Source organism: Lycium barbarum, chromosome 8 (genome assembly GCF_019175385.1).
Source record: "Lycium barbarum isolate Lr01 chromosome 8, ASM1917538v2, whole genome shotgun sequence".
Lineage (NCBI taxonomy): Eukaryota > Viridiplantae > Streptophyta > Magnoliopsida > Solanales > Solanaceae > Lycium > Lycium barbarum.
The window spans coordinates 18,708,983-18,781,071 of NC_083344.1; the positions used below are offsets into that span (position 1 = coordinate 18,708,983).

The 72,089-nt window shown below is 37.7% G+C and overlaps 1 protein-coding gene and 3 long non-coding RNA genes across 4 annotated transcripts; 1 reads left to right on the forward strand and 3 right to left on the reverse strand.

The window, feature by feature from the left end:
* The first annotated feature begins 12,874 nt into the window (after positions 1–12,874).
* Positions 12,875–18,594, forward strand: LOC132605021 (uncharacterized). Its single transcript, XM_060318342.1, has 4 exons — positions 12,875–13,103; positions 15,425–15,555; positions 15,882–17,666; positions 18,013–18,594. The coding sequence occupies exons 3-4, from the start codon at positions 15,892–15,894 to the stop codon at positions 18,029–18,031; spliced, it is 1,794 nt and encodes a 597-aa protein (XP_060174325.1). The 5' UTR covers positions 12,875–13,103; positions 15,425–15,555; positions 15,882–15,891; the 3' UTR covers positions 18,032–18,594.
* A 3,305-nt stretch (positions 18,595–21,899) lies between these two features.
* Positions 21,900–28,393, reverse strand: LOC132606010 (uncharacterized). Its single transcript, XR_009569571.1, has 3 exons — positions 27,996–28,393; positions 27,486–27,536; positions 21,900–25,733 (listed from the first exon to the last, which is right to left on the reverse strand). It is a non-coding gene; the product is annotated as an uncharacterized LOC132606010 (long non-coding RNA).
* A 13,639-nt stretch (positions 28,394–42,032) lies between these two features.
* LOC132605022 (uncharacterized) lies at positions 42,033–44,420 on the reverse strand. Its single transcript, XR_009568973.1, has 3 exons — positions 44,040–44,420; positions 43,043–43,093; positions 42,033–42,249 (listed from the first exon to the last, which is right to left on the reverse strand). It is a non-coding gene; the product is annotated as an uncharacterized LOC132605022 (long non-coding RNA).
* Positions 44,421–46,610: 2,190 nt separating this feature from the next.
* LOC132605023 (uncharacterized) lies at positions 46,611–49,228 on the reverse strand. The gene is made up of 3 exons (XR_009568974.1): positions 48,846–49,228; positions 47,849–47,899; positions 46,611–47,074 (listed from the first exon to the last, which is right to left on the reverse strand). It is a non-coding gene; the product is annotated as an uncharacterized LOC132605023 (long non-coding RNA).
* Positions 49,229–72,089: the final 22,861 nt, after the last annotated feature.

Below are 72,089 nucleotides of genomic sequence, written 5' to 3' on the forward strand. Positions count from 1 at the left end.
GATGAGGTGTTGAGGACATTGAAGATTGTCCATGCCTTCGAAACTGAATCCGTGGAGTTGGCATCTTATAGACTCCGGGATGTGGCTGTTTTATGGTATAACAACTAGGTAAAGTCACGAGGAGAGAATGTGCCCCTCCAGTTTGGCAAGAATTCGTGGATGCATTTATTCGTCACTATTTGCCACCCGAGGTCCGCCGAGCTAGGGCGGACAGGTTTCTAAATCTGAGGCAAGAAAATATGAGTGCCCGGGAGTATAGCATGCAATTTAATTCTTTGGCTAGCTATGCTTCGGCTATCGTGGCCGACATGGGAGATCGGGTACATAGATTTGTGAGTGGCCTAGGGCCACATTTATTCAGAGATTGCTTGACGGCGTCCTTGCAAGACGGGATAGATATTTCTCGAATACAGACCCATGCTCAGAATTTGGAGGGGCGACAACAACAACAAAGAGGCAACCGTGATGTCGATAGAAGGCAAGACAAGACGGCCAGATCTATGGGAGCCGGCAGTGATTATAGAGGGGGATCAAGGCAAACACATTCTGGGTACTCAGGCCAGTCGGTGACTAGTGCACCTCCCCGATCTACAGGTAGGAGATTTGATCGCTCTTTCCGTTCAAGACAGGGCTAGAGTTCGAGGGCCTCAAATTTCCAGTTCAGGGAAGACTGTAGTCAGAGGAGACCTCCAGTACCGCGATGCAGCCAGTGCGGTAGATTGCATTCCGGACAGTGTCGCCAGGGTTCGGACGCTTGCTATACTTGCGGCCAAGTTAGGCACATGATGAGAGATTGCCCGTCAACGAGTGGTAGAGTTGGAGTTCAGCCTACAAGTTCAGCAGCCGGCTCTTCCTCAGCGCGCCCGGTAGGGTAGGCTCCCCAGATGTCAGCAGGCCGAGGTTGAGGCAGAGGGGCAGCATCTACTTCGGGTGCCACTCAGCCCCGTGTATATGCTTTAGCGGGACGACAGGACCTTGAGTCCTCCCCGGACGTTGTTACAGGTACATTGTCTATATTCTCCCGTGATGTATATGCACTGATAGATCCGGGTTCTACTCTTTCCTATATTACTCCGTATGTTGCTGGTTGTATTGGGGTGAAACCTGAGCCGATCAGACCTTTTGAGGTGTCTACTTCGATTGGTGATCCCGTGATAGCAAGGCAAGTGTATAAAAATTATGTAGTTGTGATATGTGATCGCCAAACAAAAGATGATTTGATTGAGCTAGAAATGGTAGACTTCGATTTAATTATGGGTATGGATTGGTTGGCATCATGCTATGCTAATGTCGATTGCCGAATGAAAGTAGTTCGATTCCAATTTTTGGGAGAGCCCGTGCTTGAATGGAAGGGTAATGCAGCATCACCGAAAGGTAGGTTTATTTCCTACCTTAAGGCAAGGAAGATGATAGCCAAGGGCTATATTTATCACTTAGTTCGGGTTCATGACACCGAAGCAAAGCCACCAACTTTTCAATCAGTTCCGATAGTGAATGAATTCCCAGATGTGTTTCCAGACGAACTTCTAGGAATTCCTCCAGAAAGGGAGATTGACTTCGCCATTGATGTGTTGCCGGACACCAAGCCTATTTCTATTCCTCCTTATCGAATGGCCCCGGAAGAATTAAAAGAGTTAAAGGCGCAGCTAAAATATTTGCTCGAAAAGGGATTTATTAGACCCAGCTCATCACCGTGGGGAGCTCCAGTTTTGTTTGTAAGAAAGAAAGACGGATCTCTACGGATGTGCATCTATTACAGGCAATTGAACAAAGTGACGATAAAGAACAAATATCCTCTTCCAAGGATTGACAACTTATTCGACCAATTGCAATGTGCCAAGTGGTTTTCTAAAATATACTTGAGGTCGGGTTATCATCAACTGAGGGTTAGAGAAGCGGATATTCCCAAAACAGCCTTCAGAACGAGATATGGCCACTATGAATTTCGGTGATGTCATTCGGGTTGACTAATGCTCCGGCCGTATTTATGAATTTGATGAACAATGTATTCAGGCCTCTCTTGGATCTATTTGTGATAGTATTTATCGATGATATTCTGGTGTATTCTCGCACAGAATCAGAACATGCAGACCATCTGAGAATTGTTCTTGGCATTCTTCGAGCCCGAGAATTGTATGCAAAATTTTCAAAATGCGAGTTTTGGCTAAATTCGGTAATATTTCTGGGACATGTTATTTCAGATGATGGCATTCGAGTCGACACTCAGAAGATTGAGGCTGTGAAGACTTGGCCAAGGCCTACGACACCCACAGTAGTTCGTAGTTTTCTGGGTTTGGCAGGTTATTATAGAAGATTAGTGGAGGGTTTCTCATCTATTTCAGCCCCATTGACTAAGCTAACCCAGAATTCAGCCAAATTTCAATGGAATGACGCTTGTGAACGCAGCTTCCAAGAGTTGAAGGACAGATTGACCTCAGCTCCAGTTTTAACACTTCCAGAGGGGTCAGATGGTTATGTTGTGTATTGTGACGCTTTCGGTGTCGGATTGGGATGTGTATTGATGCAGCATGGTAAGGTTTTTGCATATGCTTCGAGGAAATTGCGAAAACATGAGAAGAATTATCCAACTCATGATCTCGAATTGGCTGCAGTCATTCATGCCTTAAAGATGTAGAGACATTATTTGTACGGTGTGCACGTTGATATCTATACAGATCACAAAAGTCTTCAGTACATTTTCAAATAGAAAGAGTTGAATTTATGGCAGAGGCGGTGGTTAGAATTATTGAAGGATTATGATGTGAACATTTTGTACCACCCCGGGAAAGCAAATGTAGTAGCCGATGTGCTTAGCCGACGATCGATGGGTAGTTTATGTGAAATCCCTCCAGAAAGGAAAGAGATGGTTCAAGAACTTCATCGATTGGATAATATTGGAGTGCGTGTAATTGATTCGAGAGATGCCGGGATTAGTATAAATGATTCCACAATTTCGTCCTTGGATATGGAAGTGAAAGAACGGCAGTGCGAAGATCCACAGTTATGTCGTTATTGAGACACATCTCATGGGAAAGAAAAGTCTCTGTTTGAAGTTTTCATGGATGGAATTCTTAGGTACCGAGGCAGGTTATGTGTGCCGAATGTGGCGGAAATGCGCCGACGAATTCTAGAAGAAGCGCATTGTTCCCGGTATTCTATTCACCCAGGTGCGACCAAAATGTATCATGATCTCAAGATGATGTACTGGTGGAATGGCATGAAAAGAGACGTAGCAGAATTTGTAGCACAATGTCCAAATTTCCAACAAGTAAAAGTTGAACATCAGAAGCCACGAGGCTTATTGCAAGCAATAGAAATCCCCGCTTAGAAATGGGAAGTGATCAACATGGATTTCATCGTGGGATTACCTCGTTCCCATGGCAAGTATGATTCTATATGGGTGATCGTGGATAGACTGACCAAAGTAGCCCATTTTCTTCCAGTTAGGACCACGTACTCAGCGGAAGACTATGCGAGGTTGTATCTCAAGGAAATTGTGTGACTCTATGGAATTCCATTGTCTATTATCACCGATAGAGGAGCACAGTTTACAGCTAAGTTCTGGAAATCTTTTCAAAAAGGTTTGGGCATGCAAGTGAAGTTTAGCACGACATTTCATCCGCAAACTGATGGGCAGGCCGAGCGTACCATACAAACCTTAGAAGATATGCTACGGGCGTGTGTGTTGGATTTCGGTGGTAGCTGGGATGATCATTTACCCCTTATTGAGTTCGCATAGAACAATAGCTACCATTCTAGTATACAAATGGCTCCATATGAAGCTTTATACGGAAGGAAATGTAGATCTCCAATTGGATGGTTCGAAATAGGAGAAGCACAATTAGTGGGCCCTGAATTGGTCCAACAAGCAATAGAAAAAGTCAAGGTGATCCAAGATCGGTTGTTGACAGCTCAAAGTCGCCAAAAGTCCTATGCGGACAACCGCCGACGAGACTTGGAATTTCAAATTAATGATTAGGTATTTTTGAAAGTGTCACCAATGAAAGGGGTGATGAGATTTGGTAAGAAAGGGAAGCTAAGCCCCAGATACATTGGACCCTACAAAATCATCCACAAGGTGGGTCAGGTAGCCTATGAATTGGATCTACCTTCGGAGCTTGAATCAGTCCATCCAGTTTTCCACGTTTCGATGCTCCGTAAGTGTATTGGAGATCCCACAAATATTGTCCCAATAAACGATGTGCAAATAACGGAAAAGCTAACCTATGAAGAAGTGCCTATTGCTATCCTCGACAGGCAAGCGCAAAAACTCCGAAACAAAGAGGTGGTTTCAGTTAAAGTCTTGTGGCGAAACAATAACCGGGAAGAAATGATGTGGGAAGCGGAAGAGAGTATGAATTCGAAGTATCCGCATTTATTTCGACCCCCAGGAGAGATTCAAGATGAAACGCCAACGATATGAAGTACGTATGCTTATTCTCATGTTTTTGGTCGCGTGTGGCCATAGATATGTCGATGTTGTGATGTAGCCCTGTGAGGCGATGATATTATGGGATTTTGTGACAGGTTGGTAGTGCCAAATTACAGGGGAAACTCTGGCGAAATTTTTCTAGAATCCCCGATGACTTAACATTCGAAGATGAATGTTCCATAAAGGGGGGAAGAGTGTTACACCTCGAAAATTTCCCCGTGAACGTACAGTGAAAAGTTGCAGGTTTGTACTTTGGCCCAGTTGGTCGTAAAGTGGAATACGACCCGTAAAGTAGTTTACGGACCGTAAACTGCTATCGTCCTCCAACCTTCCAAGATTTCAACTTTCTGCCAAATGTCTAAATGGTTAAATACGGCCCAGAATACGGACCGTAAATTGAAATACGGCCCATAAACTGTGACCGTAAACTACCATAACTCTAGCAAACCTTTCTGGTTCTGTTATGCTTAAATACAGTCGCGAAGGACGGACCGTAAACCAGAATACGGCCCGTAAAGTGGGTTTACGACCAATGTGCATCCTGACTACTGTTCATAAAAAAATCAGATTTTGTGATTAATATAAGGGACCCTTTTATTCATTTTCATTTCATTTCTCATCTACACCACTCAAGAACTCTCTAGAAAATTCTCCAAACACTTCAACCATGAGAATAACAAGGAAATCAATGATCAACAACATTAAATCCATGAAACAACGTGTGTGAAACTCAACTGAAGTTCATCCAAACCAAGAAGTTCCAAGAAAGGTGAAGTAGGGTTTTGGTGCAAAAGGAAGGTTTCCACTATAGGCTTGTTCCACCATCATCTAAGGTAAGTTTCATGACTTCATCATGTTGTTTAAGGTATTGGAAAGCTAAGATGCTTGAATGGTAGGAAAACATAGAAGATGGGTCTTAAAATGGATGAATAGTGTCACAATTGAATGGTAGTTGAATGGAATCATAAATGTTGATGTGCTATGATTATGAATAAGTTGAAAAGGATTCTTAGACCATGAAATAAGTATTATATAAGAGGAAACACGATAATGAGTTATAAGTATAAATGTAGAAAAATTAGAGAAAAATGGTGGATTGTGGTTAGTGCATGTAAATGATGATTGTTGATTTCAATATTGTGAACGTTGTTGTGAGCGTTTGGAAGTTAATATAGAATATGGGAAAAGTAGTATAAACAAAGGAAGTGCCGCCCAATTTTCCTAGAAATAGTAGCACGTTTTTATAGTCGATGAACTAACGTTAATGTGAATTCTCTCTTGAAGGTAGAAACGTGACATTGAATGAGAACAAGCGAACGATAGCTTAGTTAAACATAAAAGGTATGTGAGGCTAGTCCCTTCTTTCTAATGGCATGAATCCTATAGTGTAACTACTTTCTTATCCACGAGCCTATGTCTATAATTAGCTACACAAGGTAATGAGTTAAAGTACCAAAAGTCTGATGAAGTTATTCATCGCTTACACTCACCTTATACGCTAATTCCTTCAAGGTGAGGCAGAATGTCCATGATTGTTCCATAATGCAATCGGGGGATCACGACCTTACGTCTCCCCGATAGAGTATAGTTGATATTGAGCCCTATGCATGTACTATGATAAGATAAGAATACCATGATGAGCACATTATGATGATGATGATATAACACCGCGCCTAGTTGGCCAGGCAGTCACCGCTAAGGCGGGCAGCTATATGTATACACCATGGCCAGATGGCATGGGCAGACACCACTAGTGGGCGGCATGAGATGATACCCCGGACGCGGGATGCCTGGACGCAGGCTAATGTTATTGATTATCACACCGATCCGATATGGACGGGCAGCTTATACATTTTACATATATGATAAGATGATGAGTATGAGTAAGATAGCATGCATGACTTATTTTCTTTATACTTGACAGTCAGATTCAGATGTTCCATATTGATATCATTCCCATTAGCATTGTCTTATTTCATTGTTTATGCCTCTCATACTCAGTACAATGTTCGTACTGACGTCCGTTTTCTTTGGACGCTGTGTTCATGCCCACAGGTAGACATGGAGGAGAGCTCGATCCAGATCCGTAGTAGCTGTCAGCTGAGTGGAAGCCCTCCATTGTCCCGGAGGTGCTTATGATTATTCTTTTGTGTATATAGTCATGTATATGTATTTTGGGCATGAGGGTTCTTGTCCCGTCCTTGCGTTCAGTACTCAAGTAGAGGCTCGTAGATGCGCAGTATGGGTTAGATGGTCTCACGAGATGCTTTCATGTACATGTATATATTATTTTGATGGCCGAGAGGCTTATGCATATAAAAGTATTTTTGTGTTCTCAAAATGAAAAGATGATTTTCTTATGTCCTAAATATAAATCGATAAAAGAGCATTAAATGAGTAAGATGAGTAGCAGAACGAGTGGTGCTCGGTGGCTAGCCCCTGGTACCCGTCACGGCCCCTAGATGGGTCGTGACAGGATACTTCAGAGAATTTATGAGCATATCGAGGTTATACTATGAGAGGTTCGATGGTTATATAATTACTATATGAGGCTTCAGGTTTCGCATCAAAAAGTTCGGGGTTGTATCAGATTTGCGTATCGGGTAAAGGTTGAAAAACATAAAATTTGAAATTGTAAGGTATAGCTTTTTGGTACTAGGTTGATAACTTGGATAGGACTCAACTTGTGGAGTCAAAAATGATAGACAGGATTTGTTATGCGTGCTATGACGGTGATTGGGTTTGAAATTTAGAGTTAGTTCTAATGACTGTTGGTGATGTTTGAGAGTTGTGCATTCGTTCAGGGTCAGCATTGTTCGAGTTAAGCTGAAAAGTCTATGATTACATTTCCAAAAAGATATCTAAGGACTCGAAGCGTTTCAGCTCAGATTTGAAGTATGAAAGATTTACCGAGCTTGTCAAGGTTTTCTAGTGGATTTGATGATACTTTCCGAGAACAGTTATTTGGGACGGAACGAGGGTATATAATGAGCCTAGTACAGATTTGAGGAGGAACTGTTGTGCGAGAGGCTTATATAGTGATCAGTTGTTTGCTTGTCGAGACATTTAGTGGTATGGTTCATGTATTGTGATTTCAAGGTTTAAGAAGATTTGGAACTGGCCAAATTGGCTGTCGGTAAGATCAATTTTGATGGAATTGCGTAGAGATCACAGATGAATCAGGTATTCTTTCTAGTGAGAATAAGTCTTGGTTTCAGAATTTTAGTATGTGTGTTCAAATGTTTCTAAGAAATCATGGTGCGAGTAACGGCTTTAGAAGATGTGGGAGAAGGAGTTAGCGGAATCAGGGTCTTTTATCGGTTCAGAATAGGCCATGGTTCGTGACCATGTTTCAGAGGATTGCGTTGGTTTGGGAAATTGTTTGCGGGGCCTATTGATCGCGTTCAGAGTTGCGATTTTATCCAATCAGAGAATTCGAGTAAAAGCAATTCGTTTATTGGAGGATCGGTTGTGAGGGAAATTTGAATACAGAGTTATGAGAATTGGAGCTTGAGCTAAGTTAGAGGGTTGTGACTAGTAGAGTGAACGATCAGGTTTGAAGGTTACACCCCTGCAAGGGTGTCATGCGATTTAGAAAGGAGGGAAAGTGAGCCCGAGGTGTATTAGCCATTTGAGACTACCCGTTGTTGGACCCTTTGTTCTATGAGTTAGTTTTTCACCAGGCCGGTCAGGCATTCATTCGGTCTTCCATGCTTCTATGTTGGAGAAGTGCCTTTCTGATGGTTCCTATGTCATCCGTTGGGATTCAGTTTTGTTCAAAGAGAATCTTTCCTACTAGGAGAAGCCCGATATGCGTAGCTGATACCCTCAGTTGTTTGCCGATTCAGGTACTTCCCTGCTCTTTTTCCTTCTTCGCTTGAGGACGAGCGATGGTTTAATTGGCATCTGATGTAACGACCCGCTTTGTCATTATAGTTTTTCCGACACTTTTGATCTTTTCCCGAGCTTGTTTAGCTCACATTTGACCTGAGGGGAACGTTGACATGCTTCCCGAGGTGTTTAGATTTGATTTGGGTGACTTTTTGTGAAATTTAGGCTTAAAGCGAAAAAGAGTTGACTCAAAGTTGACTTTTGGGTAAACGAACCTTTTTCGAAAATCCATCGATTCCGAGAGGTCCGGATGGTCTTTTAGAACTTGTGTGTATATCTAGTTCGGTTCCCAATACACTCAGATGCATTTTGGACTTGGGTTGGGAAGTTGGAATTGAGGTATAGGGGGTTGAATCGGTCAACGAGACCTCCGTTGGGAATTCTGAGGCCATGAGTGCGTTCATAGAGTGTTTTTATGTGTGTCTGTGTATGTGGTTTGTGAGCAGATAGCCTTGGGTATTAGTCGAGATTTCGGATTGAGATTGGGATTATTTTTGGGAAAATCTGTGCTGGTGTCCGCCCTGGCGGTACCATTACTGCCAGAGCAGTGGTACTGGCCTCTGTGTTGGCCCAGTGCTTTGTAGCCTGGCCGTCCCGGTGGTCTGAGAGGCCATCGGGGCAGTATCATCGCAGCGGTCCCGATGCCGCCGTATCGGTATCGGATCTGTTATATTCATTAATTGTGTATTAAAAGCCCTTAGTCTCTCATTTATTACTATTCCGAAAATTGATCTATTGAGAGCCATTCTAGAGGATTCTTGGAGAAGATTCTTGGTGGTAAGTCCTTCTAATCTCCTTGCTATTCCATTACCCCCAATCATCATAGAATCCCTTTCATCTTGTTTAAGTGATGAATATTAAAAGTGGGTTTAATGAATATTCTATATAGGTTTCTAAATCATGATTTGTTAGTTGTGTTAGCTTCATTAAGCATTGAATTGATGATTAGAATCATTTATTTCATAACTTCTTCCTAATTAGAGGCTAATTTGTGGATTTAGAAGTTAGGGTTTATACCCAAATTTGGGGGTTTTGACTAGAATCCGAATTAGAGTGAATTGTTGATTATTCTAGCTTGCTAATGATGGGAATTGATCATCTAGAGGTTTAATTTCATGTTGGGACCTTTAGATCCCTAATTTCACTCATCTAGTTCATAAACCATATTCCATAGGTTGGGGATTTGGGTCTTGATAGTAGTAGGGTTAGTTTTGATGTTCTTCTTGATTCTAATTCCATTATTCGAATATGCTTAGACTTTCTTGATCTTAAGGCTCAACGGAAAGGAAATGCTAAGGAGTGATTGTTGGTGTTGTTGTTGTTCAGCCTTCCAGGTAGGTTACGATTTACCCTATGGTGAGACTTCGTTTAGCGAAGCATATATTTAGATGATATTTTTCGAGAAAGCATGTAAACCTTCGGGTATGAAGTTGGATTGGATATTGTTATAGGTTGGGCCCTGTTGTGTGATTGAGGCTAGCCACCTCGTTGTGTTATGACTTGATTTGTGCTATTATTGTTAGCTTGATGCGACATGGTGATAGTAGATATTGGAGACTATTGATATACCTCTTCAAGTATCTTACTTGTTGACTTTCGATACAAGGATAGTGTTCTATATGGCTTGTGTAGCCTTTTCATGATATTGTTGGCATACCCATGCTTGGTACTTATGATATTGATCTGACTGCTGATGATGAGATCATGCTTACTGTTGAGTTGATTTATATAAGTCTTGATAGGTCTTATAGTGTTGTGACCTCCATAGCATATTCGTTGGCATTTATGCATTCATACATTCATACATGATGGAAATGGTTTGGAACTAATTAATGAAAGACTTATGGTATCTATAAGAGAAAATGTTTTAAATACCCGATGGGAAATGGTTCCGGGTGATGTGATATTACATGATATGATTTGATAAAGATCCTCCGTGGGCAAAGATCTGGAGACTCATTACTGTTGGGCAAAGATTCGAAACGAATGGTACATGGACTTCGTGGGTCCCCCATGGGTTGTGCTACCGAGATGTCGACACTTCCGTCTGGAGTACATGTGTACACAGCATTGCATTGTATTTGCATTCATACATTATTGCATTGCATTATGGCTTATATTGTGATGATCTGATGATTTTCTTGTGGTCTTTGGATTCAGATTGGATATATTGAGACTTGACACACTTGGGTTTAGATGCTAGAACCTAGGTGATGACGTGGACTTAGTTCTAGCTTGTGTTTAACTTATACTTGTTGATTTATCTGCTTATCTTAATTTATTGTCTGGATTATGTTAGCTAAACTTAGTCGGCCTATGATACCTACTAGTACTGTGGTTTTGTACTGACCTGCACTTGTTGCATTCTTTTATGAATGCAGAATTTCAGGTTGGATCTACCTCCGTTTCTCGTGGCTGATATTCGCTTCGAGAGTTGCTTAGAGTCTACAGGGTGAGCACGAGACGTCTGTCGCCTTGAAGACTCTTCCTTATTTATGTTTTATTTTCTGTTCCGAGACATATTCAGACGTGATGTAATATTGATATTCCAGACTTATGGATTCTAGTTATACATTCTTACATGGATTAGACCAAACTCTGGGGGTGTATTTTCCTTACTTCCGCATATTTTCTATAATATCATCGTCAAATTTACGTGATTTTATCTCTTCCGCTCATTTAATTATTTGTCTATGCTTTTACTATTGTTGGGTTGAGGGTTCGCCTACCGAGGTGAAAAAGGTAAGTGCCCACGCGACTTAGATAAATTGGGTCGAGACAGAGATTCAAGGGTCTGTTCAAATAATCTGTGAACCTTTTACATAGTCCCTTAATAAATTTTACACAGTTCCTGAGTAAATTCAGCCCATCTAATAGTTCTTCCCATACTTACATGATAAGTGAAGCATCAGGTGCACTGTTATTTCCATCTTGTTCAGGTGCACTGCCATTTCCATCTTGTCATGTTGATCCTCAACATGATGATACTCAACATGATGATACTTGAAGTATCTATCACATTTCTCAACCAGGATTGTGGATATCCATCCTAAAAATATGGAAATTCAATCTTATGAATACGACTGTTCGTTTGGTTTTTTCCTATAGGTGCCCTACCCTAGGCCGGCTACCTGAACCACTCGACTGCACATTCACCCTTGGTGGACTACCAAGTATACCATCTAGCATGGGAAGAAGCCTCTCCATCGACATCAATAGCTTCATATTTCTTACTTGTTTCTACCATGTGGCTTTGCGATTGTGCTTCAATTTGCTTTACATTTTCCTCCATTGACTTAGATCTGGTTTTTGTAACTGTCATTATCGATTTTTTCTAGTTTAGGGCTAGGATGGTCTAATACCAATTGTAATATACTAGAACTGTAAAATAGTAATTGCACGAAAATTGGGAATTTTATTAGTATTGGAACTCAATACATGAATTACATGGGATGGTTAACATGAAAAGAGACAATAGAATGCTAAAACTCCATTGCTGAGCTTGAGCTGCAGCGATGATTCTTCAAAAAGATAGAAGAAAGAAATGAGAAGAGATCGAGAGAGAATTTGAGTAGAGAGAAGATTTTTAGGAAGATATCAATTTTACAAGAATTTGCATAACCTCCAATCACTAATCTGATGTGTATATAGTGTGTTGAAGTTGTCAAGAATAAGCTAATCTTGTCTCTTGATCTCAACTCGTTCTGGGCCGTCAGATCAGGATCCGCATCACAACTCATTAATTTGTTGGCTTCATCCTGAGCCTCCATGTGTACTCTCAACTGACCTCTTAACTCATACGCCGACAACCCCAAATCAATTTCCCCAAATTCCCAATTCAACTACGACATTACAGTTTGACTTGGATTTTTCTTTCTTACCTTAGATGCACGTCGGCTTCCTTGTTCTACTTCAATGCTAATTTCCATATTGATCAACTTATGGTAATTGTGAGAATATTATCATAACTTGAAATCCAACTCTTCATCAAACAGGAATCAGTCAATGTTTTATCTCCTCTAAGTCCAGTCTCCAGTTGCATAGTAAGGATCAGTTCCTTTGAGCAGTTACTTTCTTGATATGACTGCTTCCCTGAATCCTTTGGAGATTCGCTTGGATGTCTGGTTCTTCAATTGAATCCTTTCTTATATCTCCCTTGCTTTTCAATGGGTACATTATTTGTCAAATCATCAAAACTTCAATGTAAGCTCATGATCATTGAGCCAACAGATACTTAACAATATGTGTGATTAAAAATCATTTCATTAAGGGTACGGTAAAAGACGAATTTCAAAATTAAGTTATTTCTAATTAAGAAAATGTGACATTCTTTTTGAGATAGATTAAAAAGAAAGTTTTTCACGTAAATTGAGACCGAGAAAGTACTTATATTCATTCTCTACTAATCCTTTTTGAAAAAAGGAAAAGAAACAAGGGGTGGGAGATCGTATACAGACATGAGACACCCAAGGCGTGAATAACGTTAATTCAATCCTTACGTCCAATTCGCGGTTCATACTTTTCTTCCGATATTTTGGCCATAATAAAAGATAAGAATTTGGATAATCCATTCACTAATGTATTTTCTTCTTCCCTCTAACTTCCAAAATCAAGCTTTCATTATACGTGCATGGCTGCAAATACCTCTATGGTGCAGCTTAAGATCCAGCCTTTTGAATCAAATATCGTTTTTCTCAATGATCAGGCGATCGATTTTCATTCTTGAAATCGCTAATACCTGCCAATTGCAACATCTTCGCCATAATTTTATCAAGAAATGGTACGTGCAGTCTAACTTCTTTCTTTCAAGAAAATCATTTGTCAATATAATAATTTAATTAGCTTTTTGCAATTGGGATTATCATGGTATAAGAGGATCTGTCTTTGAAAATGACTTACTTTTAGAAACATATATCACTAGCAAGGCAAGGGGAGCAACTTGTATGATCTTGTGATGCACTTCCGTTATGACAACAAATGACGCTTCCAATTACTTGACTCCAGATCAAGACTTCTTATTATTCACATTCGTCTTAGTGCGTTGCATGGGTGAAACTTCCAATGTTAGAATTAAATATTGAGGGGAAGATTGCGATTGATGCGTTAAAAGAAAGTGAGAGAACTTAAATGACCTTTTTGGAAATATTCGTCCATTCATTTTTACTTGTCACGTTTCGTTTCTCGAGAGTCAATTTGTCTAATTTTTGAATATTTTCAAATTAAAATTTAGATGTTCAAAAACTATTCGAAAAATATTATAAGTTGCAATTCTTCTCATATTAATATGATGAAAAAGTACATTTTAAAATGTCGGTCAAAATCCATATAATTTGATTCTAGATAAGCGAAACGTGACAAGTAAAAGTGAATGGAGGGAGTAATTATTTTTGAAAGAAAAGGCTTTGGTCTAGATTATGTTGGAAATATTTGCAGATTAATCAAATGGACAGAACCAACGGAACCTTTTTGGATGTTGTCCTCATGTATGTCTTCCAATATATGTGTCTTTCTTTTGTTGACTAACATTTCGTATCACATGTCTTACGTTATAGTAACTATTGGACACTCATGCTATATGTCAATAGCTCGGTTACGATTTTCTAGGTTTAATCCATATAAACAGTGGTTCTGGACCAACTTATTCGTGCCTTGATTATTTCACGGAGTACTTGGTATCTCCTATAAATAGAGGTCATTGTCCACTAAAATTTAGGCATATGAGAAGACATTACAATTTACATTAATTGATTTTGTTGTATGCTTGGTTAGGATTAATCCCATACTTTTTTGTTGCTTCTAGGAGTGCTTTTTATTATATGTAGTTCATCATATACGTTATGTCCATACGCATTCACCTTTTCCCAAGCATGTGGAAAATGAGTAGAAACGAAAATTCTTTTTGTACGGCTAGTTCTACAAGATGTATGCGATCTTAGCAACAACATGATGATGTATTTTCCTTGATGATACCATGGGTTACTGGTATTTTGTTGCAAGGTTCAAATAGTAATGAAAAGATAAAGCATTAATGTATTTCAGTACTTGAAACTCCGTGGCCTTTTTTTATGCTTACTAAGAGCACTCGTTACTATAATACCATAGTATTGGGAATCAATATGGATATGTTGCAAAAGTGGGGTGGACATAATCGATATAAAACGTTTTTGTGCAACTGTTACGATAAGCAGTACTAGGAGCTTGGGTATATATATCTCGAGGAATTTTGAATTAAACTAGTCCTTTGTATTGCAGAGCAAAAAATTAAAACGGAGAGGCGGAGAGCTGAGATTGTGTGGGAATTTGAAGATTCTGTTCTGCCAGAAGGCTTTGTGATTAGTTAAGAGTACATAGTTAAATGTCCAACCAATCAAGCTAAGGGTGCGTAGTTAAATGTACAATCGACCTGACCTTGTATATTGAAGAATTACCAAATCACAAGTTATATCAGGGTATTATAGTGCCTCTATCATTGTGAGAGTGGTGGTCAATATACAGTTTTGTTTTGATGTTATCTTTTGCCAAGACCCAATTTTAAGCGGCGGAGTCAGAATTTTTATTAAGTGAATTCAAAATATAAAGAAGTAAACATATAAAGGAGTGAAGGAACATGCATAAAAAAAAAATTAACCTTGTATATAAAGTGTGATTTTTTTATGAAGGGGATACGAATGAACCCTCTTGTGGTATCCTAGCTTCGCCCATGTCCAGTAAAGGATCTAAAATAATTGTTCTTTAGAACGAATGGTAGATTTTAGTCAGGGGAAGTTTTAATTTATTTGCATAGATTAGAACATACAACTCCTTTCTTGTAGTGTATCCAAAAGAGAATTAGTTTTTGGCTCCTCAGGCAACCAAATTTGGATGATTAGACTAGTCAATTTTTGTTGCTTAATCCATTCTCCACTAATATTAAAGACAATATCAGCCCTAGATTATCAATTTATGGATTTTGACCATAATCAGCTGTAGGATTATGATGGTTTATTATCCCGACTGAAAAGGCGGTGTCGTTAAAAATCCATTGTTTATCTAAAGAATGACTTTTTGTTATTGTACTCAATATATCTTTAAGTTGCACCTACTGAAATTTTATGTTTCCAGGAATAGAGAAGGTGAAGAATAAGATTTTTAATCCAGTACATCAACTATCCAGTAAGAAAGGAGCCGTAAAGTCCAATTAATCCAGGAAGCTCATGCCAAGCATACCATAGAACCATCAAGTTGAAAATTTGGTGAGTGATTTTTATAAATCATATTTGCATTAGTGAATTGGTTTACATATAGTAACTACGATATGAACCATTTTATCCAGGGAAGAATTCTTTTCCTACTGGTTCAAATAACTATTTTAGTGTTTATGCTGTATTTTAGATAGTTCTTAATCAGCTTCTCCATGACCTTTCTAGTCTCTACTACACAGAGTTAGTAACATGAGCTAAATATATATATATATATATATATATATATATATATATGTATTCCATAATCAACCAAGTCATGGCAGGTGTATTTATCCATATAGATTGTCACTCTTTGTTTCTGTTTGTTCAACTTTCAGACAAGTAGATATGGCTGAGGTGAAAGCGGGTAGTGGCACCACCATGGGAGGTGGAGGCCTCCAATTTGTGTTACACGTGGTTCGAGGTCGATGGTTCTCACTTTTCGCCTCTTTCCTCATCATGTCCGGAGCGGGGGCTACATACCTTTTCGGTACATACTCCCAAGAAATAAAACTCTCTCTAGGATATGATCAGACCACACTTGTTCTCTTAGGTTTCTTCAAGGATTTTGGAGCTAACGTCGGAGTTCTCTCTGGCCTAATAGCCGAGGTAAGCCCAACATGGTTCGTGCTCCTAGTTGGTGCAGCTATGAACTTCACAGGTTACTTTATGATATGGCTTTCGGTTATTGGCAAGATTTCCAAGCCAAAAGTTTGGCAAATGTGTATATACATATGCATTGGAGCAAATTCTCAGAATTTTGCAAATACAGGAGCCCTTGTTACCTCTGTGAGGAACTTCCCCGAGAGTAGAGGTAACATGATAGGTCTTTTGAAAGGATTTACAGGTCTAAGTGGAGCTATAATGACACAATTATATTTGGCTGTTTATGGAAATGATGCTCAATCACTTATCCTCCTTATTGCCTGGCTGCCAGCTGCGTTATCGGTAGTTTTTGTCTATACTATTCGAGAAATGAAAGTCGTTAGGCAACCAAATCAGCAAACTGTTTTCTACTATTGCTTGTTAATATCGATCGTTCTAGCATTGTTTCTTATGGTTATGACACTGATCGAGAAAGCAATACCATTTTCTCATGCTGCCTATGTTGTAACCGCCACTGTCTCCTGTGCTTTACTTTTCTCCCCTCTTTTAGTTTTCATTAGAGAGGAGCTGGCTATCTGGCGTCAAATGAAACAACCGTCAGTTAGTGGATCTGCAAACACAATCACCGAAAATCATCCACCAGTAATGGTGGAGAAGGAGAAGGACATGAACCAAATCCCACAGCTTCCAAAAGAAATCAACAACTCTAAGACAACCTCTTGTTTTTCAAACATCTTCCTTGAAAAACCAGCAAGAGGAGAAGATTATACCATCTTACAAGCACTCCTAAGTACTGATATGTTGATTCTGTTCCTTGCTACATTATGTGGACTCGGATCAAGTCTAACCGCAGTTGATAACATGGGTCAGATAGGTGGATCTTTAGGATATCCGGAGACTACCGTTAAATCTTTTGTGTCGCTTCTCAGCATATGGAATTTTTTCGGGAGAATTTTCTCGGGATTTGTGTCTGAAAGCTTGCTAGTGAGGTACAAATTTCCTAGAACCCTTATGATGACATTAGTCCTTTTGGTCTCATGCATCGGCCTCCTTATGATCGCCTTCCCTTTCCCCGGTTCAGTGTACGTGGCATCTATAATCATCGGCTTCTCATTTGGTGCTCAATTGCCATTACTTTTCACAATCATTTCTGAGCTCTTTGGATTGAAGTACTATTCGACATTGTTCAATTGTGGGCAATTGGCTAGTCCTCTTGGCTCATACATCTTGAATGTGAAATTTACTGGACCACTTTATGATAGGGAGGCATTGAGGGATCTCCAGAAAAAAGGTTTGACTAGAGCATCTGTTAAGGAACTGACTTGTATGGGTAACCAATGTTATCGGCTCGCGTTCATTATCCTGGCCAGTGTTACATTTTTTGGAGCTATGGCCTCTTTGGTTTTGGTTGCGAGAACTCGACAGTTTTACAAAGGAGATATATACAAGAAGTTCAGAGAGCTATCAGAGGCACCTGATACAGAATTGGCTTCTTCAAACAGTATTAATAAGACACGGTGAGACGTCAAGGAAATTAGGGAAATTCCCCTCATTCTTAAGACACCCCTAATGAGGGGAATAATGTGGCCTATTTTGAAATTTTATTATTACTCTTTTTGTATATTATCATTGGATCAAGACGGGCCTAAATTGAGTGATATAGACAGTGAGGATTCATAAATATAGCCAACATCAACTTTCTAGGGATTTAAGCGTAGTAGTGATAGTGTAGCAGTTGTTTTTACTCTTTTATGTTTATATATATATATATATATATATAGTGCTACAATAATTGCCTTATATGTCATTCACATTGAAAGAAAAATAGGGTTGCTGACTTATCTGTTTGCTTGTTTCTTGTAGCAAACAGGCCAAAAAATGATGAAGGAAGTAGGGACTAGGGACTCAAAGCCTGCAAATTACTAGGTCATTTCCGTGGCATGTTCGAGCCTATTTCTATTTTAGTTTTATTTTGTGTTTTTGTCGGCCTTTAAGGATCAAGAGACTCCTCTTTAAATAAAAATTTCTAAGAAAAAACAAAAACAAATAACCTTCTTACGCCTCCCCTTTTTTTTTTAAATGAATTAGAATTAAAGAGCAGAGTCTTACTTTTTGGGGGGATGAAAGACAAGAAAAGGGAACAGAGTGCTTTATGATAATAGAAAGAGAAGGGACATGATTGTGCTAGGGTTTGTCCTTAATTTCTACCTTATTTGAATTTTATAATTGTGTTTTACTTCAAAAGATTTTCTTTTTTTTAAAAGGATTCTAGTATATCTTTTTCTTCGAGGAGTTTTGGACTTCTATAAATAGGAGATCCTTTATTCTCATAAACAACACAATAACATCCATAATGTAGTCGTTTAGAGAGTTCTGTTTAGGGGGAGATTTTCTCTCAATAGTTTTATGTTCTCTTTTATATATAGGTCAATTGACCAAATAATATCAAAGTATTATGCGTCTTAGTATATTTTTCATTGTAATCTGATTTATCATCGTTCATGATTTGCAACTATTAGCTTCTCGCATGACGCCCTAATTATTTCGATTCTAACAGATTGATGTGTCACTAGGTAAGCAAAGAACCGTAGGAAGGGGGGACGACCCGCCGAAAATAATACAAGTTAAACACAAACCTAATGTACAATCGGATAAACATTAAACTATCAAACAGCTGAAAATTTGGAAGTTTTTGGTCCATACTCCAACTATGACTTCATAGATGAGGCTATGATTCTTCTTATCCATGAAATTAGCAAACCAAAAGCATGTATCATCAAGGGGAAAAAAGACAGTATATCATCCACGTACATTATGTTATTTTGGATTAGAATATTAGTTTATTTCGGGTATAAATCATTCATGCAATACTCCCTCGACCACAATTTAATTAATGAATTTTACTTTGGGAAAGAAGATAATCCAATTCGTATGAATTGAAGATTATTGCGGCATTTAAGTAAGTATCTTGAATTGAATCACAAGAAATAAAGATACATGGTGTTGTGGTTGTGGCTCTCCTCCCCCAATTTCCTCTCCTTGACCAAGTACTGGTTGTTGGGGTTTAATCAATTCTTGAATATTCTATCAAGATAAACAAAACTTATCTTTCTATAAAATAAAAAATTATATTGAGACTTGTATCGCGTAGTTAGAATTCCAATAGGAAAATGGGAGAGTTTATATTTCCAGGTGATGCAATCGAACTCTCTCTCTCTCTTCTTGAGTAACAACATCACCATTTACATTCAGTTGAGTGTGGTGTTCCTCCTCTACATCATGGTTCTCCTGAATTAATTATTCTAAGACTTATTCATAGATTCAGTTGAATCTGCTGTTCCTCCTCTTCATCATGGTTTTCTTGAAGTTGATGTGCTGCCTGTTGTGAAAAATTTGAAAGCAGATTAATTGTCACTAGTTTAGGAGATTGTTGCGGCTATTGGCACTGGCACTTGTGGTTGTGGTGGTACTAGCATTGGCACTGGAACGGGAACCTGCTGAGAGATACAAAGAGTCGTAAATACATCATCAATACTTAATTGAAAAGAATCTCAAAAGGGACTAGCAATCTCTTAAAGAAGAAATAAAGATAATGTTCTTGTGGTTGTGTTCTTCTCCCCCAGTTTCATTTTCTTGACCAAGTACTGTTGTTGGTGCTGAACCTGAGTAAACCTATAACAATTTAACTCATTTACTAAACAACCAGAGCAAAAACAAACATCTTTTTATTTTTTCCCCTAAACACCTGTTAATTAACAAAAAGTTATAACTAAGTCTTATTCAGACCTACTTAATTAACAAAAAAGCTTACTATTCAAGAATGATTTAATCAAAAAATATTTGTTCTATAAAACACCTACTTAATTAGCAAAAAGAAGTATTCCATAATTGATTAAACTCTATCAAAATAAACAGGACTTATCTTTTGATAAAATAAAAAGTTATTTTGGAACTTGTATCTTTGAAACACTAAAAAGCTGATATGCACTTATCTTTAAACAAGTTTTTGGCACGTGCGTTGCACGTGTACTCCAAGTTATTATGTATAATATTTTGTATTAAAATATGTTTTCGAGTAACAAACTACATATTTAAAAAGTCAAACTTTCATGAATATGATAAAATTTAGCGACTTGATAATTGAACTCAATTAGCCACAAAATTTGACAAAAAAAAAAAATTCAATGCTAAGGCTTGGGACACTATTGTCGCTATTGCAGCATCCATGATCATCTACTACATAAAAGGAAAAAAACAACAAAAATGAACTGATGAAGTGGAATAAAATCATGTAACCTGAAACCAATAAACTCGAGCTACACAATTAAGATAAGTGAAACTACCAGCAATCATGAGGAAGCTGGTTGAGTCACCACTGTCGTTCTTTTTAAAACTCTCCGGCCGGTTTAATACTAGTGATCCACTTGAAAGAATGTCACGACCCAAGCTACCGATCGTGCGGGCACCTACCTTAGTATTGCTAGTAGACGAACCCTTACCCGTTAACCCATTATTCACTAGCCAATTTTAAATTCTTTAATCATTTATACTTAAACAACCAATGATCATGTGAATGAATAAATAAATAAAACAATTCATAATTAATTATATAAGTGCGGAAGTCTTAACTATTACACCCTTAATTAAGATCTGAAAGCCATCGTACAAGGACTCTAACCAACAACGTCTAAAGAATGAAATATATCTCAAATTTAATAACAAATAATGTCTGGAATGAAAGTAGACATTTGGAAAGAGAGATTTTCAGGTGGCATGGCATGGATAGAAGCTCACACTCGGATCCGATCAAGCTAACTAGCTTCAAGCTAGAGATGTAGTCTGGATGAAATCTCTGAAACACAATCTGCACTCAAAAAGGGTGCAGCAAGGTAGTATCAGTACAAACACTATGTACCGGTAAGCATCATAGGCCGACTAAGATTAGTTCACATATATAAGCATAAAATCAACAAGATAAACATATAGACACTTAATACTCAAATCCAAGTCACAGAATATCACATAACAGAGTCACAGCCTAAGATGAAGCTTCTAAACCACAAGTCTGTCAAGTTTTAATAATCTCACCTGATAATCACAAGTCCAAGTTCCGTCCCTAGGTAGAATCACTAATCCACAATTTAACTCAATCAATGGTCATATTTATATCCCAAAAGCCATTCAACCAACCATAGCAAAATCAGAACTAAACGAGCATATAATAATGCAGAATAAAATGTAATGATGTGCAATGCAAAATATGATGAAGTGCATGCTGTCATACCCCATTTAAACGGATCAAATCGGAGTACAACATTTTGGTGATTCCTGTTATTTTATTTTTTAAGGAGTCGTCACCTAATTGTTTAATGGTGAATTAGAGCACTTAATTATTAACTAAGGTAAACCTAAACTAAGCCTCTGCTAATGATCTGCTTAATTAGTGTGATTCTAGATAAGAGTCCTAGACATCCTAATGGGAAGGTCTCAGGCATCCATTAAGATCCGTTAAAACACGGTTACCGTCCAAACTTAGATTAATTAATTAAAGTAAAAAACAATACAAATATAGCATTTTAAATATTTAAGAAAATAGCTTGTAAGTGTTGCTAAGGTTATAAATGGAAATATAATAATGCTATTTAAAATAAGACTTGCTGAAAGATAATAATTTTGCATAAAAGATTTTGGTTATAAGTAAATTAAAGAAAGTGCAGGATCGTGTAACGTTTTAACAACTCAATAGCTTAGGTATTAATTGATTTTAACAGCTAAAAACAAATATATTGAATGACCAGATAGGGTAGATAAATGGCTTGTGCAAATTTGAAAAATAGCTTTATAAATGAACCTTTCTTGATTAATTTAAGTACTTGGCAAGAATGAAGACTTCGAAACATTGAAAACTTATTTTTCCTTCAAAAGATGCTTAAAATACTGCCATTATTATAAAATAACGCCCCAATTAACCCTCACTAGATTAATTATTCTAAAGTAGCTAAATAATCATCTACGAACATAATTAAATTAAACAAATATAAGATATGCTAAAAGAAAGCAGCAGCCTTTCTCGTTCATTTTTAGCCGAATTCGGCGGATTAGGAACACGGAATGGAGTGATGAAATCGTTTGATCTCGCGGTGTAATCGAGTCTCATTCGAGACTCCTCGCAATCCCGGATGTCATGCAAAAAAAAAAGGAAAAGAAAAGAAAGTTAGAGCAGTGAAATATAATTTCATAATAAGTGGAAAAGAAAAGTAATACAGTAAAAGAATCACACGGCCATAACATGAAGAACCAAACTTAAACAAGTAATTTGCACCTCAAGCATACTAGAAACATACGATTAAACCCATATTCTGCATAACAGAATCTCAAACAAAGTACTTCTGTTTTCAGAAGATAAGCTCTTCTTCGTTCATTCCTCTTTAAATCCTGGACAGAAAAATATACTCATGGGCCGAATGGAAACAGAACACGAAAATGAAAGGGGAAATTATTTGTTCTTCAAAGTAAATCCAAAACACAACTATTTAATATCTGCACTTGAATATCCTAGTTTCCCAAAAAACAGGGAAGTAAGGGAGAGCTTGAACTATTAAACCAAGAAGGTTATCCATGAACATCCACAAATGAACAATACCATAACACATTTTACATCCTTAACGAATTCGTAAAGCGATGAACAAATAATTTCATACTTCATACATCACTACAGGATTCAACTAGACTCAACATAAAAAATTAAACTAAACTAATCACATAACTGAAAATACACGGAATGAAAAGATAAAACTAAGACGAGGATGGGAAACAACATTGTGAACACACAACAAAACTCTAGACTGAATCGAACAGAGAGGAAAGGAATGAATAACACTAACCTTTTCCAGGTGCAGTGAACTAGAGCTTTTAGGTCCCGGATCCACACTCAAAACACGACGAAACCGAATCCGCTTAAATTAACCAAAGCTTCAAACCGAAAAGTGAAAATAGAGTAATATGTTGGCTGTTCTTTGCTTTTTTTTAGAGTGAGGCTATGGCTGTTAACCCTCCCAAATGAATGCTATAAGCTCCTATTTATAGCTGCGGACTAGGGTTTTCGGATTTCAAATAACTTTTTTTTTTTGGCTCCAAAACGAAAATCAAGAGTCGTTTTAAGTCAACAATCAATCTCTGCAAATCGATTTTCTCTCAGAAACTTGAATTCTATTTTGTTTTTTTGTGTTGACTCTATTAAAGAGGAGAGATGAGGGGACTGGCATCTTACTCCAAAATGGAAAAACCATGCTCTACCATTGTTGATAGAGGTGGAAGCGTTAGTTGAAAATGGGCGGGAAGACCACGAAGTCGCTGCCACAGAGAAAAAGAGGGAGAAAAGGTTCTGAATTTGGCAGAAAAAGCAAAAACTTACCCGAATTGAGAAGGGAAAATCTGAATTCGGTTGGCGGAAGGGTGCAGATCGACCAAAATAGGCAAAGAGACAACATATCTCCTGCCCTAGAGAAGAATGAGACAAGAGGCATCTAGGAGCAGATTTAGGGTTTCAGATTGGGGGGGGGGGGGTTGTCATTTTAGTCATTTAGGATGGTTATGTTGGGACAGAATGGTATTTTCCCAATTAACTAGCCAATAAAGAGGAGACACGTGGCAGGGACGTGTGGGGGGGTGTGGGGGACGTGTGCTGGTAGTGTGGGAGGTGTATGCTTGTAGTGTGTTATTGACCATGCGTGGAATTCACGTGGAAAAGTTGTATGGAATGAGTTGTGTGGATTGGGCTCTCCTTTGGGTTATTATTAACCAAATTAGGATCAAATTTTTATATGAATTTGGGCTAGTATGAAGTCTTCTTGGACTGAAAATACCTCCTCTTATATTTCTTTGGGCTTCTAAATTTAAATGAAAGACACTCTTTAGGTAATTATATATTAATGCGTGCTAAAATATTAATTAGTATAAAAATATATTTATTAGTACTCAAATAAAATGATATCGTAATAGTTGCGCGATAATATTTATAAGTTTAAAAGTAAGTAATAAGATAAATGCGATGCGTTTTTGCGTAAGATGGTAAATGGAAATGTTAAAAGTGATTATGCCGATTATATAATAATAATGACTATAATAATAGTAATAATAATAATAATAATAATAATAATAATAATAATAATAATAATAATAATAATAATAATAGGCCACAACTATAATTGGATAATAAACGGCGGTATTAATAGAAAAATTAAAATTGCGGTAAAGTATAAATGACTATTCTTAAGCTGTTAAAATATTAGAAACGTCAATAAATATTTTTTGAAAGGAAGGCGGGACAAAATTGGGTATCAACACATGCAATGCGCTGGCCAAATACACACATGCTAACTGATGTCATTGCTCAGTAGTCATGACCTGCAGGGGACCCATGGTGTCCATGTACCACTCGTTCCGGATACTCATCGGACCCGAGCCATAAATCCTCCGCTCTGGAAAGAACCTCGGACGCGGATCCACATCATGTACCACTAGCTCCGGAACTGACCTCGGACCATGAGCCTATAATCTAGGTCACATCCTCATCCCCGGTCAAATGTGCATGTTCATATATATATATATATATATATATACTACTCGTTTCCGGAACGAACCTCGGACCATGAGCTCACAACTAGCATTAAATAGTATCACAAGTTCAACAAGAAGATTATATTAACTTTTTCACTAATTTCACATCACCATGTATGTCTCAACGTATTCCAGTTCACTAGTATGTATGGACTATGAACAAGTAGCAATATCAATGTCAAACACAAGGCATCATGGCACAAGTCTCCCAAACCATTTCCATCATGTATGAGTGTATGAATGCATAAATGAGTGTAAGCGTGGTAAATCAATGCAAACCAATAAAGCAACCGTGAAGGTACAAGTCACAAAGCCACAAGTCATAGCAAGACTTGGATCAACTCATCCATGAAATGAATCATACAAACCGTCTCAACCAACATAATAGTCTATGTCCCTCTTTACTTCCACATGTAGCAAGTACGCCTCACAACTAAGTCTTGTATCACCAAGAAGCTCCACTTTGCTATATATTATCATCAACAATAAATCATACATCAAGTTTTCATCTACGTACTGGCATAAGTTTATATCACAATTCAAGCCTAAACTCATTATCCTTCCTTTCTCCAATAACATATGCCACAATAAGAGAGAACTCAGTACAACACGATAATTTAGGCAATAAGTCTAATCACAATAACAAGGCAACAAGCCACTATCAACAACAATCAACCTAATAGAAAACCATCCTGAATCGCCACAGTATGAATACAACTACACCTCATATTTCAGTACATAAAGTAATGGCGACGAGCTCACAAAATCAGAAGTCATACCGAACTAGCTAATATCCAACCAAAACACCATGTCCGAAGACCTAATCATGCTTTCTCCTGTCAATTCTACACAATACATATGTTTCGCTAATCAAAGTCTAACTAAGGTAAGCCGTAACCTACCTGAAATGCCGAGCAACAGTCTCGAATCGCCAAGCCTTAGCCTTGCCTTCCTCTTTAGAGAACCTTGAAACAATTAACGACCCCTCATTAAGATGAGAACAACATCGAGAAAATCACCTCAAACGGAGATCAAAAAAAAAAAAAAAACAAGTCCGTAGCTCAAAGTGTCAAAAATGGCGTTGCAAAACTTGCTTTGTCGTTGCTTATTGAATAACACAGTTGCCTAACTTTCACATATCCCAACACTCTTTCTTTATTGTTGATCCAATATAGCCATCAATTGCTAAAGATCCCCTTTTTAATGTTACAACAAGTAGTAAACAAGCCACTACTTCGTTGCTTTTGTTTTTATTCACAAGACAAGGAAATTAAATTTGCCCACTACCTTTAACGTTGTATCTCTATTAACCAAGGATGACTTTTTATGGTCATTATTATCATCACCCAATCCCCTTCACAAAGCTTCTACAGAAGCTAAAAATTGCTTTCTTAAAATAGTAGCTCCCGGCCGAAGCTAGAAGCATATTTCAATTTTTCTAAATCTTGTACTTTTGTTCTTTGGGCTACGACCCATTAGATTTGTTCCATCTTTTCTGATTGCTTGGAAAAATAGCCCCTTAATACTTTGGGGCATTAAATTCCTTCTCACTTAAACATCACGGACCTAGAGTGTCACGACCCAAACCGAAGGGCCGCGACCGAGACTCGATGCCCTGCCTGACCGAGCGTAACCATGTTATTCATTCCTTTTCTATTATCCTTACGTGAGCCCATAAACCATTCATTTCATGCTTGCTATCAATTTATTGTAAACTTAGTAAAACTCTTCATGAAGAATACACATGAATGTGCAGATTTTCTTGACTGCTATAGACACTGTCGACATCTCGACACACCATACCCAAAACACTATCTGCAAAGTCTCTAATATGGACCAAAATACCATAACATAAGTCGGGACAGGGCCCCGACCTACCCATAATGCATATAACACATATATTTAAACACACGTATTCCGACTCGGCGATACTCCGAATAGAAATGGAGTTCACTAATCTAGCTGATATCCCGGGGACATCCTACAGTAAGAATCCACTACTCATCTGTGTACATCTGTGTGACATGAAACACAGCGCCCCTAGGCAAAGGAACGTCAGTACGAATAATGTACCGAGTATGTAAGGCAGAGATGAAACAACATATCAAGACTCAAGGGATAAGAAGAATGTAGGAGTCAACTTGTACCTGTGACTGTCGCTAAGGATCATGAATATGCATAATGTACTTTTGAAAACTTATATATATATATATATATATATATATATATATATATATATATATATATATATATATATGCACCGTTACCCATTCGCTCATTCAAGCTTCGCCCCGTCGGGCATCATAATCATCATATACCAGCTGATCAGGTGAGTTGCTTTTATAACGCCATAGCCCTTTCCCCTTCCCCATAAAATCATGATACATAAGTATATAAATATGTATATATGTATAATGCATGACAAAGCTTATAAAACTCGAAACTCCCTTCGGAGTAACTCTCTAGTCATCATACTCATATGCCCCCTTGGGGACTTGGATTTAGTCAAGAAATATGTGGAAATGTGAAACCTCGTACATGCCCCTTCGGGACTTAGGAACTTAAGGAACAATATGCTTGGAAGCTCAATCATAAGAATGTCAAAGAGTAAACTTCTCTAACGTTCTAAGAGTAGAACCATTATGGAGCAACATTCGTCTAGGTTTCGTTCTATCATGGGTCATGCCAAAATGAAAGAAAGCATAACCTTAACATACCTCTTTTCGTCTAATTGATCTCAGTACCAACTCAAGCCACATCACTTCCACCTATAATAAGGACAATACACTTGTCAACTCGGGGATTACAAGTATATATCGTATATCGAGCGACAAGCTCATTTCTATAAGAAATTGGGCAGCAATTCCCTTACTTCTTACACATCTCATAACCCAACAATAAGTTCAACAACATCAATAACACCTCCCAACTATTCCCCTGAATGTCTAGCCGTAAAGCAAATCAAGAATATATTAAAAAAAACCCAATATACCAACTACTCTATACACTTCTTTTCCTTCATAAAGGTGTAGTGCAATAACAGCAACAACAACATCATCCTTAATGGTTTTCCCGCCATTTCAAAACATTAAAACAGCCACCAAAACAGTCCACACCCCAACGACAACAAGAATATGATGTACAATATATCTTTCTTATTCTCCTATCAAACGAGTTGGCTAGGACTTGGACACACTCAAATACATGAAGAAATGATAAAATCTTACCTTATAAGCCAAGAACTACTCTTCTTCCACCTTACTTCACTTCAAAGAAATCTCTGATTTGCTACCATCCGGAGGAAACCGACGTGGGCATAACCTTTATGTCATTTATCTCCTTTTTCTTCAACACACGAGGATATCTCCACCTCCACACGTTGCTGCTCATAATTTTCTTAAGAGGACTTTTCCTAATTTAAGTTGAGGAGAAGAAGGAAAATATGTAATTTCTCCACGTCATAGCATTGTTGCTGGAACATTTGAGTAGTTCAAATGAATTCCCCAATGTAAACTACTGTTGCTAGGAACGTTTTTGGTTCTTCTTACCAAATAAATTTCCCAAAGCTTCATCTCAAGTACGTTTCTGTACACCATAGCTAGGTGCTGCCCATATTCTCTTTGAATTCTCAAAAAATAAGTGAACTAAAGGATCTAAAGGTCACTTTTCCATATTACACGTGTAGAGACTTTATCACCCTAATAATACATCTCATAATTAAGTGCCACCACCACCTAATGTCTAGTCACTTATTAACTTTCTTCATAATGCCATGTGGACATAATGTCCCCTAATAAATATCCAAATATTTCTTCAATTAATTCTTTGGTGTCCCACTACAATAAAGCATTTAACTAATTAACCACATAATTAATTGCTAGATCTCAATTCACTTACATAATAATCATTTAACACATCTCATTTGCTCATTACCATGTCATGATATATAGTACTAGTCCATAGTCTCTTTTTGGCACACACAAAATATTATCCTCAATCACCGCCGTCACACTTGTTAAGTCCTAAATTATTTCGGGACCTCAAACTTTTATACACCGATCTCTTTATTTGCATACTTGAATATGACAAAAATTCCATACAGTCTGTATAACTTGTTCAACATCCCAAACTTTGACAAAACTTATTTCTTCCGATTCGTTTAACCTTCACGACACTTACTTATCACTTGTTAAGCATCGCATAAACACTTATAACCTCAAAAATTAACCTTGTCCTTAGACTTATGTCGATTAACTTATGACACATCAAACGTCCAAAAGTACGGGATGTAACATAGCAGAACACCCCAAACTCGAATCCGAACTCGTTAACCTCAGATATTTACTTTGTTCAAACCTTTTCATTAGCTTTACTTTAGAACTTTCAAAACTAGATTTTTCTTCTCACATACTTGATTGCCTCGGGAATTGTGTCACCAATCCCCACAAGTTAAAAACACTCCAACGACGCTGGGGAAAGGGTCAACAGGGGTAAAAAGGGTAAAAACGCAATAACGACCGAATGGGTCATTACAAAGAAGACCATTCCTATTTTTATTTTGAGACACGAAATGGATCTTTAAAGTCATTATCTCCATTTCTTTCTTAAGCTCTTTTCTCGACATAATGCAGTGAACATCAAGAGAATAGATTTTATAATATTATTATAAATGAAAAATCACATCATAAGTGAAAAATTCTTAGAACTTTAAATTATACATAAAATCATATCTGGACTGCATAATAAAGTATAAAAAATAAAAAAAAATAAAAAAACTGCATGGTAAATTAGAATGAACATGAGGATGTACATGCTTTAATATAACTACCTCCAAGTTCTGTAACAATAATAAAAAGAATTACATATGCGAATAGCAGGGAGAAGATTGAGAACTTTGACTGTGCATACAAAGAATCACACTGACACAATGAAGTTAAATCTTCCATTCAATATGCAATTTATAGATAGCGTAAAAAGATATGAAAAGCCAAGAAAGATAAAAATGGGTTGAAACGCTTATGCAAAATTATTACTATTAATGTGGAAGATGAAAGAAACAAACAGTAATAAGAATGAAATTCCTATGGGTGTTACTATTAACACGGAAGATGAAAGTAACAAACAATTAAAAATGAAATAAATATGTATCACAATTAAGCAAATTTATACCTGCAATAATTAAGGGCAGATGGAAGAATTTTCCATTTCACGTTCAATGTAATAAAAAATATTAAATGAAAGGTCTTGAATTTCATTAAGGACAATATAGTCAATACTTTTAAAGGGTATTATCGTAATCCAATTTTCAACTATGGGGCTTCCCACTTTTAGTAGTATATGATAACTAAAAAGCTGAAATATTTTGACCAATCTTGAACTCATTATTATCTTTTAAGAAAATAAAATCCCTTTTATGAATAACACCTGCACAGGTTTTGATACCCTTGCCAACGACAAAAGACTATGTTCCTGCGCGTAGCTAGAGTTCCAAAAGGGATAGGTGAGAGTTTATATTCCCATATGATCCATTCGAACTGTCTCTCTTCTTGAGTAATAACACCAACATTTACATTTGGCCTCTTAAATGTGAGTCTCATTTTGCTACCACGCTCAAGAATCATCACTGTCTTATCTTTTTGTTGCCATTTCCCCTCCCCACAGTTCTAGACTTCATGCGACCTCTGTTGTTTGTTGAACTGATTACGTATTTAATATTTGGACTGTTGGGATCTCCAGTAATGGCTTCAAAACCAACTCATGGGCTATGTAGTCTATAAAGTTCATGCATGGCGATGGCGTCGTTTGGTTGCTTCATCCTTCCAGTAACGTAATCTTTCAAGAAGTCTAAAATTTCCTGGTCATTAGGTAGAAAATTCCAGCCTCTTCTTGGGGCTTCCATTGGAGAATGAAGTTAAAGTGCAAAGAAAGTGAATGAATGTTAACAACAACATGAAGATCGAATGAAATTAGGAGCCTGAGAAAAACAATATGAAAGAAAATACAATAATCCAAGAACACACCGTTCTCCAAGATTCATATATTTGTTTCACTAATTGACAGTATAATCAAATGTATATAACACGAACTATACCATAAAGTTCACAGTCTAAATTGTACCTGTTTCAGAAGATTGTTCCGGTATTTGGTGAAGATCATGTTCATCTTCGTACGAATCTACCACCGTAGTTTCTTCACGGAGAAAAAGAGAGTAATTTGTTTTCTATCTTTTGGAAAAGAAATAATTTTATATTTCAAAAGAAGAAAAGAACACACTTTTCTGGAAAAAGAAGAAGAATTTCTTATAAACAAAACAACTTCTTATTTATATCTTAAGTGACACAACCTTTGCGAAGGGTTGTGTCTCTTCTCTTTTTATTTTATTTATTTCCTTTTAGGCTGACCCACATAGGTGCCTAAACGTATTTCCAATATTCCTCACTCACACATGGTGGGTCAACTCTCATTCCTATTTTGTAACGTTCATACATAATGACTAGACCGTGTGACCAGTGCATACTTCGAGAGCACAATTGCTATACATCTGTTAAGAATATATAACATCTCGATTTAAGGAACTTGGAGTAGATTGTAGCATGCAGTTCCCTAAATCATTTATCACATTCATTTCTCAGCATCTCTTTTGTCATAACTTGAGTTCATCATTATGTTCTTGTCTCGAAGACAAACATAAAGGGTCGACCAATGAACACAATTAATGTGATAATACTCAATGATCTTCCTCATCTCATGAATCTCTCAATCCCAATTTGATATGCTTTTCTAGAAATGTTCCGCCAGACCGAATCATCCATGATGTCTTAGCAACACCCTAAGATAGTAAACATCAAATTGAATCTCAAGAAATTGGCCAAAGTCATGAGGGTACAGAGAAAGAAAATTACTAATAATTTGCAGGGCTTCACACGATAACAAGTAGAGATTAAACTTGTATATGCCGTATAGGTCATTAATGCATACGTGGTATGAATCACGCACCACAATATTTACTCCTTCCTTGTGGAGCGTATGTCTTTTGGCAAATTAAAATACTATGCAGATGATATCAGACAACTCATATCTAACTTTGAGTTCACATGTCTACTCATACATTTTTTCCATTAGAACTCACATTTGGTACTTACTATCACATTTTAATCACATATGATTAAACTAAAAAATAACGACATTCTTATTATAAACTTCAAGCTCTGTTTTATCGTCACTTTTGACAATAATTAGTTTATAATCGTCTCATCTTTATCTGCCACCTAGACAATAGAGGCGATTGCCCATGTGAATAGGCCAATCTTTTTTTCTGTCTGACATACTTACACTTGAAATTTATGTTCTAAACATAAAACTCATCTTACGTATATGAAGCAACAATAATGAATAATTTAGGCGTCAACTAACATTTATCTCAAAATGCAGTTTTTACGTGGACATGAGCATGAAGTATAAGAAAATGCAAATGCATCAGCACTGCACAAATCCAACGATATCATATCTTTCATAAGCAACAAATGCTATGGATTTTTTTTAATAGGTCTTCTACCATGTGATGCGTATAATTTACTTCATGTTCACTTCTCTATATACAACTATGTCTCTGACACACACTTACACTTAATATCAATATATTTTATATTCTCAATAGCAAGAAGAACCTACTCAAATTTAGATTTTCTCACATCTAAATATCCTTCTCAATTCTTTGCCAAAACAAGGCACATCTTATTGTGCCTTTAAAATACCTTTGTATCATCTTAACTGCTTTCCAGTATTATTGTCTTGTGGAGTCAGAGAACACATCCTCCCACTAGAAATTTCGTCTCTAAAAATAGAAGTATTTATGGATCAAGAATACATGACGCTTCAAGCCTTATGCTTGAGTTTGAGAACCTTTTGTTCTCGATAGCTTTAAGATCCACAATCTCAATCAACTCCCACTTGGTTTGATTTCACGGACTTCATTTCAATTTCCATTGTTGTAACTATTTATACTTAGTAGGGTATATAAGATCATACTTTACACCATGTGGCTCTTTTCATCAAGTGGAGTAACTATATATGCTTCCCCTTCAATCTCAAATCGATGAGGGAGAATGCAAGGATGACTCGTGTGTCGAGGTTGAGATTGACAAACTGATTATCAATTAATTAGTTACTCCTACTGGGACCAATAATATTAAATGGATTCTCTTTTGATGGTATATTGATGTGATAGCAACATCTCCATTATCAGCAACTGCATCCACCCAAATCCATTCGTGTATATACAGCGGAAGCAATTTGGTCTGTAGTTACATCAAGAGATAAGTCACGACCTATCCCACCCTACTTGGTAAAGCACGTTCTCTAAGAATGCAACGTCCCGTGATTCAAATTCAGTTATAATGTCACTTTTGTTCATATATGAACAACATAACCCTTGGACTACATAGAGTACCGTAGAAAGATAAACTTCCTTCCCCTTGGAATTAATTCCATGTGGGGGGAATGAATTATGAATAAAAGTTGCACAAACTCAAATCAAGCTTTTGCTTTCCACTACTTATATGGAATAACAATAATATAGGTGTTGTTTGGACATGATTTGAAACCATGAGATGAAACCATGATTTGAAATCATGTTTGAACATGCAATTTGGATTTCTTAAGTTTTTTTTTTTTTCTTATAGACATAAAAACCCCACAATTTGTGAAAACTATCAAAACATTCCCAATTCTTATATAATCTTACCAAATGAACAAGTCATAGTTCATAACAAAATTAATACGCTACTAGAAGGTCTTTCTAAAAAATACAACATCAATTAATCAAACTTTAGTTCAATAAAAAAGAAAATTTAACATGAATAGTAATGTAACTATGACTTGGTAGAAGTTAATGGTTGATAAATGGTTAGCGAGATTAATTTTTAAAAATATCTACTAACTTAAGGGTGAAGTTTTACATTTAAATTTTTTGAAATCATGGTTTGAAATCCCAAATCATGCCTTTTTGGATGATTTGGAATTTCATCTCATGACATGAAACCATGAGACAAAATTGCTTGTCCAAACGCTGATTTCATCTCATGACATGAAACCATGATTTGAAATCACATGTCCAAATGCCTACTTAAACAGAACCTTATTTGTTTGAATCATTGATGTCAGATGGAATAAATTGCAATGGAGCATCGGTGCATTAACTTTTTCAAATGGTTTATTATTTTCTAGCTATACAATATTAATAAGTAGACAAATCTACTTTATTTATAGAACTAAGTAAACCTTGTTTGGCTAAACAATTCTTTCGTTGTTAACCACTAAGGTCAAGTCTAGCATGTCGTATATTTGTATCAACACTTGACGCAAATAAGCACAAATAAATATTCTTACTGAAATTATAAACAACATCCAATATAATAAAATCATCAGAGGAATAACTAACACCATATCTCGTATGTTTCAAAATACAAACAAGATACATTATGAGGCCTCATAGACACATGTAAAGCCTTAAGAGCCTTTTGCTCTTCTAGGACATACTGCACATTACGTCACGGTTCAGCTTTGCACTTATGGCAATCTCAGGGACTAATATTCTCGTAGCAATTGACAGATCGATAAAAAAGGATATACTATTTGAGATATCTATGCACATTTTAGATTCTAAAATTCATATACATACTAATTCTTAAAATAATTAACCATATTGAAATTTATCTCACATTAGACCTAGAATCGAAAGTTCACTATGTTCCCAATCATCATCCAAAATTCTAATATTATTAGTTCTTTAAGGAACACTTGTCTTAAATTACTTAAATTCAAGACTAAACAATCAATAATTCTATATCATTCGTACAAATACACTCACACATTTTACATCCTTGAATGACCCCATTCGAGAACAATTGGCTGTTGACAAAATTATCAACGGCTGACATACCTTATTTCTATTTAACAACCATACTTATACGAATATAATATCACATGAACAACTACACTCATTAAAATGAACCGTGATTTAATCATAACACATGCAGAGAATATTAGACTTTCATAAATATACACACATGTGTATATTCACTACTGTCTTTGTAATTCCATATTACTTAAACTTATTCACTCATGGACAATGGTTAATAAGATATGCAGTCACCAGTGTTCTAAAAGGCAGTTTCAAGACTCACCCCGAGGCTCGCCTAGGGCGAGGCGCTGGTAAAACGCCCCGAGACTCACGTTCGGGGCTTAATTCCTATGAGGCTTACACCCTAAGCGCCCGATTGTACGCCCTAAACCCGCCTAATGCTCAAGGCTCGGGGCTCGCCTAACAGTTCTTACACAAATTATATGTTAAATTCCTTAATTAAAATCGCTGACCCTCATAATTCTTTAAAAAATGAATGATATTTTATAGTTTTTCATCTATACAAATAAGAAGACTGGGTGTAACTCAAATAACAATTCGTAGTATTGCATATTACTATTTGAGAACATTGTGAGGGTTAATATCACTTAATATTTCTTTTAAAAATACCATAGCCAATTTGTACATTATTATCACTTGTCATTGGTCTTTTATCCTACGTATCAAATTTATCATATTTTATTATTTCGCTATTTGAAAGTAATTTAATTTTATTCATGAACGAGTTACATTTTAATTATAATACTGATAAAGTTTATTGATACAAAATGAACAGTATGCTAGTAATATTGTTTTAAGAAATTGTGATTTTTCATTATTTGAAAGTTAAGATGTTAGAGTTGATATGTATTCCATAATAGCTTTTATTTCATTGTATTGTTTATACTTGTAAAATTATATTATATATAATTACAAGTTGTAAGCAGGGGTGGCTTGAGGGTGAAGCTAGTAAAACTTTTGCTTTAGGCCCCAAAAGATTTTACCAATGAATTTTATGATTTAAATTTCTCTTAGATAATGTTGAAAATTGTAAAAAGAAGTATAAAATATATATAACAAAAGAAAGAAAAAACACTATCTATGTATTAAGAGCAATATTCTAAAACTTTGAACTAAACTACTCAAATCTTCATATTATTAAATAAATTTTTTACAATAACATCCTAGGTAATTTCTTTAAAACACATGGCTAATATCTTATTGACTTAAATTGATCCTCACTAATATAAATACTAATGTTACTATATGAATTACTTTACAACAAGTATGAAAAATAAAAAAAGGCAACACTAATTTTTTTTAATGTAATTTTACCTATTTAAAAATATTTATTTTAATTATATTATTTTATGAAATACAAAAAAGTAAATACCCATGGGGCTTACGCCTCACCGAGGCAAATGTAAAACGCCCCGCCTTATACCCTCGCCTTTTAAGACACTGGCAGTCGCGGAAATAACAAATATGTAAGTCTCACGATATATATATATATATATATATATATATATATATATATAGTAGTAAAAAGTGTGGAAGAAAGTAAATACCCCCAGGGACTAGTCTGAATAATACAATCTGGAAGTACTAATACATAATATCTATGTCTCTGGAATAAAGCAAGACATGAAAATAGGAGAGTCTTCACGGTCAGCGGACGCCATGCTCACCCTGGAAAACTCCAGTGGAAGCTGAAGAGTCGATCAGCCACGGGTCAGAGAAGTAGATCCGACCTGGTGCTCTGCATTCATAAAAGAATGCATCAAGTACAGGTCAGTACAAACCACAGTATAGTTAATACAATTCAGAAGATAAGCAGATCTCAAGGAATCTCACAAGTATAAGAAAAATAAGATTACAACCAAGTATCCATCATCGCCTATATAAAACCTCTAACTCACATATGTCAAGTCCGAATATATACGATCCAATCCAATCATCACAATTCAATCACCAAGAATCTCAATCAAGTCATAATGCAATGCAATGCAAAGATGGGGTGAATGAAATGTAATGCCATGCAAATGAGGTGTACACATGTACTCCGGACGAAAATATTGACGTCTCGATAGCACAACCCAGCGTGACTCGCGAAGTCTAAGTGCCATCCATCCCGGATTTTCCATGCACTAACAACGATTCTAGGATATCATCGGAATCGGCCATGCAACAACGATGCCGGAATAGATCATTGGTCATCGACCATCTCACAATCACTCAAGTAAAGAGTTTGTCAAACGTCAGTTTCATACAATCAACGATTCCGTAATTGATCTTCGGACATCAGCCTTTTCATAATCACTCAAGTAAAGAGTTTATCAAATATCAACTTCATACAATCAACGATTCCGGAATTGATCTTCGGACATCAGCCTTTTCACAATCACTCAAGTAAAGAGTTTATTAAAATATCATTTTCACTCAATCAACGATACCGGATCATCACCGGGTATCGGCCATGCATCATGAATGAGTAAGAAGGTATGCAATGCGAATATCAATCATCAACAATAGAACTCAATATCACAAGTACCAACAACGGGGTACGTCAACAATGTATCATATCACAATACCAACAGTAGTATGCCAACAATATATCAATATCACAAGTACCAACGGTGGGCACGCCAACAATGTATCCAAGTACAAATACTAACAACGGGTATGTAAATTCTACCTCAATCAAAAAAATGACACAGATTCCAATATCTACCAACTACTCATGGCATCAACCATCAAATGGAACGATCAAAGCACATATAACAGGGTGGCTAGTTCCCAACCTAAGGCAATATCTAACCCGACTTCATACCCGAAGGTTCACATGCTGTCTCCGACATTATATTCTAAATATGTGCTTCGCTATGCGAAGTCTCACTAGAGGTAAGCCATAACCTTCTTGGATTGCCGAACCGCAACACCAACAAGTCACTCCTTTGCTTTGCCTTTGCGCTGAACCTTGGAACCAAACTAGTCTAACCATAATCGAATTCTATATTAGAAATTATGAAGAATGATACTAATATTGTTAGTATTTCAATTCGGTCCATTTTAACCCTAGAAATTGGGAAAACGGGCCCACAGGGGCAAAACGAGAAATTTAGAGGCAAATTACCAAATTAAGTACTAGGTGATCCTAACCCAACCATTAATTGTTGATTTAGCCCAAGGATTAGCCTAAAATCTTATTTCAAGCAAAACCCCCAAATTGGGTATAAACCTTAAATCTCCAAATCCGAAATTCAACTTTAAAAGTGGAAGATATGTGATTAATAAGCTTAGATTCATCAAATTTTAGCACAATCATCATCAATTTGTCATACATGACCCTAAGGAAAAGTTTCCCAAAACCCTCCTTCAAATTCCATCTCTAAGAGATTGTTAAAGGGAAGGGGGAAATCTAAGATGATTGTGATTAAGGAAGAGTGAAGGATTAGGCAAGGTTAATCTCCAAGAATTTCTCCAAATTATCTCCAAGAACAGTTTCCTCATGCTCCAATATCGAGATGGGAAATAATGAGGGTCTAAGACTTATTTAAGACACATTTAATGATATATAACTGCCCGACACCGCCACGGCGGTAGGGATGATGCTACGACAGCCGAGATACCGCCACAGCGGTATGGCCAACATTACACATGGCTGCCCCAGCGGTCATCACACTGCCACAGCGGTGCCGCTGGGGCGGCTCTGGTGCCGCCATTACGGGCACCACACACCAGAATTCCCCTTTTTTTCCTAAGTCTTCAATCGAAATCTCGGGTTATTCCCGAGGCCATTTGCTCACAACCAACCACCTAAACCCACACAAAATACTCTGCGAACGCGCTTATGGTCTCGAAATTTCCAACGGAGGCCTCGTTGACCGAGTCAACCCTCGATGCTTGAATTCCAATTTCCCATCCCAAGTCCTGAAATACATCTGAATGCATTGGGAACCGAACCAAATACATATACAGGTTCTAAACGACCATCCGGACCTATCGAAATCGATGAAATTTCGAAAAAGATTCGTTTGCCCAAAAGTCAACTTTGGGTCAATCATTTTTCACTTTAAGCCTATATTTCCAACAAAGTTGCCCGAATCCAGTCTAGACACCTCGGGAAGCGTGTTAACGGTCCCCTCAGGTCAAAAGTGAGCTAACAAATGCTCGAAAATAGGCGAAAACGCCGAAGAGACTATAACGACCAAACAGGTCGTTACATCAGATACCAATTGAACCGTTGCTCGTCCTCGAGCGAAGAAGAAGGAAAGTAAGGAAAGTGCCTGAATCAGTGAACAATTGGGGATATCGGCTACGCATATCGGAATCAGTCTCCTAAGTAGCCTCTTCCACAGGGCGGTGCTTCCATTGCACCTATACAGAAGCAATCTCTTTTGACCTCAACTTCGGAACCTGCCTATCCAAGATCACGATAGGCTCCTCCTCATAAGTCAAATTATCATCAAGCAATATAGAATCCCAACGGACAATGTAGGTACTGTCGTCGTGATATTTCTTCAGCATCGAAACATGAAAGACTGGATGAACCCCGCCAAGCCTGGCGGTAATGCCAACTCATAAGCTACATCACCGATACAATCCACAATCTCAAACGGACCAATGACCCTGGGGCTCAACTTGCCCCTCTTACCAAACCTCATAACACCCTTCATGGGTGAAACCTTCAATAGAACCTGGTCACCAATAGCAAACTTCAAATCTCGAACCTTCCGGTCTGCATACATCTTTTTCCGACTCTGAGCTGCCACAAGCTTGGCCTGAATAACTCTCACTCTGTCAAGGGAATCTATCAATAGATCCACGCTCCAAGGTCGATCCTTGAACCCATCAAACCAACCAATCAGAGATCTACACCTCCTACCATTTACGGCCTCAAAAAGCTTCATACCAATACTCGAATGATAACTATTATTGTACGCAAACTCTACCAAGGGAAAGTGCCGATCCCAATGACCATCAAAGTCAATAATACACGCTCTCAATATGTCCTCGACTACCTGGATGGTCCGCTCGGACTGGCCATCGGTCTGGGGATGGAAAGCTGTACTAAGATCCAATCGAGTACCCAACTCCTCATGAAATGCCCTCCAAAATCAAGAGGTGAAGATAGTACCCCGATCAGATAAAACAGAAATAGGGATCCCATGTAATCTCACAATATCCCGAATATACATCTTAGCTAACTTCTCCGCGGTATAAGAAACCTGAACTGGAACGAAGTGAGCGGACCTAGTCAACCGATCCACTATCACCCAAATCAAATCAAACTTGCCAAGCGTCTTCGGAAGACCCGTGAAGAAATCCATGGTAATCCTCTCCCACTTCCATTCGGGAATGGGCATCCTCTGAAGTACCCTACCGGGTCGCTGGTGCTCATACTTTACCTGCTGACAATTCTCACACCTAGCCACAAAATCAACTATATCTCTCTTCATACGACGCCACTAATAGTGTTGTCTCAAGTCTCGATACATCTTAGTCGCGCCCGGATGAATGGAATAGTGAGAGCTATGAGCCTCAGATAAGATCAATTGAATCAAATCACCAACACGAGGAACGCACACGCGTCCTCTAATCCTCATAATGCCCTCAGAATCAATCACGACCTCCTTAGCCTCCCCATACTCACTGTCTTGCGACTCAAGACATCAGCTACCACATTGGCTTTACCAGGGTGATACAGAATGGAGGTGTCATAGTCCTTCAGGAGCTCCATCCATCAGCGCTGCCTGGAATTAAGATCTCTCTAAGTAAACACATGCTGAAGGCTACGGTAATCGGTGAAAACCTCACAATGGACACCGTACAAGTAGTGGCTCCAAAGCTTCAAGGCGAAGACTACGGCCAATAACTCCAAATAATGGGTAAGGTAATTCTTCTCGTGAACCTTTAACTAACGGGAAGCATAAGCTATCACTCTACCCTCCTACATCAACACCGCACCCAAACCCATACGAGAAGCATCATAATAGACAGCAAAATCCTTGCCTTCCACAGGTAAGGCTAGGATCGGGGCTGTAATCAAAAGAAGCTTGAGCTTTTAAAAGCTCTCCTCACAATCATCCGTCCATTGGAAGGGAACATCCTTTTGAGTCAATATGGTCAAGGACGAAGCAATGGCAGCAAAACCCTTCATAATGCGATGGTAATAACTGGCCAAACCCACAAAACTATGAATCTCGGTAACAGTAGTGGGCCTCACCCAACCCCTCACACCCTCAATCCTCTCCAGCTACCATGTATCTAGCTTGAGGCCGAGGGCGCTTCGTTCCAGACCATTGTTTACTGTGCAGTGAGATTTGAGGCCGCGAGGGCGAGGGCGAGGGCAGCTAGGTCTCCGGTTGGAGATCCCTGATATAGCGACGGAAGATATTGTTTCTGTTTGAGATCAGTCTATTACGGTGCTATTTGATCCTGTATTTACTTATTCGTATGTATCTGCATTTCATGCCATTGGTTGGGATTTGCCTTGTAATAACACAGATATACCTGTTCATGTGTCTACTCCGGTCGGAGATTCTGTGGTTGTTGATCGAGTCTACCGATCTTGTTTGGTTACTTTTATGGGGTACGACAATTGGGTAGATTTGATGATTCTTGATATGGTGGAATTTGATATTATATTGGGTATGTCCTGGATCTCTCCTTATCATGCGATCTTGGATTGTCACGCCAAGATAGTCACTTTAGTTATACCAGGCATTCCTATGCTTGAGTGGAAAGGTACTCCTAGTCCTGCTCCGAAGAAGATCATTTCCTTCCTTCGGGCAAAGAAGTGAGTAAGTAAGGGGTGTTTAGCGTATTTGGCACATGTTTGTGATACGACTATTGCATCTCCGTCCCTTGAGTCTATCCCTATTGTGAGCGAGTTCGCTGAGGTAAATCCGTTGTATTTGCCGGGCATGCCACCCGATCGCGGCATTGATTTTTGTATCAATGTGGACCCAGGCACTCGTCCCATTTCCATTCCACCATATCGGATGGCACCTGCCGAGTTGAGGGAGCTTAAGGAACAATTACAAGATTTATTGAGCAAGGGGTTCATTAGACCGAGCGTCTCCCCTTGGGGTGCTCCTGTGTTATTTGTGAAGAAGAAAGATGGGACTATGAGGATTTGCATCGATTACCAACAGTTGAACAAGGTCACTGTCACGACCCAACTAGGGGCCGCGACGGGTACCCGATACTTGTACCGAGCACCCCTTATCTCGTATCGTACTTTTACTACTAGGTGGGCCGTATAGACTATACCGTATCTTTTGTTTTTCTGTTGCTTAACGCTAACATTAATGGCATAATTGTAGACATGGACTTATAAACTTTGCTAGCACATTATACAACGACGAGGACCACAAAAGTACAAAACATCTAACTGTACATATCTGTCTACGAGCCTCTAAACAAAGTACATCTACATATACAAGAAGGACCGGTTCTACCGTGCCCGAATATGTACACAAAAGTAGTACCAAGAAACTGAGGCTCCGGAACAACTGGAGCGCTGCCACAGTACTGCTGATGGAGCTTCTAAGAGTCAAATCTGTCTACCTGTTGACCTGCGCGGCATGAAACGCAGCGTCCACAAGAAGGGACGTCAGTACGAGTAATGTACCGAGTATGTAAGGCATGAATAATAACATAAAAGAGATATATCGCATGTCATGAAGTAGAAACACAACCTGTACATATAAGTGCACGTTGGCGGATACCATGCATGCTTAGCGCTGCGGAACGTGCAGCCCGATCCATATGTGCATATACTATAACGTATTGCTGCGGCACGTGCAGCCCGATCCATATACATATAATACTTTGCTTTCTTGGAAAACATTTCTTTTCATATATATATAACATAGAACATATCATATTGCCGAGGCGTCGGCTCCGATCCATTTAACCATATATCCCGCGTCCGGGCATCCCGTGTCCGGGACGATATCATGTACCATACTCCAACTGATCAGGTGGCTATGCGTCTATAGCGCCTTCTCTTTCCCAATCTTCCCCATATACATGTACATATACTTATCGTTCGATAAACGAAACAATTAAGAAAATCCGGGAATAACGGGCCCACCTCGGGTCAAATGAGGTGGCGTACACGATTTACATACGTTACATTTCATGACGTCACTTGTGAGAGTTTTAAGGTAGTCGGGTCCTATTTGTACAAGTTCTAGATGTTTAGGCAATTTTTCAACATTTCATACAATATTTAATTCAATTCTACTGAATGAAAAAGGGGAAACTTTGGGTGCGGATTTCGGAGAATAGAGTTGTCCCCGAGGCTCGTATCCAACTTATTACGTTTAAGAGATGCCATAGAAGGAAAGGTGAATCCTTACATACCTTTTCCGATTCATACACGTCTCCAAAATCAAGTTTCAAGTTCGCCAAAATCTACAATTTGGTCACAATTACCAAATGTTAATTGTAAGGCTTTAAGATTTCAATCTTAACCAATACTTGTCTACAAAAATTTGGGCAGCATCTCCCCTATAAATACACCATCCCCAAAATTCAACTTAGCCAATTTTTTTAATCAACAACAATCCGGGAATTCAACCCGGCCAAACTATCAACACAATGACAACAACCATGACTACAAAACACAATATAACACAACTAGTCTTCTTTCCAACATAATGCAATAGCTTTCGTTCCAACTTCACATTTCCAAACCAATCTCAATATTTTTACATTCATTACTAATCAAGATCATTACAATCTAATTCGGAAGCATTTCATATCATTTCTACCAAATATTCACAAGATACACAAAATATACAAACTTTCCACCAAAACCATAATCCATCCAAAACTTCAAATCTTCAATCTACATATTCATAACATATTTCCATCTTCCAATTTCATCAACCATAATCATAATTTGCACCTTAATAATTTCATTTTCATAATTACATAAATCTACCATAAAATCACAAAACTTCTCATAACCACTTAACAACCAATCTTTCATGCCAATATGGACTATTATCCTTCCAAATTCACCAACTAACATAATAATTCACATTTAAAACTCCACTTCTATAATTACATAAAAACTTCATTAAAATCATATAATTTCCTATAACTATTCCCAATAATTTTCCATGCCAACTTGAACCATTTTCTTCCATTTCCAATATAAATTTCACCATAACCACAACTAGAATACAACATAAAATTCAACTCATATTATTTATACAATAATATACATATATGTCCACTTACATATATGCACACCCACTTTGTAAACTTCCATATTTCCATAAATTCTACTCATTTCTACATACTACAACATAAACCAACCTTCATAACATAATAAAAAGGGATTAATTCTTACCTTTTTCTACAATCTTCTTCACTTGACCAAGTTGTCAACTTGAAGAAACAAGTGTTCTTTCTTCCAAAATAATTACACCAAATTGTAAAGGACCCTTTAATTGGTAGAAAATGATTTTTGAAAAAAAAAAATTTTTTTTTTTTTTTTTTGGTCTAGAGCTTGGCCGAAAATGGCCTTCTTATTCTTGCTCTTCTTTCTCTTGTTTCTCTCTTTCTCAATTGTCTTGAAACTTCTAAATGTTTCAAGACAATTTAATGATCCTTTATATTAATTATCACATGGGAAATTTATTAATTTTGTGGGCTTGGGCCATAAGATGGCCGGCCACCCCTCTCCTTTGGGCCTTAATTCGTTTTTTATTTTTTTGGGCCAACTCGGTTGATCCCGAGTTGGACCTAGCCCACTGACCTTTCGACCTTAAAACGTCCATATCTCCTTGTACCGATGTCACCTGGGAACCCACGACCTATGGTTTGAAAGCTAATTCAATTATCTACAACTTATATTTCTTGGTATTTTCCAAATTCCAAACTTATAATACCGGTTTTTCCCCTAGAAGTCAGATCACCCGAAAACGTTTTCTTAAAAATATTCGTTTGGAGGACTTCCACTTTGATTTGGCCCAAGGGTCCTTCTTGAGTTGTGTTTAACTTCACATATGTGATTCATATGACTTTTCAGATGTCCCAAAAAAATCTCGATGTGTGGGCCCCACCTCAGCAAATAATCTGACGTTCAAAAATACGGGATATAACATCCTCCCCCCCCTTTAGAACATTCGTCCTCGAATGTCAAACTGGCCTCATAGTGTATTATAATACTTCGGGGAGGTCTCCTTTGTAATTATCTCACGCGTCGCTTAAGATATCCATTTTAGGGACTTAGGTTGCCTGATTTTTTTTTTTTTTTTACATTCGTCTCTTATTCCTACATTTGTGAAATTTTCAGCAACACAAGGGACGGTGTATGATAAAGTAGATTCCAGATCAATTAACACACACATATCATAGAAAATGCCAAAAGTGTACCTGTGGCCGCGTCTGCAGAATGTTCAGGGTCCTGCCGTCCTGTCAATGCATATAGGCGGTGCGGAGGACCGGCTGAACCGGGTGCCCCCCCTCTACCTCGACCACGACCTGCTGGGGCCTGGGAAGCCTGTCCAGGAGGGCGCACGGACGGTGATGAACCAATTGCGGATCCGGCGGGCTGGGTTTGGTCTCCCTCATTCCTCAGTGGGCAATCACGCATCAAATGGCCAACCCGCCCACAAGTATAACAAGCACGTGTACCTGCGCGACACTCTCCAGAGTGTGGCCTACCACACTGAGGACACCGTGGCGGGGGTGGCATCACCCTGGTAGAATCAGCTCTATACTGGGATCCTGAAGCTCTAGTACCCTGATCTGCTCCTGAATAAGTAGAACGATCAAATCCCTTATCCACAAATCGAGGAGGTGCACTGGCCGCTGATTGGCCTGAATACCTAGATTGCTCCTGTGCCTGTCCCCCTCTATACTCGCTTCTAGTCCCGGAAGATCTGCCCCTTTTTCTGGAACCCCTATCCGAATAGCGCTCCTCTCTCCGTAACTGATATTGTTCCTCCAGGTTTTGGGCATGGGCCTGGATACGAGCAATAGTCATTCCATCCTGGAGGGAAGCTGTCAGACACTCCTTAATTAAATGTGGCCCCAATCCACTCACAAACCGGTGTACGTGATCTCCCCTATCAGCTATCATGGCTGGGGCATACCTGGCTAAAGAATTAAAACGAAGACTATACTCCCTGACACTCATATTTCCCTGCTTGAGATTCAAGAACATATCGGCTCGAGCCCGTCGGACCTCCGGTGGTAAGTAATGTCGCAGGAATGCTTCAGTGAACTCCTGCCAAACCGGGGGAGGCGCATTTTCTCCCCTCGAAGATATCCAGTTATTATACCACTGAACTGCTACATCCCGCAACCTGTATGAAGCCAATTCCACTGACTCTGTATCCGAAGCATGTATGATCCTCAGTGTCCTCAGCATCTCATCTATAAAATTCTGCGGGTCTTCCTCTGGTTTCGATCCATAAAACTCTGGAGGCTTCAGAGTGATAAAGTCACGAGCTCTAGTACTAGCTGACTGATCACTTGAACTCACATTCTGCCGTTGTGCCTGGGAGGCAACCAACTGTGTCAGTAAATGGATGGCCTCGGTCACTTGTTGACCCGAAGCAACCGGTGTAGGGACTGGATGCACTGGAGCTGGAGTGGAGACCTCTTCATGCTCTTCTGCTACTGGAGGGATAGAGGTAGCATGCGAGGGAGTGACACTCTGAGACTCACTATGTCCAAGTTCAACCGGGGGCTCTCGGCTGGTGCCTTCTCCCGCAGCGCCTAGTATTGTGCTGACTTTCTTCTTCTTTCTCAAAGGCATTGCTGAAAATTAAACAGAAAAAATTTAGATAGTTACATCCTTAACTTGGCTCTATCGCACGATTTCTTAAGATGAAAGACAGTCATTTTTCTTAAATGCCCTGTAGCCTCTTGTTTATAAGTGTGGCGCGCTACACACCCATAAACAGGACTCTACTGGACACGGCTCGTAGACAAACCCCTAGGACGAACTGCTCTGATACCACTTCTGTCACGACCCAACTAGGGGCCGCGACGGGTACCCGATACTTGTACCGAGCACCCCTTATCTCGTATCGTACTTTTACTACTAGGTGGGCCGTATAGACTATACCGTATCTTTTTTTTTTCTGTTGCTTAACGCTAACATTAATGGCATAATTGTAGACATGGACTTATAAACTTTGCTAGCACATTATACAACGACGAGGACCACAAAAGTACAAAACATCTAACTGTACATATCTGTCTACGAGCCTCTAAACAAAGTACATCTACATATACAAGAAGGACCGGTTCTACCGTGCCCGAATATGTACACAAAAGTAGTACCAAGAAACTGAGGCTCCGGAACAACTGGAGCGCTGCCACAGTACTGCTGATGGAGCTTCTAAGAGTCAAATCTGTCTACCTGTTGACCTGCGCGGCATGAAACGCAGCGTCCACAAGAAGGGACGTCAGTACGAGTAATGTACCGAGTATGTAAGGCATGAATAATAACATAAAAGAGATATAGCGCATGTCATGAAGTAGAAACACAACCTGTACATATAAGTGCACGTTGGCGGATACCATGCATGCTTAGCGCTGCGGAACGTGCAGCCCGATCCATATGTGCATATACTATAACGTATTGCTGCGGCACGTGCAACCCGATCCATATACATATAATACTTTGCTTTCTTGGAAAACATTTCTTTTCATATATATATTGCCGAGGCGTCGGCTCCGATCCATTTAACCATATATCCCGCGTCCGGGCATCCCGTGTCCGGGACGATATCATGTACCATACTCCAACTGATCAGGTGGCTATGCGTCTATAGCGCCTTCTCTTTCCCAATCTTCCCCATATACATGTACATATACTTATCGTTCGATAAACGAAACAATTAAGAAAATCCGGGAATAACGGGCCCACCTCGGGTCAAATGAGGTGGCGTACACGATTTACATACGTTACATTTCATGACGTCACTTGTGAGAGTTTTAAGGTAGTCGGGTCCTATTTGTGCAAGTTCTAGATGTTTAGGCAATTTTTCAACATTTCATACAATATTTAATTCAATTCTATTGAATGAAAAAGGGGAAACTTTGGGTGCGGATTTCGGAGAATAGAGTTGTCCCCGAGGCTCGTATCCAACTTATTACGTTTAAGACATGCCATAGAAGGAAAGGTGAATCCTTACATACCTTTTCCGATTCATACACGTCTCCAAAATCAAGTTTCAAGTTCGCCAAAATCTACAATTTGGTCACAATTACCAAATGTTAATTGTAAGGCTTTAAGATTTCAATCTTAACCAATACTTGTCTACAAAAATTTGGGCAGCATCTCCCCTATAAATACACCATCCCCAAAATTCAACTTAGCCAATTTTTTTAATCAAGAACAATCCGGGAATTCAACCCGGCCAAACTATCAACACAATGACAACAACCATGACTACAAAACACAATATAACACAACTAGTCTTCTTTCCAACATAATGCAATAGCTTTCGTTCCAACTTCACATTTCCAAACCAATCTCAATATTTTTACATTCATTACTAATCAAGATCATTACAATCTAATTCGGAAGCATTTCATATCATTTCTACCAAATATTCACAAGATACACAAAATATACAAACTTTCCACCAAAACCATAATCCATCCAAAACTTCAAATCTTCAATCTACATATTCATAACATATTTCCATCTTCCAATTTCATCAACCATAATCATAATTTGCACCTTAATAATTTCATTTTCATAATTACATAAATCTACCATAAAATCACAAAACTTCTCATAACCACTTAACAACCAATCTTTCATGCCAATATGGACTATTATCCTTCCAAATTCACCAACTAACATAATAATTCACATTTAAAACTCCACTTCTATAATTACATAAAAACTTCATTAAAATCATATAATTTCCTATAACTATTCCCAATAATTTTCCATGCCAACTTGAACCATTTTCTTCCATTTCCAATATAAATTTCACCATAACCACAACTAGAATACAACATAAAATTCAACTCATATTATTTATACAACAATATACATATATGTCCACTTACATATATGCACACCCACTTTGTAAACTTCCATATTTCCATAAATTCTACTAATTTCTACATACTACAACATAAACCAACCTTCATAACATAATAAAAAGGGATTAATTCTTACCTTTTTCTACAATCTTCTTCACTTGACCAAGTTGTCAACTTGAAGAAACAAGTGTTCTTTCTTCCAAAATAATTACACCAAATTGTAAAGGACCCTTTAATTGTTAGAAAATGATTTTTGAAAAAAAAAAAAATTTTTTTTTTTTTTTTGGTCTAGAGCTTGGCCGAAAATGGCCTTCTTATTCTTGCTCTTCTTTCTCTTGTTTCTCTCTTTCTCAATTGTCTTGAAACTTCTAAATGTTTCAAGACAATTTAATGATCCTTTATATTAATTATCACATGGGAAATTTATTAATTTTGTGGGCTTGGGCCATAAGATGGCCGGCCACCCCTCTCCTTTGGGCCTTAATTCGTTTTTTATTTTTTTGGGCCAACTCGGTTGATCCCGAGTTGGACCTAGCCCACTGACCTTTCGACCTTAAAACGTCCATATCTCCTTGTACCGATGTCACCTGGGAACCCACGACCTATGGTTGGAAAGCTAATTCAATTATCTACAACTTATATTTCTTGGTATTTTCCAAATTCCAAACTTATAATACCGGTTTTTCCCCTAGAAGTCAGATCACCCGAAAACGTTTTCTTAAAAATATTCGTTTGGAGGACTTCCACTTTGATTTGGCCCAAGGGTCCTTCTTGAGTTGTGTTTAACTTCACATATGTGATTCATATGACTTTTCAGATGTCCCAAAAAAATCTCGATGTGTGGGCCCCACCTCAGCAAATAATCTGACGTTCAAAAATACGGGATATAACAGTCACTATTCAGAACAATTGCCCTATGCCTTGTATTGATGATCTGTTTGACCAGCTTCAGGGTGCTTCGGTGTTTTTCGAGATTGATTTACGTTCAGATTATCACCTGTTGAAGATTAAGGCGGAGAATATTCCGAAGACAGCATTTCAGATGAGCTATGGCCACTATGAGTTTTTAGTGATGTCTTTTGGGCTACTCTATTGAGTTATGTGTAAGAAGCACTAAGTCACAAGGGGTTCCCCGACTACGTTATTCACCCTGTTCCTCCCTGTCGGACTCAAATATACGAGAGTAAGATGGTACTAATAAGTCCTGGCTACTGGACGCGTCACCCGTCGGCGTTGGTTCGTTCCCTTACCATTTGGGGATGAACGGTTGTTCAATTGGTATCTGATGTAACAACCCGTTTCGTCGTTACTGTGAATTTCGAAGGAAGATGACAACTATGGCCCCTTAACAGTGTCTCCACTTATTCACATCCTAGAAACCTTTCAAGCCAAACCAAGATCGCCGTACGCATTGCGTAAGGAATAGAAACGTGGGCGAACAGACAGAACTTGACCGCCATAGCGCTCGTATTGACGCTACAGCGGTAACGTTGTAGCGGTATACTAAACGCCATAGCGGTAAATGCCTATGACTGCACAACCTCCATAGCGGCATATTGGCCGCCCTAGCGGTACCGCTGGGGCGGTATCGTACAGTGAATTTCCCTATTTAAAGAGTCATTTCGGGAATTGTCCCATTTTTCATAACTCTAAATTCCAGCCGCCCAGCTTAGTGAGAAAGCTCAAAAATGAGATTTTTAGTCCAAATAAATCCTTCTAACACCCTCCAACCCTCCTCCCACCTAAGAAATTACTCCTAAACATATTTACTTAAAGAATCATCAAGTGGGTGTTTCAAATAATCTAGAGTTGAAAGAGTGATGAGGTAGCAACATTTCCCCCTAAATTTTCTCTAAGCCACCTCTCATGTTCTTCATCAAAAGTGAGCTAATAACCTAGACCACTACACTCATTTTTCTTTAAAAATAGATTCTTGTATGGATCTTGGAAATGGGTTCTTCCCAAATATAAGCTTGAAAATGGGAAAATCTCTTAGCATGGGTATAAAAGAAAACTAGAGGTGGGTTAAGACCCCCAAACCTCCCTGTTAATCCAAATCCCCTATGAAGGATTCAAATGGAAAGCATTAATCTTGGGTAACACGGTTGTCTCCAATCTATTTCGTGCGGATTACGATGGAGCGATCGATTTAAAGAAATTAATGGATGTTCGTGGCACCCGCTCGGCCATGAGGTAGGTTATGGCTTCCCTTTGGTAGACTCCGGTTAGTTTCCGTATCGTTGTGATAGAAGGAACGGAGAATGCATATGTAGGAAATCGGGGATTTGGGATGGAATTCTAGGTTGGTATTGTTGTGTAACTTGTTTGTTCGGGCTTGTGGCCCGTAGATTCCTTAGGTATTAATGTGGTTTTCCTTGATCATTGGTGGATTTATGTGACTTAGGAGTAACGGATGGAACCTGTGTGTGTCTAATGATGAAAACTTCCTATAACATATGATTGAATGAGTTATATTATTTAGGGTGAGTCTAACCGTTAAACGAGAGGATAAAATGTACCCACGATTGTGATTGGGTCCTAAATTTGTATGATGGATAACTTTGAGTGTGGAGTGAGATCCTTATTCTGAACTAATAGGTTGAGGTAAGAAAGTGGTATGGCGTGTACCAACTGATTGACTGATGTGTGTGTTGGGACTAGTCACCCCGCTATATGTGTACCTTAAATTGTTCTATTGTCCGACTTGATGTCATGAGGAATTGGTAGATATTGAATTCTGCTTTGTCGTCTTAATTTGGATAGTATTGCCATACCCATTATTGGTACTTAGGTATTGAACTTGATTAATTTACATATGCATTGCACGCATTCTCTCATACTCATGATGCATGGCTGTCACGACCCAACTAGAGGGCCATGACGGGCACCCGGAGCTAACACGCCGAGCACCTCTAAACATAAATCTTATAATCATTTCTGGGTGGACCATAAAAATAGCTCATGGATATCATAATCTGTAAAGACATATATCGCAATATAACAGCACATCTCAGTATAATCTTCGACAATTATGCCCATCATTACCCGCCGTCAAGGCTACTAAAATGTTACACAACAATATGAACTGGTAGGGTTATGAAACATCTAACTGTACATACATGTCTACGAGCCTCTACATAGAATGCAAGTGACCATGAAGACCAATACCAATAGACTGCAGCTCCGAAGTAAGTGGAGTGCTCCTGAAAATCCACTGATAAAGCACCTACGGATCTGATCCATCTCCCTGCCTACCTGCGGGCATGAGCGCAGCATCCGCAAGAAAGGACGTCAGTACGAATAGTGTACTGAGTATGTGAGGCATGAATAATATAATAATAAGAATATGGAACATAACAGGAGATAAAGAGATAACCTGTACATCTGATTGCCTCATAAGGCGAGAATCATGCTTGCTTAGCTCTCAAAGAAAACATTTCTCATATATGTGTATAAATAATAGTGTTGCGGAATGTGTAGCCCGATCCATAAATATTTTATATTGTTGCGAAATGTGTAGCATGATCCATAAATATTGCCGCGGAACGAATGACCCGATCCATTTATCCATATATCCTGCGTCCGGGACGATATCATAATATACCAACTGATCAGGTGATTATGCGTATATAACGCCTCACCTTTCCCCATATCCCCTATATACATATAAAAATCATATACATATATAATATAAGTAGCATGCATGAGACCCCAAATAAAAGCTACGACTTTATCGGAGTGACGTAAGGTCGGTAACCTCCAATTTATATTATGGAACAATCATCATCGCTATATCTCACCTCGAAGGAACAATTATCATGAGGTGAGATCAACAACAACGATTAAAATAAAGAAAATCATGAAATAAGCTCAACAATCTCGTGATAGCATCAAAATCATAAGCCTTGGAATTTCTAGAATTAGAATCATCATCATCATGTTCATCATAGAAAACATCTCATCTTTATTATCATAAGAAGCTTTTAAGAATCATGAACTTCTAACTTTTGGAAGTAAGAAGGTTATGGAAATATATATGGAATCATAGCATAAGAATCATGCCTTTTGAAAGAAAGGGAGACTAGCCTTAACATACCTTTCGGTCGCCTTAGTCGTTCAACGTTTAATCTTCCAAGCTCGTAACTCTACACATAAATCGTCCATATTATCATTAGGCTCAATATCATACACTTGTCTCAAGCATTCAAATGAAATCTATTTAGAATCCGTCGAAATTCGGGCAGCATCTCCCCTATATTATTTACCTCCTCCAAATACCAAAACAACTCCCAAACAATACCAACAACATCAACAATAATATCAATACCAATATATTCCATAAAACATCCCACACGATGTTTCTCCAATTTTCAAAACAACCATAACAACATCCATAATACCATAATCAAAGAATTATATTCAATTTAATCTCAAATTAATCCAAAATTCTCTTTCAAACTCACCTCATGGCCATCAACTTCAATTCAACTCTTTATGACTTTTCTCCTATGATTCTTTCCTTTCTAAAAATTGCTAAACCTTTACATCATCTCAATCATGTAAATAATAGTAGGAAAAACATACCTTATAGTGGAAGAACTTCACTTTATTCACCCCTTTCCAAGACTAAGTTCATCACCACCTTGAAGAGAAACAAGAACAATCATCTTCCATGAATTTTCTTTGAAATTTTGATGTTGATATTCTCTCTTGATGATATGGAAAGGTTGTGGAAGATTATGGAAGGTTATGGAAGTTTATGGAGAGTTATGCAAGGTTATAGAACCCTCAAGAATTCTTTAGAAATATGAAGGATGAGAAGAAGGTGAAAATGATGAAAATTAATGGGTTAGAGGGGTATTTATAGGTGTGTGTTGGGTTGGGTTACTATAGCACCCGGTTACTGTAGCAGCATTTTTTTGCTCCGTCCGTCTAACTAGTAACGTCCATAACTCCCTGCTTCGATGTCGCATTGACGAACGGTTTGTTGCGTTGGAAACTAGACTCGAAGAAATTCATTTTAGGCTTTTGAAAAGCCATAAAAATCCTTATATACACGGAGATATACCCCTCCAAAGTTGACCAAAAATTCTGCCAACTTTTTTCGAATTTTCGACAAACTTATTTTCTCCGCTTTGGTTGGTCCCGGAATCTTCCGAAACTCTCCATACATGATATTTATCATTGATCATACTTGATAATAGTCGTTTCCTTTTGTTCCAAGGTTGTCCTTCCCGGTTACGACTTACGAGATCGTAATTCATCCTTTACTTCATTAATACGTACTTCCCATGGCTTGTACCTTCCAAAACTTTATGGGACGTCTCTGATACTCCATTAATACGGTGAAATACGTGGCATGCTCATGCTCATGATCGGAAAGTGCGAGGTGTAACAATAGCCGATACCCGGTGATGATCCGGTATCGTTGATTGAGCGAAACTGATATTTTGATAAACTCTTTGCTTGAGTGATTGTGAAAAGGCCGATGTCCGAAGATCCATTCCGGAATCATGGATTATATGAAACCAATATTTGACAAACTCTTTTACTTGAGTGATTGTGAGAAAGCCGATGTCCGAGGTTCAATTCCGGAATCATTGATTGTATGAAACTGATATTTGACAGACTCTTTTTTACTTGAGTGACTGTGAGATGACCGATGTCCGATGATCTATTCTGGAATCGTTGTTGCATGGCCGATTCCGATGATATACCGGAATCGTTGTTAATGCATGGACTCCGCGGGTCCCCCAGGGTGGTGCCAGTGAGACTCCTCCTGTGAGCAATTAGCCAGGGTCCCGTCTGTGTGTTGGGCAAAGATCTAGGACGGGTGGCACTTAGACTTCGTGAGTCACGCTGGGTTGTGCTACCGAAACGTCGATATTTCCGTCCGGAGTACATATGTACACCTCATTTGCATGGCATGGCATGGCATTGCATTCATACCATTATTGCACTGCATTGCATTATGACTTGATTGAGATGTTTGATGATTGGATTGTGATGGTTGGATTGGATCAGATATACTCAGACTTGGCATAGTCGAGTTAGTTGCCTTAATTAGGTAATGATGAGTGTTTAGGTTTGGATTCGTTGTTGTACTTGATGAAGTAGCTGTAGATCATCCGGAATCTTATTTGTGTGTTCAGTCTTTATGTATTGTAGGGTAATGGGTGTCCTAGTAGTGAGTTGACCATTAGGCTAAACGAATGATTAAGTGATAAGGAAAATGATATAGAAGTGACAAGATTGTTATGAGTCTGATTGGTGAGTACTGCAGTGAAATTAATGACTGAAAATGGTATTGTTGTAAATTGGACGATGGATAAATGTATGAATTGGTAGAGTTGTCATCATGTTTTCCAGTGAATTCTTTACTGATATGTGTTACTAACCATTGTCGGCCTATAATACTTACTCAGTACGCGTGTTTGTACTGATATTGCATTTGCTACACCCTTCAGGTATTTGGTTTGATGTGAAGTGGAAATGTGCGGTGCCTATCTGGAAGGCCTCCTCCCACTTCATTCAGGGATGGAGGTTGAGTCTTAGAATGAAGTGGAAATTCTGAAATTATTAATCGCTCTTGCACTAGTCTAGACCAGGTCATGGGAATTTGTATCGAGTTTGTAATCAAGTATTATTGTAACCACGTAAACATTTGAGTTAATGAATGTATTTCGAAGTTCCGCTGTTATTCTTAATTATTTATCCGTTAAAATGAATTGTTGTTTTATTGATGTGAATAATAAATGGGAGGATTCGCCTACCAAGATGGGAAAAGTCGGTGCCCACACGGTCCCAAATTGAGTCGTTACAGGCAGTCACATGGATGCACAAGTTTTTCCTTTTTTTTTTTTTAATATTTTTTTTTCTCTTTCTAAAGAATTGCTCGCAGTAGAGATTCTTTGAGACATCACATGTCAGCCACACATGGCCGAAGAATTGACATGAAAAACTTTGGCTTTATTTATAGGCAAAAGACATAGATTGACCCTTAAACTATACCCTAAATGTTGATATCACACTTAAATTTTACCAGTGATCTATTACACACCTAATATATTAAAAAGTGATATTATTTATCCCCTGAGAGCTGATGTGGCACAAAATATAAAAATAATTTTAAAAGGAGCGCGTTTTATTAAAATTAATTCATTTTTCTTTTTTTTTTAAATACCAAATTAATATTTTTTTAATCCCACGCCCACCCCATTTCTTCTTCATTTTTCTGTCACTGCTCCCCCCACCCCTTCTCCTCCTCCTCCCCTATCATCATTGTGTCTTATCTTATAAATAAGAACCGAAAACCTACAAATCAATTTCGATCCACGAAACTCAAATTCTATAACTCTCCCCTAAGTTTGGTACTTTTCCATATCCTCTTTTTCTTTGTTGAATACCCATTCATTTTCAATTTCAATACCCTTTGATTTCATTTCATTTTTAATTGTAATTCTGAGTTTTTTTTTCTTCTGTTTTTAGCATTTGGGTTTTTCTTAATTAAGTAGATAAACCAGAAAATGGTGAAATGAAGAAAAAGAAGAAGGAGGGTTTTGGGGGTGGCGTTGGAGGAGAAGAGGGCGTGGTGGTGGTGGAATGAGGGTGAAGGAAATGAAGATGAAGAAGAAGCGGGGGTTGTGCTAATGAAGAGGAAGGGTTTGGGGGGTCGGGGTGACGGGTTGGGGACGGCGGGGGGGGGGGGGGGGGTGGAGAAGAAGGAGTGATAAAAAAAATTTAATTATAATTTTTCATTTCAATATTAAAATATTACAAATTAAAAGATTTCTGACGTGATATTGACATGGCGCTGATGTGGCGAGAGGGTGTGTAACACCTCCCACCATGTGACTGGTTTTCAGCTCTAAGGGGTTAAATAATATCACTTTTTCATATATTAGGTGTGTAACAAGTCACTGGTAAAGTTTAAGTGTGATATCGATATTTGGGGTATAATTTAAGGGTCAATTTATGTCTTTTGCCTTTATTATACCCACAAAACTTTTAATCAAGGGCAAAAGGAAAATAATGTATGTGGATTTATCCTACAAGTCACTGCACAGCAAAGTGCTATGAATATGGATACACAATATTCTTCTTTTTATTAGAGAAAAAAGATTGTTGATGTGACCAAAAAACTGCAGAAATAATTTTTGGTTAAAAAGAAACACCTCTGTTTAACAATGTCTTCGGCAAAAAACTGTTTTTGTTCTCATAAATTATTAACGAAAGGAACAAAAACAACCAAAAGACAATCAAAACAATTTTATGAATGTTTTCAGAGAAGATCAAAGTTAAAAACTGTGGATCAATAATGACGAACCACAAAGAAAAAATTTAACCAACCAGTAAAAAAAACTTCTTTCTTGGTATTTTCAACAATACAAGAATACCACAAGAAAACAAAATATCCACTGCCACTTATTATTATTTATTTATTCTTGTTTACCAGAAGGAAAAAGCAAAACAACCTTAAAATTTACGGAAAAGGGCCAAAATTATCCCTGAACTTTGAAAAATAGTTCATCCATACCCTTCGTTATACTTTAGGGCCAATTATACCCTTACAGTTATACTTTAGGGCCAATTATACCCTTACAGTTATACTTTAGGGCCAATTATACCCTTACAGTTATACTATGAGGTCAATTATACCCTTATGTCTAACGGCTGCCACGTGGCATCATCTCAGCCCTTCAAAATTATTTTACCCTCAAATAATTTTTTACCCACTAAAATAACTCAAAACGATCCGAATTTTTTTTTTTCCAGCAAAAATAATACGGAATTATTTTTATATTTTTGCACACGAAGAATTATTGCACATTTTGCAGGAATTTTACATAAAATACTTTTGGCAGCAGAGTATGAGGTTATTGAGAAGCATGATGTCCAACACCGTGTTGTGCAAATGATTGCGACATCCAAATCGTGGGATGATGGGTACAAGCATTATCTGCTGATAACATGTTTAGATCGATCGATCTTCTTAGTGAAGAGAATCAATGGTGTTGATCAAAATGTAGAAGCAAGGGAGATATTTGTCAGTTCCTCTTTGTGAAGGAATTTGTAGAGGAAACAGAAGGGTATTGTGTAGGAACTGGTGAAGTTTTCTTTCAGTGACTTGCAATAGACCAGTGCTTTTGTATTCGACAGGGGGTTATTTCTAGAGCGTTTTTAACTATTATGAAGGTGTATTATGTATTAAGAATATTATGATTACCTAAGGACCACTTTCATATTTTGGTATGCAATTTCTTCCAAGTGCGACTCTGTTTAATTTGAATTTTCTCTGGTGTATCACGTTTTATAAGTATCAAAACAAATATCAATAATTGTGGTAAACTATTATTTTAGTTTAATCTTTAAGATAAATCATTCACAACTAATAATTTGTCGTTTAATTTACTAGCAGAATTCATGAATTTTGACCTGATGTTTTGTCCATGAGGCATAAAGACCAACAACCTTTATGACATTACTATAAATCGCTTATTTCTCATTAGTATAGGTAATGAATTAATTGCATAAAGGTGAATGACAATTACATTCTAAACTTTAGTTAATTACCCGCATAGTATATAGCATATACTGATATACTGAATCTATCATATAGAACTGATTCATCTCTTCACAAAAGAGCTCAGTCATTTAATGTACCAACATATACTGACAGGAGTATCATAGAGGGCAAATTCATTCCTTCAAAAAAAAAAAAAAAAAACCGATTAAATAAACCAATAGTTGTTTGGTTTTGGTTTGGTTTGAGTTTGAATTTTAAAAAATCGACAATATTTGATTTGGTTTGATTTTATTAAAAACAAACCAAAGAAAAAATCGAACCAAATAATATACACAATTTTTATAATTACTAATAAGTGATAGAAAAATAGTAGACCACATGAGGAACACTAGTTTTAAAGCGTTTTTGTTATTTTTCTTACGGTGAGATATATGATGGTATGTCATCACTTGATACATAATTTAGAATGTTTCGTTTTTCTGATTTTTTGTCTATATATATTTTTGTTTTATTAAAATACAAATGTTAGATAAATAAAATTATATTTAAATAGCTCAATGAAAGAAGAATTGAAAAAGAATTAATTGTGATGGATCTTATACTTGTATTAATTAACTATATATGTCCTGGTCTAATAAAAACAGTTTATGCAATTTCTAGAGTATATGACGATAATAGTAGAGTAGAAAAACATAAATTATGTAACAATATACTCCCTCCGTTTCAATTTATGTGAACTCATTTAACAGGGCACAGAGTTTAAGAAAGAAAAAAAAACTTTTAAACTTGTGGTCCTAAATGAGTCACAGATATTTTGTATGACTATAAATCATTGCATAAAGGTAAAGTCTTTCCAAATATAGAAAGAGATCATTCTTTTTGGCACGGACTAATAAGGAAATAGACTCACATAAATTGAAACAGAGGGAGTATTAATCTTCATAAATAATTTTAAGTGCTTTGTTTATTTTTTCCATCATTTTTTTTTATCTCTACTAGGTTAATGAACTACATACCTTAAGCCCATGTATTAAAAGAAATTCATAAATTCAAACTCATTTATTCAAAGAAACAACTTTAGGATTTACCTAAATAAAGTTGTATTCTTATAAACTTTATTCACTTGATTAAAACTTATAAATCTTAAGACATTTTCTCCATAATCTAAGAAAAATATAGCTCCCACAATGGTAATAACTGATAATAAGTTGAAAAGGGATGGAAAAGTCTTTCCTAGTCGTAGGAAGAAAAAAAAAAAGGAAAAGAGAAATACCATTAAGTTTCTTACCGAAAACCCGATGCAAAACTAACCAAACCAAAAACAATCAAACCGAGGGATATGTATTATGTTTGGTTTGGTTTGGTTTTAATAATTAAAAAACCGACTAAATTTGTTTGGTTTTGGTTCTAACCATAAACTGACCCATGAACACCCTTAGGGCAGGGCATAAAATATAGAAACCCGAATTATCAAACCGAACAAAAAAATTTGATAATTTGGTATTCAGTATTTCTGTACGGTATTCGGGTTCGGGTTTGATATAAGATATTAATCCCGTTTGGTATTCGGTATTTATCCAAGACCGAATTGTCTACTGAATAAAGGTTCATCCCTAATTATAACTTATATATCTAATAGGACCATCAATAGTCAATCAAAGAATCCTTAGTCTCCATGAGCTATGACTAGTCGTACATGACTCTGAGTATCTGTAACAAAGTAGCAAAATAGGGACATGTAACTAGTGCTACTGCTATTTGCAATTCTTGTATAATCCTTTGGTAGCAGCATTTGGATTATCTTCTAGCCTTTTCTAATTCGATATCCTAGATGTCTTTACTTTGTTTGGATCGTTGTTATCCATTGTATCGTATATTCGTATTGTATGTTATTACAAATACCATGTTTGCTTTGATTGTTATCTAAAAAGTATTGTATCATATTGTTAAATCCGTCGTTACGTAACAATGAAAAGCCCCATATTTTTATGTAACAACCAATTTGGTGTTATTCCATCGTTATCTAATTTCTCATTCCAATTATGTTCTTACTTAATATTTCGTAATCCTATTTTATCCTTTACCCTATATTACATAACTCCACCCAAATACCCTCTTCTTCGTTCTAGATTTTTCTTTATGTTTGTTCGTCACTCTATATATATTTTTTTTTGCTAAGCTGTTGTTCGTTACTCACTCTGTTATTGTTAGCTGGACATTAACTTTTACTACGCATCAATATTTTATTTATCTTTATTAAATTCATGTAATTTTTTTAATGAACTTTAACATGCAAACACTATCATAAAGAATTTCACTTTTTGTTTGTGTTGATGATTGAGGCACAGTAATTTTTGCAAGATTTTTAATTTATTAGTGAAGTGTAGAAAACACTTTTGCATGGATTTAACGGCTTAATATATTTATAATGCATAATTTGTGACAAAATAGCATAAATAAGTCGTCTTAAATTAATTTTGTTAGTAATTATTGATAAATTTAATATTTACAGTAGTTTAGGGCATTTTAGTACACTTATCGATTACGATACAGTATGATACAGTTAATCTAAACAAGAAAAGTTATTAAACAGCAGAAACAATGCAGTCTATCCAAACATTGTATCTACAAAACAATAAAGTACATTATGAAATGATGGGTATCAATAATCCAAACAGAGTGTTAGTTTTGTCAATTGGCTTTTCTTGATGTCTTCTTGATTGTTGTTCTTTTATTAAATCGTGCCTCCACATCGAAAAACAGAAATAATTGAAAACGGTATTAAATTTATAATTTAGTCAATTCCAACTTCAATACCGTATTACCGAATATCACACTGTACCGAAGTTTGATTTATCGATTATCGAATTACTGAACCAAACTTTTTTAGTTCGGCATTTGATATCTACATTCAACTACCGATTATCGAACTCAAATTTTAAAAAAACCGAACCGAATAATTAATGTCTACCCCTAACATTGACTGACTCAAAACTGAACTAATACCACTTTTGCATTAAAGGAGATGCATGTGGTGGCCCCCTGATATCCAACTGATGGCTTTGCCCGACGCCAAAATGCCACGTCCCCCAACATTTTCCTGTTTTGGTCAAAGCAAATGCGAATGGGTGTTCGTGTAATTATTTTGAGCGTATGGATTTTCGGATAAATAGATTATACATACGGGTAAATTCAGGTAATTTGTTTGGACTTAGTAGTTAGTAGTAGATTATATACATGTTTTTGCATGGATAGCCCTTGCGAATTGCCCTTCCTTTGGGATGGTCTTTAGTTTTTGCCCCTCAAAATATTGGTCTTTAATTTTTGCCTTTCGTGTTGCAATCCTGAGCTTCGCGTAGAAATCATGAGGTTCTGGGTTCGAATTCCCGCTCAGGCATAAATTAAAAAGAATTCGCAAAGCAAGGCTTAGGTCCCGTGTATGCCGGACCCGGCATACACTTCTTAAGGAATAACTAAAGTTATACTAGATCGGGCATAACTATAAGTTTCGCCTTATAAGGCAAAGTTATGCCTTAAGGAAAAGTTCCGCCTTAGGAACATACTTTTAGTTATGCCTTAACTAAAAGTATGCCCCATAAGACATAACTAAAAGTATGCCCCATAAGGCGGAACTTTTCCTTAAGGAATAACTAAAAGTTTACCTTATAAGGTGTTATATCCCGTGTTTTGTGCATTCGGAAAATTAGAAATGAGTTTGACTTGAAAGAAATAAGGCTATGTTTATTTTATCTAACATATGTGTGTGATATTTATGAGAAATATTGTTGCGGAAATACGGAGGAAGGCCAAGGGCAAAATTTGGAATTTTGAAAATTTGTTCGGGAATTACAAAATAAGATTTCTAATTAATTGGGCTCAAGAAAAATGAGAAAAATTTGAGGCCCAAGAGTTGAGGGTGGCCGGCCAAGTCTTTGGCCCAAGCCCACAATTAAATGGTCCATGTGATCATTTAATGAATATGGAAGTGTTGATATTAGTTTGGAATTGTGGAGTTGGAATGGAAGGGTTGCATTATGTAGAAAAGAAGACTAGTTGTGTTAGAATGTGTTTGATTGTGGTTGTTGGTATTGTTGTGTTGTTGTTGTTGATATTTTGGGCCGAGATGATTCTCGGGGATGTGGAATTTATAAGGGAAATGCTGCCGAAATTTCGGTAGACAAATATGGATTTAAGACTTGAAATTCTAAAAAGCTTGAAACTCATATTTGGCAATTATGACCAATTGTAGATTTTGGACGAAACGGGAGTTGAGTTTGGACGAGCGTAAGACGCAAGTAAGGTATGTAAAGCTATTCCTTTCCTTCTTTTGGCATGTCCTAGATTTACTAGGTTGAGATTTGAGCCTCGGGGACAATTCTGTTCATAGAAATCCGAGTTTGATTTTTGGTACTATTCATTCAATGCCATTGAACTATAAATGGTACGTTTTGTTGGAAAAAAAATGATCAAGCATCCGTAACTTTCACAAATGTAATCTGATCGCTTTGAAACTTTCATGGATGACTCCATAGAGTCTAATGTTCGTGATTCATGTCCGCCACCTCGACTTGACCCGAGGTGGGCCCACTAGCTCAGAGATTTCCTTCGTTTGTCCTATCCGACTTACTTTGGTATAATGTTAGGAAGGAACATTTGTTTATGATTCTGGCTATCAAAGAATGGTATTTTAGTGGCTTCGTTTGATGTGCTCCATAAGTTATTTGAAAGCTCCCCAATGTGAATGATACCAAATTTTCAGAAAAAGGCTTATGAAGTATATTTTCGAAAGTTTGTAAATTTAAAGGCTTATATCTTTTGTATACTACTTCCGACGGACTCGATACTTACTTTGGACTTTCTGATCTCAAAATATATGTATACGTACTTATTTGTCGAGTCTGGGAATTTAATTATGTATATGCATATGATTTCCGCACTACTCTGCTCGTGCCTACTATTATGACATCGTTCGCCGGTTCCCGGGACGGTTTTGTGATCGTGCGCACTATGATATATTCGGTCGTATGCTGTGTTACGGTTCCCGAGACCTCGCCATAGGGCCGGGTACCGCTTATGGAGTTATGCTGTGATATGGCTTATGATATGATTGATGATGTGATGTGTTATGTTCGGAGATGTACGGAGATTTGAAACCTTCTGGAGTTATGCTGTGTGTGGCACCAGCGTCGGAGTGGTGACCACGTTCCTGAGCCTTATGCATGATTTTTACTTGCATGATATATATATACATATGCTTTCAGCACAGACTCTGATGTACTGATTCAGTATCGTCTCCCTGTACCTTTTTATGTCAGTTATGGTTGGTATTTCTGTACTCTATGCTTTACATACTCAGTACATCTTTCGTACTGACCCCCTTTCTTCGGGGGGGGGGGGGGGCTGCGTTTCATGCCCGCAGGTACAGAGGTTCGAGATCCGCCAGTGTAGGCCACACATTCTGCTATCACAGAGTGCTCCTTTTGATTCGGAGCCCATATGTTGGTACATATCTTTTATGGTGTATATGTCTCCGTATATTTGACTGTTTGGGGTACGGCGGGGCCCTGTCCCGTCATATGATTTCGTTATGATTCGTAGAGGCCTGTAGTCATATATGTGGGTCATGGCTCATGTGTGTGTTTATTTGTGTATGATCTGCGTCTTAGCGCAGTTCCGTTTGCTATTATGGCCAAAATGGCCCATTTGTCTGTATACGTATATGTATCTGGCGATGTATATTCCGCTAACCTATCAGATTTGAATACGGCCAGAATGGCCTGTATATTTGTATATGTGCATATATTCGGCGATGCATATTCCGCCGCTTCTTTTGGTTCTGATGCGATGTTTTGTACGCGCAATCGCGCAAGATAATATTTGTTTTTAACTATGTTTAAAATGACGAATATGAAATCTGAGTCAAGCTATAATATGATGATTTGGTTTGTATGTCGGTTTGGGTGTCCAAGTAGGGCACCAGTCGCGGCCCACGGGGTTAGGTCGTGACATAAGGCAAAGTCTATGTCTTAAGGAAAAGTTATGTCTTATGGGGCATAGTTTTAGTTATGCGTTAACTGAAAGTCTGCCCCGTAAGACATAACTAAACTATGTCTTAAGGAAAACTTATGCCTTACGGGCAGGCTTTTAGTTAAGGCTTAACTAAAAGTTTTCTCATAAGGCATAAGTATGTCGGATCCGGCATAACTTTGGTTATTCCCGACTTAAGCCTTGCCTTGCGATTTTTTTTTTTTTAATTTATGTCTGAGCGGGGGTTCAAACTCAGAACCTCATGTAGAGGTGGGCATGGTACAGTATTGGAAAGTTAGGTACGGTAATTTCGGTTTTCGATTTTTAAAAATAGTATACCATTACCATACCAAATTAATTCGGTATGGTTCGGTATTTTTATGTTCGATTTCGGTATTCGTCGGTACGGTAAATCGGTAACCATAGTTTGTTCAACTTCGACCCACATATACTTATATAATAGATAATTACGACTTTGGCTATTCAAGAAACGTCTCAATTATGTCGTACAACACCTTACACATGTAAATATATTAAAAAGAAGCACAATTAATCCCCTTCGTAAATCAATTACACAACAGAGCATTTCAATTAACATATATTAATCAAAATTTCAATGTTTAAACAATTAATTTTGTACTAATACTTGTTTATATATTTGTTAGTATTAAAATACTAACATATATGAGTTGTATATGTACCTATATAATTCGGTATGGTATTCGGTATTTCGGTATTTCGGTATATTATTTATAAATATCGAATGCCATACCGAATACCGAACTTTTTAAAAATGCATACCAAATACCATAAAAAATTTCGGTTTCGGTACGGCAATCGGTATATACCATACCATGCCCACCCCTAACCTCAGCTATAAGGTCATTTTTCAAGCGAAGGGCAAAACTTAAAGACCACAAATATGAGGGCAATATTTAAAGACCACCCAAAAACAAGGGCAGGCATTTTTTTGTCAAACGCACTGGTCTTTAATTTTTGTCCCTCGTTACTTTTTGTCCCTACTACTGTTGCTCCGCACACGCAAGTATACGCAGTTGTACAAGTAATATAGGATTAAAGTCCAGATATCATACCCATAAAGACTTATTATTAACTATTTACTAAGTTAAACTAATTCTAATTCATCTAAACAAGAAATAGAATCCAAAATTATATTTATATCTAACTAAAATTAAAAGAAAACAAATAATGAACTTCAAACAAGAAAGATCGGATTTTTATCGGGGAAGAGATAGATCTAGGGCTATAACCACCAATAATCCAGTTGAGTCTTCTGATCGTTCTACCTATTTTATTTCTTAGGTTACTAGTTGACGGGTTAATGTTAACTTTACTATGTTCTTTCGAATTACTCACAAGCCTATAGATGCTACTCTTAATGTCTATATTTCTATGATCGCAAGAAGTAACAAGAACGCATTTATACTCCGTAACCAACTAATTAGAGCTAAAGTGTATATTTCTATTCTCAGTAGCGAAACGAGTTGCTGAAAAAGAAGTCTATGAATGAGAGTTTAATTTATGATCTAGTTCGAGCAAGAATTATTTCTCAAAAGGTTGAATCTTTGCAAGAATGTGTACATTTAAGATCTCTCAACTTCATTGGGGTTAATGGCTATAATCATGTCAAATATGGGAGTAGCAACATCATCGAGGAGTTCTTGAAGACATGATTTGATCTCATACATTGATCAAAGATACTTGAATTTGATTTATTTAATGGGTTTCATGACAGTAACTCAGATTTTTGATGCAAATACCACATAGACAAGGGAGTGTTCAAGATTCTTGAAGATCAAAAGGAAATAAGTGTTGATCATTGTTTAAACTTTGAAGAATAGTTTAAGATGATATATTTGAGAAATCATGGAACAAAGTTCTACTAAGAAAGTGGGATTTAGTTCGTGTTGGAAATTTGAGTCTGGATAGCGGGTCGCCTGTAACGACCCATTTTGTCGTTGTCGTGATTCTTCCATTTTTGCCCTCGTTGACCAGTTCCTATGTCTCATTAGAACTATTTTGACCCGAGAAGATAGTTGGCATGACTTTGTAGGCATCGTTTTGGGCTTTGGAATGTTTTTTTAGAAAAAAATGACTTTAAGCAAAAACAGTTTGACTGGGAGTTGACTTTTGGGTGAACAGATTTCATTCGGAGATCCATCGATTATGAGAGGTTCATAGACAGATTTATGATGCATTGGCGGGACTGGTTCGGCTCCCAATGCACTCAGGTGCATTTTGGCACTTGGTTTGGGAATGGTTATTGAGATTTGGGAGTTGACTTAGTCAACGGTATCTCCGTTGCGAAATCCGAGATCACGGATGCGTTCGTAGCGTGTTTTTACATGTGGATGCATATTTTGTTTGTTGAAATTGGACCTCGGATGATTATCGAAAATCGGGTTAAAAAGTTGATTTTTGGCCGCTCGGGAGTTGACTTGGTCAATGGTATCTCCGTTGGGAATATCGAGTGCGCGAATGAGTTCGTAGCACGTTTTTACTAATATCTACATATTTGGTTTGTCAAAATCGGGTTCCGGATGAGCTTTCGGAGTTCCGGGGCGAAAAACTAAAAAATCGAGGCATCTGGTGTTTGGTGACCGCTACACCGAACCCTTTACCACTGGGGCGGCACTGCCACAGCTCCCTTAGGACCGTTGCAGAGGTTTGACCGCTGTAGCGGTGGTGGTTGCCGCTAAAGCGGTCCTGCTAAAAATTGAATTCGGGCCCAATATTAAAACCCATATATCTCCCTCATTTTAAGTCCTCAAAAGCCAAAATTCAAGGAAATTTCATGAGGAATTAAATTACGCCATCCAATCTGAATTGTGAGGTCATCTTGGCATGAAAATCGAGGAAAAACAGAGACTGTCGGATTTAGACCTCATTTAGGATACCTTCTGTCTTGGAAGCTTGGGGATGAATGGATTCTTTATTATTTCTCAAGATTGTTCCTATGGTTAAGGTCTAAATCTCATAATTAATAGTTTCCATTAATTAATCCATCATTTTGGCTTTGTAAAACCCTTCATCTTCCAAAAATCTCTATGCAAAACCTAGGGTTCTTCAACCCAAAATTGGGGTTTTTTCATGAAAGATTTCTAAAACCGAATTGGCTTCCTAGATTGTGAATAAATGATGTTAATGTTGATATTTATGCTAGATAATGATATATCTAGGCTTGTTAACCAATAATCTTCCATTCTAGAGTTGAAATTCTTGAATCAAAGTTAGGGTTCTTAGACCTAAATTTGGGAGTTTTCACATAAATGATAATTTTAAGAATTAGTTACGTATTCCTATGATTAAATTAAAGGGTTTTTCCATTTTGGTATTGAATTTGGTATTTTGGTCATAAAATTTCCGTTTTGTCCTTGAGGCCCGTTTTTCCTAAATTAAGGGTTGGAATTTAACCCGAATAGAAAGTAGCCAATATGGGTATCACTATTCATGGTTTCTTACATGGAATTCATATGTGATAGAGTTTTGTTTTTTGGAGACGCTTCGAAAGACAAGGCAACGTGTGGGTTCGTGGCACCTGTTCGGATGTCAGGTAGGTTATGGCTTCCCTTCGGTAGACTCCAGTTAGTTTCCCATAGTTTTGTATTAGAAGAAACGGAGAATGCATGTTTAGGAAATCGGAAATTTGGGATGGAATCATAGGATGGTATTGTTGTGTGACTTGTTTGTTCGGGCTTGTGGCGTGTAGATTCGTTAGGTTGTTTGATGTTGTTGTTCTTGAACATCGGTGGATTTGTGTGATTTGGGAGTAGCGAACGGAACTTATTTGTGCCTAATGATGAAAATTTCCTGTAGTATGTGATTACTTGTGTTATTGTTATGTCCCGTGTTTTCGCATAATTGGAAATCGAGAAAAATAATTAAGACTTGTATGTTATAAGGAGATAAATTGATTTTAGTCATTATGCTTATGTCGTTTATGAAATTATTGGCGTAAATACATTGGGGAAGGCCGAGGGTAAATTTGGAATTTCGGAAATTAGTTTCGGGAATTACAAAACGAGCCTTCATCGAATTGGGCCAAGAAAAAAATTGGAACAAAAATTGAGGCCCAAGTCTTTGGGGTGGCCGGCCAAGAGGCCAAGGCCCAACCCATTTTTTAAGTGTTCATGTGACCACCATGTGACCAACTAATCATGTATGTATACATACCTATCCTTAGAATTATCTAGAACAAGAAAAATCAAACTCAACTTTGAGCATTGAAGCTCTCTCGGCCGAACCCCTTTGGGAAAGAAAGAAAAAATTTCTAGCTTTTGTTTGTGGCTCAAAAATCTTGTTCCTCCCATATTTGTAGTGTACTCAAGACGCTCTTTAACGGGAAACAATTAGTTTGGCGAAAGGAGCACGTTTGCGACGAGTCGGATTTTTAAGAAAAGGTAAGAATTTTTGCCCTTTTAGTGTTATGGAATTTTGTATGAATATGTTAAGGATTGAGAATAGACGAGAATTTCGTAGTTTTGATATGTGTATGAAACCGTGGGTGTGTGTGAATATGGTGTAGTGGCCGTGAGTTAGGTGGGTTGGAAGGGAAGGCGAATTGAATTCTATTTAGTTCGTTAGTTGCGTCGTTGTGACATTTATAATGTAAATGAATGTTTAATGAGTTGAATTGGCGTTGGAAAATGGTTGCGGATTATTATGGGAAAGTATATGACTTTTGTATATTCGTGTATATTGTTGTATAAATATGACATTAAGACTTTAAATGTGAATTATGGTTGTTGCTAATGAATGTGGGATGAAACAATACGAGTTAGTATGTTCGTCGGAGTTGTCGACGTTTCGGATGGAAATATGGAAAGTGACGAACTTCTTGAATTTATGTATATTGTTTGGAACATAATTGGGATATGTTTGGATAACCTTGAATGAGTAAATGAATACAATAATGTGGACATTAGTTTGGTATTGTGAAGTTTGAATGAAAGTTGTCAACTTATATAAAAAGGAAGAAAATTGAAGTTAAAGTGAGTTAGCTTTGGGTTATGTTGTTTATGATGTTTGGGTTGTTGTGTTGATGTTTATTGAGCCGAGCTAAGTCTCGGGGGTGTTATATATATAGGGGAAGTGCTGCCAAAATTTCGGTAGACAAAAATGAAGTTAAAGGAATTCTTAAGCTTTAAAATCTCTAATTGGTAACTTTGACCATTTGCAGATTCTGGACGAAACGGGATCTGAGTTTGGGGGTGAGCATAAGACGTTTATAAGGTATGTAAGGCTACCCACTTCTTCTTTTGGCATGTCTTAGTATGCTAGGTTGATATCGGAACCCCGGGAACAATCCTGCTCCTCGAAATCCGAATTGGAAAACGGCTACTATTCTTTCAATCCAATTGAAGCCTACTGACCCTATTTTGGCTAGAAAGCAATCAACGTCCGAAACTTATGTAAATGTGATCGGATTACTTCGAAACCTTTATGTATGATCCCATAGACCCTAAAGGTCCGTAAATTATGTTCGCCACTTCGACTTGACCCGAGTTGGGCCCGCTAACCCCGAGATGCCTTGTTTGTTCTATTAGGCTCTCCTTTTTAGAAAAATCTTGACAAGGGGTCTTCGATGTTGAAGTTGTCCTCTATGAAATAATGTTTTGATTATTATAATATACTAAGCTATGTTTTGAGCCATACGTACCACTTTGGAAACATTTTGGTGAAATGAACTTCTGTACTAACTAATTATTCGACTATTTTGATTAATGAATTGACTTATGAAGTAATCAAGTTTTGAAAGGCTATTTTGATATATAAATTTCATTATTTGCTCACGACTCCGCTCGTGCCTTATTATGACTTCGTTCACTGGTTCCCGGGCCGGTTATGATTCGTGCGCACTATGATAAATTCGGCCGTATGCTGTGTTACGGTTCCTGAGACCTCGCCATAAGGCCGGGTTCCGTTTGGAGTTATGCTGTGATATGGCTGGTGGTATGATATGCTGATATGTGTGTGCTCGGGGATGTACGGAGATTTGAATCTTCTGGTGTTATGTTGTGTGTGGCACCAGCGTCGGAGTGGTGACCACGTTCCTGAGCTTTGCATGATTTTGTTTGCATTATATATATATGATTTTGATAAACATTTTGATATACTGTTCGGCATTTCTCTCTTTTGTATTCTGTTCGCTTTCAGTTGTGGCCTATGTTTCTGTACTCCATGCTTTACATACTCAGTACATCTTTCGTACTGACCCCCTTTCTTCGGGGGCTGCGTTTCATGCCCGCAGGTACAGACGCCGGTGATCCACCACTGTTGGCTCCACTTTTGCTATTTCGGAGTACTCCCTTTGATTCGGAGTCCACTTTTGGTATATATATATGTCTTTCGCCATGTATATATTTCTGCATATTTGACTATTTGGGTACGGCGGGGCCCTGTCCCGTCATATGATTCTGTCGGTCAGTTTAGAGGTCTGTGGACATGTCTGTGGGTTATGGTCTTTCTGTTCGGATATGTGTATATGTTGTTTGGGCGATCCCATACGCCGAGGCGGCCGGTCCGCATATGTTTATATGTTGCTTTGTTAGCCCTGGGTGGCCTTTTCTGGTGTTTGCTGTGTGCAGGATTATTCTGGATAGTCCGATAAACAAAGGAAACTCTGCCGAAATTTTTCTGGAAATTGTCTAAATTTGGAATATAGCCTTGTCGGCTTCTGCTATATATTTGAATGCGTTTGATAGATGGGTTTGGGTGCCTAGATCGGGCACTAGTCACGGCCTACGGGGTTGGGTCGTGACAGTTATCCCATTATTAGTGAATCTAATGGATAAATGGGAGGATAAAATGTACCAACGATTGTGACTAAATTCTAAATAAGTTGTGATGAATAATTTTGAGTGTAGGGTGAGATTCGAGTTATAAGCTAATAAGCTGATTTAAGGAAGTGGTAATGATGTATATCGATTGATTGACCTATAGTGTGTTGGGACCAGCCACCCTATTGTGTTGTGTTTGACTGTTCTATTGTGTTGGCTTGATGCCATGAGTTGTTGATAGAGATTAGATCCTGTTATCCGTCTTGGTTCGGATATATTGTTGGCATACCCACTGTTGGTATTGTGATATAGATACATTGTTGGCATACACACTGTTGGTATTGTGATATTGACATATTGTTGGCATACCCACTGTTGATATTATGATATTGATATATTATTGGCATACCCATTGTTGGTACTTGAGATTATTGATACATTATTGGCGTATCCGCTGTTGGCACTTGATTTATATATGTTGGCATACCCACTGTTGGTATTGTGATGTGATGTATTGTTGGCATACCCCGTTGAGGTACTTGTGATATTGAGCTTGCTTGTTGATGATTGACATATGCATTTCACGCATTCTCTCATAATTATCATGCAAGGCCGATATCCGGTGATGATCCGGCTTCGTTGATTGAGCGAAACTGATATTTGATATACTCTTTTACTTGAGTGATTGTGAAAAAGGCCGATGTCTGAAGATCCATTTCGGAATCGTTGTTTATATGAAACTGACACTTGATAAACTCTTTTACCTGAGTGATTGTAAAGAGGCCGATGTCCGAGGTTCAATTCTGAAATCGTTGATTCATGAAACTGATATTTGACAACTCTTTTGAGTGATTGTGAGGAGGCTGATGTCCGACGGTTATATTCGGGAATCGTTGTTGCATGACCTATTTTGATGTTATTTCGGAATCGATAATAGTGCACGGGCTCCGCGGGTCCCCCTAGAGTGGTGCTGGTGAGACACCCCCTGTGAGCAATTAGCCAGGGTCCCATCTGTCTGTTTGGCAAA

Bases quoted from the DNA above. Each gene is read 5' to 3' on its own strand.
- LOC132605021 (XM_060318342.1), top strand. From the start codon at position 15,892: ATGGCTGAGGTGAAAGCGGGTAGTGGCACCACCATGGGAGGTGGAGGC.